Source organism: Pinus tabuliformis, chromosome 1_2 (genome assembly GCF_031772625.1).
Source record: "Pinus tabuliformis cultivar Carrire ecotype Pingquan chromosome 1_2, CPIR1, whole genome shotgun sequence".
Taxonomy (NCBI): Eukaryota; Viridiplantae; Streptophyta; class Pinopsida; order Pinales; family Pinaceae; genus Pinus; species Pinus tabuliformis.
This window is the reverse complement of record NC_142298.1, coordinates 208,180,035-208,252,123: the sequence shown is the minus strand read 5'-3', so window position 1 is coordinate 208,252,123 and position 72,089 is coordinate 208,180,035.

The following is a 72,089-nucleotide window of genomic DNA, read 5'->3' as shown; positions in this document are numbered from 1 at the left end:
TGAGGTTGCCAACAGAATGATTAATGTGCTTAATAACAGAACAAGTGCTCAGCTGGCAACAATGGGAATTTCCAACAGGACTGAGACCATTTTGCTAATAAAAAGAGTCCTAACACTAAGAAGCCTGGTGCAAACACTAGAAAGAAGAATCCAGGATATGTAGACAGAGGTTAATAAGTTCATGGACAAATTTGTGGCATTGCAAAACGGAGGTCTTCCTAGCTTACTGAACAGCGCAGGAAGACTACTTTCCCATGAAAATTATGCCAAAGGGGTTAACACATTTGCTACAAATCAGATTACAGAAAGGCCTAGTACTTCAGAAGAATCAGGGCCAGCATCAGGGCAGAGTCTCTACAACAGGGTTGAGAACCTATTTTTCATCATGGATGAGATCAAACATTTGTTTGAAGTGCCTCCAAATTTCTATAAATACACAGAGGCAGATGAGACTTTAGAGGCAATTCTAAGACATCAATTGCCCACACAGGAAGTCTGGACCAAAATGATACAATTAATATTGTAAAACCAGAGCCTGTAATCAAGTTTTCTCATTGAAATATATAAGTTATCATGCACAGGAAAATTTTGATAAAATCAGCATGTATGGAGAAGAATGGGCTGAGCCAACTCAGCAAAACTATTCGGCCACTAAAGCAGCACTGACAGTCACAGGTGACAGGGCCGAAAAGATACAGGAGGACAGAGCCACAAAGACACGTCATCCAACATTTATAACAGAACATTCAACCGACTCAGTGGCCTCCAAAGGTCAAAAAGTCTTCTGACAGAATTGAAGAGCATTTATGTTGTATTCAAAGCTGTAATAACTTCTTATCTGTTGTTCTGTACAAGTTGGTGAACATATTTATTTCTCAGATGACTCAACGCTTCAGATATTTTGTATCACCGTTTGTATATATCCCCCCCTCGCATAAGCTTGCAGGGGTTGTTGTTGATTTCTCTTCTAGAGTTTCTTATGCTGTAAATTTTCAGAGTATTAATACAAAGGCTGATGGAATTTCCAAAGCTCTGCGTTATCTGAGTCATTGTGGTGTTTTGCTGAATGTTACAGGATTCCTGCGTACTTCATGGCACAATAAGTTTTCCTTAAAACTCTTCGTTATGTGTTTTTTTTTATTATCCTTTCATAGCTCATTCATGTTTCTGTGTTTCATAGTTAATGGCAGAGAAAAAGAATAGTTCCAGGATTTATTCACAGAGTACCCTGAACTCAATCTATGCTGTTATAAATGTCTTTCTTCAGTTATAGTCATAAGGTGTAATTCTTAACTGCTGCACCTCCAAACTATATCTTTCACAGTGATTGTTGTTTCAGGAATTCAAGTTTGCTCCTGTGCAATATATCTCTTTCTTACACCCCCAGCTTAGTGGAGAATTCTTAATTGCTTTTCACTGGTTAAACACACCTCATAATCACAATTTCAATTTTGTTTCATGATGTATTTAAATGGCCTTGCAGTTTCAGAAACTCAACTCAATCCCTCAGACAACCTGTAGCCACAGACTCCATTGCCCAATGGACTAGAATTATCTGAAGATTTCCACCTTAGGTACAGAAGACATCCCTCAACCAAAACACAAAACCAAACCCTGAATTCATAACTAGCCTAAAATCTTCACAAAACAAAGACAAACCTTAAAGAGAGAGCCCTCTCTGATTATAGTTTGGCTAGAAGCTGTAATCCAAAGATTGGTTAGTGGTTACCCCGGCCGTATTCCCTTGGGAGTCAAAGGGAACAACCTGGGTGTTAACATAATTGGTGACTCAACTGGGGAGTTCCTCAGGATTTTCTAATTTCTGTATATTTCTTTAAGTTGCTTCAGTCAATTTTCATGCTAGCTTTAAGATATACACAGTCACTCCAAAATCTTGTCTGGCCCTTATAGACACAAAAATATTCCAGAAAAAAGACTCAAAAACAAGTTCAGAAGCTGGCTCCCAAGAAGAATCCGCGATATACAAGGTCAAATCCCGACCCCAATCCACCAACTGTTTTTGAAAATCCTAACACAATCCCTAAAATCATTAGGAAGCAGCGAGGATAGGAAACTCTTGCTGATTTAAGTTCTGAGACAGCTTATCCAAACCCTGTTCCAACTCTAATCAAGGTTCTATTTCGATCTACCCTTGATTCCCCCAGTTCACCATCCACATCTCAAAGCCCTCCTTTCACACCTCCATCCACTGCACATATTCCCTTGACCAACACTCCAGTTTCTACCGTTCCCACTACCCCTGTTGTACCAGTCGTTCATGTTATCCCAATTATCCCTGTTAACCCTATAAATCCTGCAAACATGGCTAATAGATATGCACCCCTCCAGTTGCCTGCTAATGCTGCAGCTTTACCTCAAGACTACCAATCCAAGATCTCATATTTTGACTCCACAGGCCCTTTCACAGCAATTCAGCATGCCAAAAGGATGCAAGACCATTTTGAGAACTATGAAATAGATGATGACAGTGTGAGAATGAGAATCTTTGTTTAGAGCCTAACAGGGGATGTAAGAACTTGGTTTAGATCACTGGCTGTAAATACCATCACAACTCCTGATAAATACTTTATCAAGCCTTTACTAACAGATGGGAGAAAAAGAAATATCCCCTGCACAGATGGGAGGTGAATATGATACAATCAAACGAGGTCCTCAAGAGACCGTCAAGAGAGTATTGTGCAAGATTCATTGTGCAACGTAACAACGCAATACCACAAAATTTAAGACCTCCTCCTGATTTAGCCTTGTACAAATTTCCTGATGGTTTTGACCCTGATATGGCATATCAGTTGAAGGAAAGAGCCCCTGAAACCCTTGAAGATGCCCAAAAGGTTGCTGTCACAGTAGAGGCTAACCTGATTGCCAAAAGAAACAGGCAAGATTGGAAAAGAGAACCACCTTCAAAGAAGAACCCTCAGCCTTTGATAAAAAACTGGATGCAATACTCACTGGTATGAAGAGATTGGGTGATAGAGTAGAATCAGTTGAGAGAAAGTCATCATGGGAAGCACCACAAAATAACCCTATCAGGAATCCCAATTTTAGGAGAAATCAAAACCCAAACGCTGGCAAGGCCGGTTCTGGTCTAGACATAAGACCTCCTTTCTAGGAAAACTATACTGAGGCATCCACTTCGAATGAGCAAACAGATGACACCCACATTAACCTGATGGGCCTGAATGATGAGCAACACGTTTTACTGAGTCAAGAAGATCATAAGGATGATGACATTCAGCAATTCCAAACCAGGTCAGGTGAGTCATTTGACTTTAAACAAGGATATGACACAACTGTTTATGAAGTTCATAAGCAATACAAGCTAAGAAGCAGAACTATAAATATAACACGGCCTGAAAAAACAAAGGATAGCCAGCAGCCCAAAAGAGCCATAGTCACAGAGCCAAATGACACAACTGATTCAGTTACAAATGAAATGACCGTTCAAGAAGTCACTGAACCATTGCCTTCAAAACAACAGCCTAGGGCTACATCACCCTTGCACCCTAATCCAAGTAATACTCCTCAAGAGATGAGTAAGGAAAAGGCTGTCACCCACAACACCAAGATCCCATCTGAAAGACCCTTTGACTTAGAAGCTGAAATTGGCAAATTGAAGGTAGCTATTCCTCTTTCAGAACTAGCCAAGCATGACATTTATAGACAACAAATCAAGAAGTCCCTTCAACTTACTCGTAATAAAGATAATGTCAATGTGTTGGATGACACCCCAGAATTTCTTTTCGGTCCAGAGGTTGATGGAAAGACAACAGTTACAGGGATCTTACCTTTCTATGTCAGCCTGCATGTTCATGATAAGATACTACACAATGCAATGTTTGACTGAGGTGCCTCTCACAACTTGATGCCTAAATCAGTCATGGAAAGAATTAATCTAGATATTACAAGACCATATAAGGACCTATTCTCTTTTGACTCCAGCCAAGTTAAGTGTTTAGGCTTAATAAAAGACTTAGGTGTGTCCCTAGTTCAGTACCCAAATAAAACAATTCTAATGGACGTTGTAGTTGCTGATATCCCACCCAAATATGGGATGCTGTTATCAAGATCATGGGGGGTTAAACTCCAAGGTTCCCTACAATTAGACATGTCGTATGCAACCATCTCAGTCTTTGGTCAACCCAAGAGGTTATATAGAGAGTCACTTATGAAATACATGGTCAGCAGTGAAGAAAAACCTCAAAACTTTCCCATATATGCTGTCCATTCTGATATAGATTCATATATTCTCTTCAATGATAATTCAGGTCTTACAAATGATGATGAAACCAAGACACTCAAACAAGATCAGGACATTAATGAACAAGCTGCTGCTCTAGAAATAAAGCTGATCCAATCAAGTGATGAGACTGTCCTAAAAGACAAACTAAATGAAAAACCAGAACTTCAACTCACAATCCCAGATCACAGAGAAGTTATTAAGTCTCCCCTAGAACAAGAGATCCTATGGTTCCTTGAATTTGATGGGTCAGTCAACAAATTAGGGGCAGGAGCTGGAGTTTGGATACATAATAAACAAAACAGTCATGCAGAAGGCCGAGCCTATAGGTTAAACTTCAGGTGCACCAACAATATGGCAGAATATGAAGCTCTCTTACTAGGCCTCAGACTAGTAAAATCCTTACAAGCCATAAAAGTTTCAATCATGGGAGATTCAGACTTAATTATCCAACAAGTGAAGGGAAATTTTGTCACCAATGACAAAAGACTGAGATCTTATAGATCTGCTGCTGCTGAACTACTAAAGTCCTTCACTGAATTTCAAATTACCAAAATTCCTAGAACCCATAACCTGCATGCCCATAGTTTGGCCACATTTGCAAGCACCTGTAAACTACCCTTTGAATCTAACCGTTGCTTTACAGCTGAGGTAAAACACAGACCTTTTGTCCCAAACAATGTTAAAGATTGGCAAGTATTTGAAGATGATACACAAATAAATAATTTCTTGACCTTGCAACAAGAATTTGCAGGATTAAACATTGACACTGAGGGAGCAAGTCAATCACAAATACAGAGTGAACAGAACAACAAGCCAATATCACCCAAGACAGCTCACCAAATGCTACATCCAACATTTTTTAACAAACACAACATACAAGAAATTCGACAAATGAGTTGTGAAGAAATAGTTGCTACAGAGGCTGAAATCATAGAGCTGAAAGACAATTTTCTTCCAACAGGCCTAACTCCATTGGAGGACATTTTTGACTCAAATGATATCCCTAGAAAACCAAAAATGCAGCCCCTTAATGCTGCCATTGAGGAATGCAACATTGGAAATATTGAGAAGCCCAAAATAATAAAATTGTCTGCATCCTTACCTCCTGATCAAAAACCCAAATATATTGACCTCTTCAAAGAGTTTCAGGATGTCTTTGCATGGGGTTATGAGGATTTAAAATCCTATGACACCTCTGTTATCCAGCATACTATCCCTCTCAAGCCTAATCAAAAGCCATTCAAGCAGAAATTGAGAAGGATCAATCCCATGCTTCTCCCTTCAATCGAAAAAGAACTGCAAAAAATGTTTAAAGCTGGCATCATAGCACCCATCAGGTTTTCTGATTGGATCTCTAATTTGGTACCTACAAGAAAGAAAACTGGTGAGATAAGACTTTGTGTTGATCTTAGAAATCTAAACCAAGTGTCCCCCAAAGACAACTATCCCTTACCTAAGATGGATCACATTCTCCAAAGAGTGGTAGGAGCCTCAAGGATCTCATTACTTGATGGATTCTCAGGCTTTAATCAAATCCTAGTGCACCCTGATGATCAAGACAAAACTGCATTCACAACCCCATGGGGAACTTTCAAATATGTAAAAATGCCTTTTGGATTGAAAAATGCAGGGGCAACATTTCAAAGAGCAATGGATATTGCTTTTGCCAAAGAGATTCATGACTTTCTTGTCATTTATTTGGATGACCTCACACCTTTCTCAAAATCTGACCAAGAACACTTGAAGCATTTAAGACAGATCTTCTTAACATGTAGGAAATATGGAATTTCCTTGAATCCCAAGAAGTCTCTATTTGGTTTGGAAGAAGGTAAGCTGTTAGGGCATATCATTTCAAAGGATGGCATAAGAATTGACCCAGACAGGATACAAGCTATCTTACAAATGCCCCACCCAAGAAACATCAAAGAATTGCAAGCTTTCTTAGGGAAGATCAATTTCTTAAGAAGGTTTATCCCAAACTTAGCAGAATTGATCAGATTACTAAACAACATGTTGAAGAAGGATTCAAAAGTGAAATGGACAGTAGAAGCAAATCAAGCCTTTGAAGGTATAAAATTGGCCCTTACCCAAACCCCAGTCTTAACAAATCCCCAATTTGATAGAGAATTTATCATTTTTTCTTTTGCCTCCCAGCATACCATTGCTGCTGTTCTATTACAGAAAGATGACCAAGGAAATGAGAAACCCATTGCTTTCTTTAGTAGAGCTCTTAGAGATGCACCTCTGAAATATCAGATCATGGAAAAACAAGCTTATGCTTTGGTCAAGGCCATTAAAGACTTCAGGATTTACATCCTTTATTCCCATGTTATAGCTTATGTGCCAAGTCCCATTGTGAAAGACATACTCACTCAAGAAAACTTAGAGGGCAGAAGAGGAAAATGGATCGCCAACATTTTGGAATTTGATATTGAAATAAAACCTACAAAACTAATAAAAGGGCAAGGTTTGGCCAAACTAATGACAGAAGCAAACTTCCAAGCCTTAGACATAAACCAGCTAGACAATGAACCGGAGCTGGCGACTCCAAAGATCAATGTAGCCTTTGAACAATCCCCTTGGTATTCTGATATTTGTTATGTGTTACAAAACCTGTGTGCTCCCCCAGGATTGTCCAGAACTAAATGTAGGTTCCTAAAAATGAAAGCTTCAAGATTTTGTGTTATGGATGGCAATTTGCTTTGGAAAAACCATGAGGGTATATTGTTAAACTGCCTGATTGAGAATGAGACTAACAATGTCACCAAAGAATTTCATGCAGGTGACTGTGGTGGACACTTGTATTGGAAGTCCACTGTGGATAAGATACTGGGGGCTGGTTACTATTGGCCCACTGTTTTCTCTGATGTCAAGAAATTTACCACCTCATGTCATAAATGTCAAGTGTTTGAGGGAAAGAGAAAGTTACTGCCACTTCCTTTGAGGCCTATTGCAACAGAGAGACCTTTTCAACAATGGGGCTTGGATTTCATTGGGGAAATTCACCCCTCATCTTCAGGCCAACATAGATGGATTCTAACAGCTACAGACTACTTTACTAAATGGATTGAAGCTGTTCCATGCAGACAAGCAAATGATTCCACTATCATTCAGTTCCTTGAGACCAATATTCTTTCTAGATTTGGTTGTCCTGATAAGATAATAACAGACAATGCTGTTGCCTTCAGATCTAAGAAGATGGTGAATTTCTGCCACAAATTTCACATTACCTTGGGCCATTCTACTGCATACTATCCCCAAGGAAATGGCCTAGCTGAATCATCAAATAAAAGCCTTGTGAACATCATAAAGAAGGTGTTGGAAGAAAATAAGAAGAATTGGCATAAGAAGCTTGTCAATGCCCTATGGGCAGATAGACTAACAACCAAGAGATCAATTGGGGTCAGCCCATATGAATTAGTCTATGGATTAGAAGCCAAATTTCCTTCATCACTAGGGATCCCTGTCATGAAACTTCTTCAAGAAAGCCAGGCAGAACCAAATGATGTGCAAAGAAGGGTAAATCAAATTATATGTTTGCAGCAAACTAGAGATCAAGTCTATCACAGAGTTCAAGTTTTACAAGAAAAGTTAAAGAAAGCCTTTGACAGAAGGACTAAGGCTGAAGATTTCAACATAGGTGATAAAGTCCTCAAGTGGGATTCAAGAAGGGAAGATAAAGGAAAACATGGAAAATTTGATTCCCTTTGGAGAGGACCATTTGCTGTTCAAGCAGTGCAAGGAAATAATACTTACTTCCTTAGGAATCTTGATGAAACTGATTTGGATGAGGGTCCTATGAATGGCAGGATGTTGAAGCACTATTTTGACTACTATCCATGAGTGTAGCCTAATTCTCCCTTGTACATACTCAGGTGTATATATTACTTTCTTTCAGGTGTATATATTACTTTCTGTTAACATGTAAAAGAATGCAGTTTTTCGAGTTTTGTGAATTATCAGCAAAAGGCAAATAAGTTCAGAGATCTACCAAGATGGGAAGAGCACAATTTTGGGATTTCAAAGAGGAATACTCCAAGTTTTGATACAAGAAGTCAAGGGCCAAGGCATTCTGACCTGCTGTTCTTGGTCTTTCAAATGGAAAAAACATCCCCATGTGGAGCCACTGTTAGCTACCTATACCAATAGGTTTCATATTTCATGATTGGCAAAGAAAGTTCCAAATATGCTCTGCTTTGGTGATGCAAAGATCCCATATTTTCAAGGAAAGGCAACATGTGTATATAGCTTGATGTTGTCAAAATTTTGATGGATGGTCCAACAGCCTAATCTGGATCATGCCATGTTTCAATTTTTTGTTGTAGAATAGAGAAAGAAGTCTGTCCAAACTGTTTAATCTTGGCAGACCAGTAGCTAGGTAGAGAAGTAAGGTTCCCAACTGCTTAATCTGGGACTTTGGAAGCAATAAGGGTAGCCTGAGGTAGAGAATCAAAAGAAAAAGCCAAAAGAAAAGAAAAGGCACATAAGGGTCTGCAAGTCTAAGTGCACCCTCCATGAAGAAACAAAAAATGCTAGGCAAGTAGATGGGTAGGCAGATGGGGTTGCAGAAATGTTATTACTTTCAAATGAGTTCTGCTGGTCTAGCATAAAGGAACATCAGTGGATAGAGAAGCTCCTCTTCTCCATCATGTTGCAGCAAAGCAAAGGAGCATGACTAACTCCCTTTTCTCCCCTTTCACATTCATTACTAACATCCCTTCATCAGTTGTGTTCATGAAAGAATTTAAGGTTTTATGTTGGTTCTTATTCCTTTAAAAGCCACATTTCTTGTCTAAAATTCTTTTCATTTTGATCTACTCCCTAAGCTAAGTTGTTTTTATATAAACTTAGTGATATCACTCCTCATTCACCTCTTCCATTCATATTAACCCCTAACTTCTTATTATCTAAATCCCCTATGTTACCCTTTCCCTATTATTATAAACACTATGGTGTATAAACCCCAAGCATTCTATAAATATCCCTTCCCCCTTGGCATTATAGCCATATGTTCACAGTCAGGGATTAAATTGACATCTGGTCAGTTTAAGAACCCAAACCCTACCCCTCTTCCCCCTTCATAAGTTATCTAAACCATTAACCCCTTCATTTGCTAAAGAACCTTGTAAAAAACCCCATTTTCACCCCTAACCCGCTTCATTTGCAAAATATACATAAAAACCCACTTTTCCCATTTTACCCAAAGTATTGGCGCAATGCGCGTTTTGATAAAATACATTGAAAAGTCATACAAATTCGGCAAAGTCCACAGTCCCGCTGGGCGCGCTTTTCAAACAAATATATTATTTTAATCCCCGCCCACGTCCGTATCAACCTGGCACCTTAACGATCTGTCGACCGTCGGATCTGGCCCTTTTCATCCGAAGGCTCTCATGCATTTCGGACCGGGCCCGACGTCCGTAAGTTACCTTCCGAAATCTGTCAGAGGGTGACGTCAGGCCTCTGCCACGCGTCACCCCCAAATCATATCGGAGCACCCTCTGACAATTCCGCTTCCGTATAGAGAGCGGTGCGATATTATACCGCTTACCGTTCCGGTTTCTGTGAACCCGCCTTGCCAACGTCACTACCACATCATTACCGCGTCACTGCTACATCACCGCCGCGTCAGCGCCCCCGTCCGCCACTGCTCTGACCTGCCCACCACCTCACCATCCCCGTGGACCACTCTCAAGCCGCCACGTCACTCGATGACGTCATGCTGACGTCATCCGACCTTGACCCCACTTGATGACATCATGCTGACATCATCCAAAAAAAAGCGCCAAATAACCCAAAAATCCATATTTTGGCCGAAAAATCGTGTTTTTCATTACTTTTGCAAAAAACGACTGTTGCACCTCTGCATGTATTTTACGACCAAACAAGCGTCAACCTGATGAATTCGACTCGAGGACTGTTGGTGCGCCAATTCCACCTGCATTTGTGACTATTGCCGACAGTTTACCAGGTATTTATCCCAGTCATTCCCTCTGCGCCTGGTTTTATCCTGCATTCTCCAACAATAGCTTAAAGAGTAAGAAAACACTGTGTTTACCGCTAAATCCCCTGTGGCTAGCCTCCATTTTCAGTTGTAAAGTCGAAATTCGCCTGCAGAGCCTTGTTTACCTGAGTTTTCACAAAACATACAGTTAGTTCGCGCATTCGTGAACTGAGAACCCAAGCTGCACCAATTCACAGAAGTTTTTAAGGCCAAGCATTTTCCCTATCAGTGCTTTGTGCAGTGTTTCAATTGCTGCCATTGCCATTTTATCCTCTGTTCCTCAGTAAATCACCTCTCTTTCCAAGAAATACTCCTTTGTGTTGCTCTGCACAGTAACACCAGTTCATACAAACAGAATCCTAAAGTAACCATGGATGCACCAGTAGCTCCTGTAGCCTTGAATATTGCTCCATTAAATGCCCCTCAGAGAGAATTGGAATGGCAACCATTAGCAGACCTGGATTATCAAATATCAGAAGAAATGCTAATGCACAGCAAGTACCACATTCACTTGTTAAACGAATTGAAGATTAAACATGAGACTGGAACAGATGTATTGGGCATTTGGGATTCTTTCCTCCCTATCTTCAAGCTCCCTCAGGTCAACCAGTTCCCTGACCTAATCCACCTATGTGCTGACTGCTACGACGCCACTCAGAGGGCTGTGATTGACCCTTCAGGCTCAGTTGTTTTCTATGTCACCCTTGAAGCCATCAGAGAGATGTTGCACTTCAAAACTGAGAAGAAATTAGTTCCTTTATCACTGATTGATCTGATAAAGCAAGGAGCTAAATTGACAGATGCTCAGGTCACCAAACTAAATCAATTGTACATTGACTCTGACACCGTGAAGTACCCTCCCATTTCTCATGTTTACCTCAACCAATTGGGCAGGGACCTTGTAGACATGATCAGTCCCATTCTGGGCTATAATTCAATTGAGTTTGTTGATGAAATTATGTTGGTGATGATGCTCATGTTTTCCCCTGGCAAGTCTCCAATCTGCTATGACTATGCCACCTACATATCTGACAAAATACATGAGCAATTAATGAACTTGGCAAGAGAAAGGGTGTTCAGATACACCTCCTACATCTACCACTTAATTTTGTATTATCAACATGAGAAATTTCACTTTGCTGTGAAGAGAGTGGATGCACAAGGCAATCCAAGGTCAGTGGTTTATTGGTCCTCTGCCTTCCACTGCAGATCTTGTTCTCCATACACTTATTGTGAGTTTATAGACCTTTTCATCCACCCAGCCATGTCTCTGCTTCTGAGCTCACCTCCTCCTAGACTAACTGATGAGATGCAGAGAATTCTTCAGCTGTCTAAGGTATACAGCATTGGGGATTGGTACTATTACCAAAACCACACAGTTATCAGAATATATGGGTGTGAGTTGCCCCCATACAGATTGCCCAAATATGTTCCCATGAGATTGTTTGCCCTTGAATACTTCAGGCAATTTGGGAATGCTGATGTGCTACATTTTTCAGGCAAAGGCAAGAAAGCACAGCTCAAAGTAAGAAACCAATTAGGCCACTTCATTTACAACAAAAGGGAGGAAGGTTGGCAAGAAGCAGACAGAATGCTAGAATCCCTTGGCCTACAGACCATTTTCCTTTGGAAACCTTATGACCCCAATCACTTCATAACTTTAAGAAGGGTCAAGTATAGGCTGGCCAGTTATGACCACGTAAGGTTGCCTCATATAGAAAAATATGCAAATCAAATAAAGTGGAGGAGAGGCACCTTAGAGGAAGCTGTCACACAAGAAGAATTAAATCAAAGAGCAGTTAAAAATCTCCAAAAGATGGCTGACTTAGAGCTTTGTGCACAGGTATTTGCTCTTCCAGGCACTCAAGTGGGAGCAGTTGCCTCATCCTCCACAGCACATCAGGAAGCAGCCAAAGCTACTGATCAAACCTCTAGCAAAGGGAAAGAGAAAGAGATGGAGCCAGAGCAGCCACCTCATGAACAGGTACAGCAGCAGGAAGTGCAGCAACAACCACAGGTACAACAGCAACAATGGGGCAGCAAGAAAAGGAACAACCAGTGCAACAAGAGCAAACATCACAGGCCCCAAAATCCACCGGGCAACAAGCTCAGGACACTCTGCCTCCTAGGCAGGAGACAACAGTGGAGGCCTCAGTCCTCCAAACCCCACAAAAAGAAGACATAAGTAGAAAGAGGGACAAAGAGACTCCCCTCACAACATCAACAACTCAAGGGGAGAAAAGACACAGAATGAATCCCCTCTCAGAGGAAGAAATGCCTATAGGGCAATCTTTGGGCATGGGCCCACCTAGTATGGAGGCATCTGCAAGTTCCTTCCAGCAGGAACAAGAGAGGATGATCGGAGGAGAAGTCAGCTCCTCAAGCCAGCAAAGAGGAGGTGAACTGGGCATCAAGCAACAATTCATTGATATAAAGAAGAGGAATGAGCCCATAAGAATACAGCTATATAATCATTTGTTGAAAATGGCTCCCACTAACCAGCAAAGACTAATGTCTGCATATGATGTCCAGGAGGGCAAGATGATCATGAGCCACTTTATGCCAGCCGTGTTGCAGCCGCAGTCAGCTGCAGATTACATAAGGACCAACCTTGAGGTCCTTGCCAAGGACATCCACCCAATGGATCAAATCGAATTACATAAGCAAATGGGTGAGATGGTGTATGCTTCCTTGGCAGATAAGACATTGGTGAACTACAGGCTAGAAAATAGCCTAAATAATACAGCTGCCCAACTTGAGTTGGAGAGAGCATCCTCTCAAGCAAAGGACAACAGAATCAAAGCCTCAGAGGAGATAATCATAGAACTTGGGCATGATCCCAAGGACATCAAGGCTGTACAAGCATTATTGAAGTTAAGAGATGCAGATATGGCAGCACTAAGGAAAATGGTAAAAGTCCCAGCAACCATTCACCCACAAACTGGAGAAGTTGCCCAGCTGAGACATGACCAAGATGCAGCAGCTATGCTGGTGTCATTATACAAACAGCTGATCCAGACACAGGAGAAATCGGGAGAATCAGAGGCTGCACAGGCTGCACTACAGGCAGCATTACAAAAAAAAGAAGGAGGACAAACATCTCAGCCTCATCCAGAGATAATCAACCTTGAGGAGCCTCCTCAAACTACTGCTCCTCCCACTGAACGGACAGAACAGGCAGCACCTTCCACATTAGCACCAGCGCCAACAACAGAGCAGGCTCCAAGCCTGGACATGCAGAAACCGAGAAATGAAATCCAAGCCCTGGAAGCCCAAATGGCAGAATTAAATGAGGCCAGGGAAAATTTGGTCAAGTTGAATGAAAGATATGATAAATCAAAACAAAGTGTTGCTGAGAAAGGAAGAGAGATAAAGAAGTCTCAAAGATAAGATAAAGGAGTTGGAGAAGGAGCTCACACTTGATAAAGTAGTGGCTGAACTCAAGACAGTCCTATGGGCCAACATTGGCCAATCCATAACTGATCAATGGCAATACATTGAGACCATTCATGAGCAAATAGAGCTCATAGGGAAAGCACATACAGAAATCCAAAGAGCAAGGGCATCTCTAGGCAATATGCCTGAGGTTGCCAACAGAATGATTAATGTGCTTAATAACAGAACAAGTGCTCAGCTGGCAACAATGGGAATTTCCAACAGGACTGAGACCATTTTGCTAATAAAAAGAGTCCTAACACTAAGAATCCTGGTGCAAACACTAGAAAGAAGAAGCCAGGATATGCAGACAGAGGTTAATAAGTTCATGGACAAATTTGTGGCATTGCAAAACGGAGGTCTTCCTAGCTTACTGAACAGCGCAGGAAGACTACTTTCCCATGAAAATTATGCCAAAAGGGTCAACACATTTGCTACAAATCAGATTACAGAAAGGCCCAGTACTTCAGAAGAATCAGGGCCAGCATCAGGGCAGAGTCTCTACAACAGGGTTGAGAACCTATTTTTCATCATGGATGAGATCAAACATTTGTTTGAAGTGCCTCCAAATTTCTATAAATACACAGAGGCAGATGAGACTTTAGAGGCAATTCTAAGACATCAATTGCCCACACAGGAAGTCTGGACCAAAATGATACAATTAATATTGTAAAACTAGAGCCTGTAATCAAGTTTTCTCATTGAAATATATAAGTTATCATGCACAGGAAAATTTTGATAAAATCAGCATGTATGGAGAAGAATGGGCTGAGCCAACTCAGCAAAACTATTCGGCCACTAAAGCAGCACTGATAGTCACAGGTGACAGGGCCGAAAAGATACAGGAGGACAGAGCCACAAAGACACGTCATCCAGCATTTATAACAGAACATTCAACCGACTCAGTGGCCTCCAAAGGTCAAAAAGTCTTCTGACAGAATTGAAGAGCATTTATGTTGTATTCAAAGCTGTAATAACTTCTTATCTGTTGTTCTGTACAAGTTGGTGAACATATTTATTTCTCAGATGACTCAACGCTTCAGATATTTTGTATCACCATTTGTATATATTCCCCCCTCGCATAAGCTTGCGGGGTTGTTGTTGATTTCTCTTCTAGAGTTTCTTATGCTGTAAATTTTCAGAGTATTAATACAAAGGCTGTTGGAATTTCCAAAGCTCTATGTTATCTGAGTCATTGTGGTGTTTTGCTGAATGTTACAGGATTCTTGCGTACTTCATGGCACAATAAGTTTTCCTTAAAACTCTTCGTTATGTTTTTTTTTTATTATCCTTTCATAGCTCATTCATGTTTCTGTGTTTCATAGTTAATGGCAGAGAAAAAGAATAGTTCCAGGATTTATTCACAGAGTACCCTGAACTCAATCTATGCTGTTATAAATGTCTTTCTTCAGTTATAGTCATAAGGTGTAATTCTTAACTGCTGCACCTCCAAACTATATCTTTCACAGTGATTGTTGTTTCAGGAATTCAAGTTTGCTCCTGTGCAATATATCTCTTTCTTACACCCCCAGCTTAGTGGAGAATTCTTAATTGCTTTTCACTGGTTAAACACACCTCATAATCACAATTTCAATTTTGTTTCATGATGTATTTAAATGGCCTTGCAGTTTCAGAAACTCAACTCAATCCCTCAGACAACCTGTAGCCACAGACTCCATTGCCCAATGGACTAGAATTATCTGAAGATTTCCACCTTAGGTACATAAGACATCCCTCAACCAAAACACAAAACCAAACCCTGAATTCATAACTAGCCTAAAATCTTCACAAAACAGAGACAAACCTTAAAAAGAGAGCCCTCTCTGATTACAGTTTGGCTAGAAGCTGTAATCCAAAGATTGGTTAGTGGTTACCCCGGCCGTATTCCCTTGGGAGTCAAAGGGAACAACCTGGGTGTTAACACCCCCTAAAGTATGAGGCCGTTTATCGGGTGAAATGCTTTATTAGGAGGATCCGAAGTTCTTTCAATGCTGGGAGGAGACCTGTAATAAGATACAATACAATACATTATTTTTCATACTGTTTTCATGATCTAGCTGAGGCGGGCATTCCCATGCTCAGCTTTATAAATTCATTTTTATGTACATAGGACAGACAATCGTCTGAGGGTAGATTGATGATTCTGATGAAATCATCATCCTTTTGGTAGTATGATTATTTGTTCTGTAGTGCTGTACATGTCAATGTCTTTATTTTTCCTGAATATATATCGCACCCTAGATGGATGAAACTAGATCTGGGGTCTTAAATATCGTCCGATCTTCACTCTAAGTACAAGTCGATCCATGTGAGAAATGTTTTGAAGTCGAACATGGAAAGACATCGCTTGATTACCAGTCAATGATGTAAACTGTTAACAAGCGCGAGAGGAATCACCGATAATGATAATGACCCTCAAGGTACTGTAGTACAATTCACGTGGTGTGAATAGAGGACTTGGCGTCGAACACCACGCAAAATCTTTCGGTCGAATGTCATTGATGTATACCTATCGCTGGAAGTGAGAAACTTGCCACTGAGGCATGCAAGCTTCAAAGTACTGAAGGGGGTGTTCCTAGATCAACTTCTTGGATAATGAGCTGATGTCGACAAGAAGCGATCCGTCAAAGGAGGGCCTTGATGTATCCCACATCAGTGACATGGAACGGAGCAAATTATTTTGATGGAGGTGAAAACGATCTGATTATATATGGTTCAGGGTGGCTGTCATGAAAGAATGAAGTATAATGTATGGTAGTGAATGGGATACGGTTGACTTCTCTGGATGACTTCTCTTGAACATATCGGCGACACTTATATGATGGATGGTAGCATTTACCCCAAAGGTGGATGGTATGGCGAGACCATGGTGATGTGACCGGTGAATGAAACAACCCAACCCGACTCAAGCATGGAGTGGAAGTGTCATGTTCAAGAGCGACTTGCTACCAATAAAGGTTCTTTGAGTTTCTTCCCAATTTTTCCCCAGTCATTGCTGACCAGTACCTCTTTATTTTTGTCAAGCTTGAGGAGGATAACATATACTTGTTCTATAATTTGCCCTTCGGGCAAACCCATCGCTATGTTTTAATGAGCCTAGCGATAGTGAAACTCGTTCTCGTCTAAAGACAAGTTTGTCGCTATTAATCTTTTTAACGAGTCTAACGACAAAGATAACTCGGTCCTTTTCATTTTTAGAGAGTCTGAAAAGGTACGTAAAGTTAACTCCGGAGTTCCTTTTTCGTCATCTAATCCCTTAAGTCCGAAAAAGTATAAAACAATACAGAAGGGATGAATTTTCGATAGTTTTAATGAGTCGAACAAAACAAGCGCTCGATCTTTTTGTGCAATAATCCCTCAGGTCCAAAAAGATTAAAATCTAGAGGAGGGATAGCTCTTCCTGTCGCTTTAACGAGCTGGAAGGCCAAAACTCGGCAATCTTTTCATATTTTACGAGTCAAATGAAAAGAACTTAAAGAAGACTCGTCTTTTGAGGAACGAGTGATAAAATGGGTAGCAGCTAATTCCAGGTAAGGGTTGGAATTTTCCAAGCACAGCAGTGTCACAAGGATGGCTAGTGAAATCAATCTTCGCAGCTGTTCCTCAAAATGGGTAAAGAATCATATGGAGGTGAATGATCGGCCAATGGAAAAGTGGAGGTGACGGTGCAAACACGACCAAGGCTTTAATGGCTGATAATGTTACATTCACGGTGGTTATTTACTGGAGGATAGTTCATTTTTTAACGAGCTTAAACGCGGGTTGAAACACTTGCTCGGTCTTATGTTTATTTTTTAACGAGCATGAACTATGTGCTAAAACTGCTCGATAATCCAGTCATATGATAAGAATGTCTCATGTAAGATGCCATTTTTTATGGAGCTTGCGCCTTACAAAGCTATGCCCCGCATCCTTTCGTTATGCAAGTTCGGAAATGACTAATCCTACGAGTTTAAAGGGTTAGACCTACGGGTTTAAAGGGAGGACCTGAAAATTTAAAAAATAAATAGCCGCCCCTTGCTTGCACTCCAAAAGGTTTGCATGCCCTTAGGTATAAAACAGAGTTTCGAGGTCTCCCTCTATTCGAGCTGACAAAACATTTGTTTTATCAGGAAGGGTCACCCTTTATTCGAGCTGACAAAACATTTGTTTTATCAGGAAGGGTACTACCTCTTACAGGCTACCCAAAGATTGTTCTATTTACAGTGTAAACAAAACACTTCTTCGACGATGTCTACTGAGATAAACAAAGGTGAGCGACGATGCCCGCCAACTCACATAACTTTGACAAAAGAATCTTATTCTAGAATAACCCCTATCTCAATCACGGACGGGGTACAGACTAGTCATATTCTCCCGCGGAAACCTACCTTATACCCAAAGTTTTCCTACCGAAGCAGACCAGGACACATGCCCCCTGGGTTCCAGTCATATCCCTCTGAATTACTCGCGCTCATCGGGAGGACGGACCGTGGGTTGAGACATTTCTTGCATGAAGAGACCATTTAGGGATGGTATATGACTATTTGCAATGCGTGATCCGAGAAATGAAAGCTGGTCCACGAGCTTGACCACTCTTCCTTCGTGTGGAAAACACATTACTCTAAAGAGTGAGGAGACGATGGCTCCCATGCAATATATATAGTCTCGTCCAAGGAGTATGTTATAATCCAAGGGTCCTTGAACGACCATCACGTTCATTTGAACGATCTTCCCTTTCAATGTTATGGGCACATTGGGGAGGATCCCTAAAGGTCGACTGGTTCCTTTATCAAAGCCTGTCAGATTTCTCATTTCAAGAAAAAGCGATGGTGAACCAAGCGCTTTCCAAGCAGTAGAGGAAAGGATACTCACAGATGCCCCCTCATCAATGATGGTGCCAACCATGACCATTCTGTATATTTGGATGATAATCCTGAATGGTATGCTTGCTGGCAAACGGGGTCTGCCTAGTTGGTTCCAGTTGAAGGATACAACTAGGTTGCTTGGTGGTGGGACCGAGTAGACGGCCGAGTATCGCTCTGACGAATTTCCTTCCTGCGATAAAGGAATGGGTGGATTGCCCCCGTGCTCATCGGAGTCTGTGTTGATGAAGAGAATTTGGATGGTGTCACCTTTATCCTCTTCAGTGACTGTATCATTTGAAGATAAAACCTCTGAAGGCAAGACCGGGTCAACTGCCACCTCGACCTTTTGACTTTCGTCGGGTATGGATTCAGCTGGTTCATCTTCAATGACCGGCGCTTCAGCTGACCACTTGAGCGGGCTAGCTGGATTCTCAACTAACGAAGGACTCGGCAAGAGTTTTTTATATCCAGGAGGAAGTCGTAACGGTGAAACCAGATGATCATCTAAAACTCTTTTAGCTTCGTCTAAGAAGGGACAACGGTGGATGGCATGATTCCCTTCGCATAGTTTACAGGGAGATCTAGCTTTCCCTTTTTGTCCAGGGACTTCACTTTCGCTAGTTGACGGTGTGCTTTCAACATGGCTATCAGAGGTTGACGCCACCGGATTGTACAAACGGGGAGACCAATCCCTTAGTATTCGAGGGATGCAGGGACAATCTCTGTGAAAGTGGTCTCCCTTGCAAATGACACATGGTGATTTAGGCCTGGTCAGTGCAGTGTGTGGATTTTCATTAGACGACACTCGTTTGCCCCCAATCGCTTTTGGCTCATTCTTCTTCTTCTCTTTCTTTTTCTTTTCCTTCTTCTCCTTAGAAACTTGACTTTTGGCTTTGCTAGCCTCATCAAGGGAAGAGGAAGGAGGAGAGGAAGAATTAGAGGAAGTAGAAGGCTGGTGGGTAACTCTGGACTTGTCTAACTGCTGATTCGACTGTTCAGGAATAGTGGTGTTCTGAACGACATTGGTTGAGAAGAGCCAGACCAGCAAGCCAATTGTCAGTCCTGGAAGCGACAATATGGCCATATGGGGCGCACCAACATCTCCCCAAGAGGAGAAGGGACTAGGATTTCCACCAAGGGGAATTCCTTGGTTGGTAGGCTCCATTTTCTCAACCTAAAGATCAACGCAGGAAAAAGGGTATGAATATTCCGTTGAAAATAAATTTTAACGACGCTTGGACACAACTTGCTTTTTCAATTTTAAAGAGTCGAGAAAAAGCAAAAGATGACTCTAGTCTCCTTCGATTTTTAATGAGCCTGAAGTGACAAGTGCTCAGATGGACCTTTTCCGTTAAGGAGTCTGAAAAGGAACGAAAGGGACTACTTTGGAGTTCTAGGTAGAGGGTGTGCCAAACCAATCGCAAAACCGTAGAATACTTTTTAAGGTACGGGCGGTCAATCTTCCTGAATGCTGTGTTCAGTGCATTGCGATCAGTAGGGCGGCCGACACGGCTTCCTATGGATAAAGGTTTTATGCCTATAGGGGTCTCCCAATATATACTCGACGGTACGTGGGAGCACAATCCGTACTGGCACTTATCGTCTCTCAGGAGGAATCACCCAACCATCAGTGAGGCCGACAGTCACCAGGTTTTACGACGCCGGAACACGTCTCTAGCCTAGACCTCTATGTTGTGCGTTAAGTTACAAAGCGTTGTTAAGTTCATTCAATTTATTTTAGGTTGATCTTTCTTAGAAGTTTTCCTTTTTGGATCACCACGAGATGTAGATACAATTCCTAAATGCAGTCTAAAGATGATAAGCAAGCTTTTATCTCTTTTCAACAATGAAAATCCTAGCTACAAGGGGAAAAGAAAGACACAATCTTTTCTCAAAGAGCATAGAGCACACTGTAAATGCACTTTTCCTAAATCAAATCATACAAACTGTCAAAATGCAAATGCACATATGCATGTATTTGTTTTCACTTTCTTAATATTGATGCCTAAAAAGAAAGTTGTTGTACAAATTTGAATTTGATTTCAAGTGAAAAACACAAACAAGCTTCTTTTCGAAATCAAAAAGACGATTACGACACTTTATGATTTTGAAGTAAACACTTGTTTCTACACTAGAAATTCACAAATTCAAACCAAAAGACAAAAGTAAAAGCACAATCAATTGTCAACAGCAAACAAACTTACTCCTAAGATCAAAACGACACTTACGATAGGTCTAGATCTAAGGGCGACAATATGACTGGTTTACTTTTGTAATGGGAAACTGCAAATGATGTAACAAATACAAAAAACAAATACAGTTTCTTTTATACAACTGAGGCGGAATTAAGGCAGAGAAAAGGGGTTTTCAGATAGGTACACACACTGATAACAGGCTGCAAAAATCAGAGATAAAACTGAACACAAGGATGCAAAGAACCACAACTGCACAGGGCAAAGGCTGATCAGCGCACCTGTTGCACAGAGAAACTGAATTGCAGCGCAGGTAGCCCTCTCGAGACTTGCGTTGAAATGTAGAGTCTCTTCACAGAGCCTGCGCTGAAGCAGAAACGAGAATTGTCTCCGGGTTCTGGGTCACGGTTTGTAGTTTGATCTGAGGTTTTTGGCCGGATAAAAGCTATCAATAAGGTACAATTAGAAGGATGATTTAAAGGAGGACTAAGAGCTATCACAAAGGGCAGTTAGAGCATTTGTGGATCAGCTTGTTCAGATCATAAACAGGCCCAGTGAGTGGACTAGAGTGGCAGATGTTGGCATTATGAGACAAGTGTTGTCCTTGATGGCAAATCACACTGATGACAAATCATAGTGTAGAAGGATAGCAGCAAGGAATTAATGATCAGTCTACAAGTATGAAGAAAAATATATACACACTGGTTCACTATATACCAAGTCGCGTATACAAGCAGGTTCACTATATACCAAGTCGCGTATACGCAGGTTCGCTATATACCAAGTCGCGTGTATACGCAGGTTGGCTTTAGTAAAAGAGCGTGTATGTGGAAAACTTATCTTTGGTCCACGGCAGTTATTCCTTGGAAGTTGTGCCTATGGTTTTGGACCTTGGTGTCTCGACGGACGTGTTGATCCCTAGTTTTGAAGTTGATGGTATTGGATTTCTATGGTTTTGGCCCTTGGTATTGAACAAGGCCTAAGGCTATATAAGGAGAAGGAAATCATTAGGCAAGTGCATCTGAAAAGTCTTGAATATCTGATGAAGTATTAGATCCAGTATGCAAGTTATTGGTTGATGATGTATTGCTTGATCTGAGCTAAGGAGAGATCTCATAGGTTGATGGAGAACAAGATCTAAGGAGAGATCGGGATCAAATGGTTTGAAATGAACTATCTTTATATGGTTGATTATGCTTATTCTAGATCTGCATACTGACGCAAATAATGTTCTATCAGTGTTATAGTATGATTGATGTCTGGTACGGCTGCAAAGTTATAAGGAAATATTTTTAGATCTGTACGCGGGTTGACCTTGGAAAAAGAGCGTATACACGCAGGTTGGGTTCATCCAAGTAGCGTGTACATTGTAAAGCTTGATATTTGAAGTTGCAGATGGGTCTGATGGTTATTGCAAAGTTCTGTGTCTGCTCTGTGTTCTGGTGACTGTGTTGTTGACAGAGTTTCAGTGTTTCAGTGATTAATGATGCAGGTTGTACTACAAGGTGATTGTCTTATGGATCCAGTATGAAAATGTATGAAACGTGGTCCCAGGTAGATCGTAGGCCGGCACCTACGTACTGGTAAACATATCAGCCAGTACAAGAGCAAGGGGAGAAAAGGTTGGAGCATTCTATAGGTAGGCACCTACGTACTAGTAAATGGATCGACTAGTACAAGAGCTAAGAGGATTGTAGCCCTCTGCAGGTTGTAGCCTGCGTACTGGTAAAGGACTGCACCAGTACATTGTAAAAGAAGTTTCTTATTAAAGAAGAAAGAGACAAATTGCAGCAGGTGGTTTTCACCCACATTGGGTTTCCACCTTATATCATGGTGTTCATGTGTGTGGCTTTTGTGTGATGATCTGTTCTGTTATACTGCACCTGTTTACTGTTAATATGGTTAATAATTTTCTGATGCATTTACTGAAGATAAGCTAACTGAATCATAAGATCTCTTGATATACGCAAGTTGCAATAAACACAGTAGCGTGTACACGCGGGTTCACTTAACTGAAGTAGCGTATATGTTTCTAAGTATGAAATGAAAAAGTTTTATTGATCTGATAATACTGATTCACCCCCCCCCCCCCTCTCAGTATTATTTCCAACATCAGATCTCTACTTTGCATTTGTAAATGGCAAATGCAGTTCGATTCGCCACTCCTAAGTTTATGAGAAGAACAATAATAGAAACACAAATAAGCTAACTAGATACGTCCCCAGTGGAGTTGCCAATTTGTTGTTGGGAAAAGTATCTATTCAGAATGCCCCTATCCCACTCTAAGGTGTGATAGTTCCTTAGCAACAAACAAGGAAACCTACTTGAGTATTCTTCTTTATGAAATGTAAATGAGGAGAAAGGATGTAACTAACCTGTGTCTTTCGCTAGTTTGTTGGTCCAATCGCTCCTCTCTTCAATAGCTCCCAGCTCCCTTCTCCCTTACCGGCCCAGCTTCACCGAATTCCTGCAAGATCACAAGAGAGAGAAACTACACGAAGATATAGATATATATTCATAAAAAGCTCAGGATCAGATTAAGCTAAACATGCAAATATAACAGAGCATCATTGATACATAGCATGTAGGAGAAACTCAAATAATTTTATTGATATGATAAGAAAGTCCAAGAGGAGATACAACCAAGTGAGTCCCGATCCAGCATCTACCTCCCAGCAAAGGAATCCCTTCCTCTCCTCCAACAAAGCATAAATCACCCAATGTACTAATCTCAATCTCAAACCAACAACAATTCTCTGCAAAGTACAAAATTCCAGCCTCTCTGGATCTCTGGGATGAGGGATCCATATATAGATGTAAGCAGAGAGGATGAGTCAGCTTATGTTTTGACTTGTGGCTTCTCTCTGTCAGTTCTTGCTTCCACTTGGAGACTGAGAGCCTCTTACTCATCACTTGGTCGAATTCAGTGAGGCAAGTGTCATTGGAGAAGATTCTGGAAGCTTCCATGGTCTTTCCACCTCGTTGAATGACTCTGCCACTTGTCATTTCTCGCTCAACGCACCTGGGTAGTGCATTCAAGTGCGTTGCAACGCACCTAGCTAGTGTATTTGGGTGCTTTGCAACGCAGGCAGCTAGTGGAGCTTCTGAATTGATCCTGATTTGACTAGTTTTGAGCAGTTTCTGGTGGAGAACTTCTGGGAGGAGCTGTCATTGGTTGACCTTGTTCCTTTAAGAGCTGTAACAACATCTTTAGGGACTTTGGATCCCTTGGATTATGGACATTTCATGCTTATAGCTGTAAGGCACAAAAATGTCTATAACACTTATCGCCTTATGGGTTTACTCAAATTTTAAGCGACAACACTCGTTGGATGAAAAATTTGGTTCTTCATCCAAGGAGTACCCTTGTTTCATAATTACGATGGACCCTACTACACGAAAAATGAGAAATACATGAAAAACGTGATTGCAATCACGTTTTTAAATGTATTTCTCATTTTTCGTGTAGCAGGGTCCATCAAAAGTATGCAACATGGGTACTCCTTGGATGAGGAATCAAATTTTTCATCCAATGAGTCCTCCCGCTTGAAATTTGAGTAAAAGTTTAGGGAGATAAGTTGAAAATACGAATTGAAAAAGTAGTTTATTATTTTATTATTTTTTAATCTTTTTACCTTTTTACTCCAAAAATGGTGAATCATCCCCCATGGTTGACATCATCATCTTGAATCCTATTGGTTCTTATAAAATTTATTTTGGTTGTAAACTTTTCTTAGGAGGCCCATTTTAGACCTCAAAATTCCCCTAATGGGAGGGCAACTAAGCATGTTCTATGGTACCTCAGACGCACTACCGAGTTTCGACTATGCTACAAACATACATAGGGAGTGAAGCTATGTGGATTCATAGATGCATATTGGGCAGGGCGTACATCAAATTGAAAGAATACCTCAGGTGGAATTTTCAGTGTTCGTTTCGTAGTAGTTTATTGGTACAACAAGAAGAAAAGATCCGCGACACTCAGCTCGGCAGAAGTAGAATACATGGCTGCAAGTTAGGCAACATGTGAGATGATCTGGATGAGAAAGATACTTGTTGTATTATTTGGTCATATGATGGATCCAAATTTGATTTACAGTGATAATTAGAGTTGCATCAAAATCTATGAAAATATTATTTTTCATGATCGATCCAAGAATATTAATATTTGGTATCACCATTTATGAGATTGTGTGCAAGGGTGAATTATGTTGTTGCAGTGGATTTTGATAGAGGAAAAAGATGCTAACATTTTGACGAAGGCCTTGTCAAGAGGGAAGTTCGAGTTCCACAGGTGCAAGATAGGGGTGGTTGATAATCCCTTTCTTTCTAAGAGGGAGTGTTGGAAATGTTGCAAGAGAATCTCAGTTTGACTTTGCCTTGGTCAAACTAGAGAAAAATTGAATTTCTATTTCAGCATAAATATTGGAGGTGGTTAACTGAGGTGACATGGAATTTAGTTTAATTGAGGTGACATGCAGAGAATTTAGTTTACGTAGTTGAGATGGAGATTCCAAGGAAATCTACTATCAACTGTAGCATATTCCCATGTGTATAGCTAGTGCATGCAGTTAGAGAAAGGTCATAGAGGAATCACACAATTCAATAGAGGGAATTTCCTAAATAATAGGGGCTAATTTCATCAAGGAACAATGAAACAAAATAGGAGCTTGGAGGGCTTGAAAATTGACCAAGTGTTGGACAAAGTCAATCAGTGAGGCATAGATATAGATTACACACTTGCGAGTTATGTTCAAGCTTGAGCAAGCATATGTATTCATCTTTATTCTTTTATTAATGCAATACAGATAGGAATGGGTTTTGAGCAGTTTCTTTCCCCTAGATAAATATTTGTGCATGTGTGATGTTTCCTTATGCATGTATATGATTTTTGTTCTAGATGGTGAATTAACTTCTGCAGATCAATAGACTAACTTCGTGTCTTGTGATTTAGTAAATTTCATGAGTAGTTTCGAATCTACACATTAATTTCTATAGTGATGCACTACAATACTATGATGCTCTAAGTTTAATGGTTGCATTGTTCTGCACTATAAAGGTGTGATGCGCCATCATTCTTCCCAAAACTCTTAAGTTAGATTTACCCTTTCCTTCCTAACCTAGGGTATGAAGAATAACCTAAATGGTTTAACCATAACGATGTTTATGATTTGAATGAAGGGGGCCCTAAAATGTTTCTCTTGTTGAAAATTTTTGGGGTTGTTTTAGTTGTTACAACAATTGGCAAGTCACTGGTGGAACCTTAACATCTATGGTTTAACCTTTAGTGATGATAGAGATTAACATTTTGGGAAGTATTGTATTGACTCTATGGCACTGTTAGAGCTCCAAGAAACTCTCCTAGGTTGTAGATCGGAGATGCCTGGTAACATATAATTTTCAATATGGTTCTAGGAACTTATTAGGATGGGTGATGGTTTGGTTCAAGCCAGATAACCACTTCTACTCTGTTTTCACTCCAGACATGCATGAACACCCTCAGACTACAAGGCTTTAGACCACCAATGTTCAACAGTTTGGGAATTAGGTGAATAGATGAAGAATACTAACCACACCAGCAGATGCATACAGAATGTATGATGGCCAGTTCCAACTAGTAAAGAAACCCGCGAATCTAATCTATCAATGCAGAGATAAGATGATAGTTATCTTGCATTTGATATAAAAGAGACTTGTGTGACCTACGCGTTAATACATTCAATTGTCTAATCCAAAAATAAGATGAAAGTCATCTAATATTAGACACATAAGAAGTCATGAATAAAACACTTCAGGCACAAGCTTAGAACAGAGGAAAAATGGGCATTGAGCAACTAACAGCAAAAGAAGCTTGCATTGCTGAAAATGAAGATGAGACACTGCAAGTTACAGAATATCTACAGTCTCCAGAAGTTGAACCGAAACACAATTGCCAACCTTGATTACATATTTCTTCTGGATATTTATAATATATCATTACAATGGCTCTTAGCTGTTTAGGGATGGAGGGGTCTTAATTGACCACCAACTACCATTAACTATCTGGTAGTGTCTTTGAATGTAGTTGCTTTCTCTACTATGAAAACCTGATCGGTTCTGGTACCATGCTGTCCTTCGGGTAGTCAGATTGATCATGGCAATGGAGTTCCATGACTATTTAATTCAGTTGTTGAGTCGTGCTGTATCCTTTTCTCCTCCGGCCATGATCTTCTTTTAATTCAGTTTCATGTTCGGACTGCCGCTAGACTGATAGATTCGGCCATCTTCCTCTTCGAGTAATAGACAGGTCGTGGGGTATGGAGTGCATGGGTAGACGTATGATCGTGAATGATCACAAATGATGGCTGTCGGATCAAGGGAGATGTGTGGCGAAGATCGTTTTTTGGAGGCTAGCGGTCGTGGTGGGAGCGCAGCATGTCTGGGTTGTTATATCTTCAGGCGAGCAGATCGGACGATTATCGGGCGGCAGAGATGTGTGGGAGATAATGCGTGAGGTGGTTTGATTTGAGTGGTAATGGTTTATATTGCATGGGCATCGGGTGGTAAGTGGTAAGTGTCAAAACTCTCCCGATGCCATTCACGGGATGACACGTAGCGGCGCGGAAAAAGACAACCGCCCACATCGGGCGGGTACTTCTCACGCTTGTTATCCACACGATATGGGCATTGAATGTTAAATCTGGTGGGGGTGATCTAACGGCGGAGGAGTGTTGGACAAGTTGGTGTATCAGATGGGACGTGGACTATTGGATTGGAGGGAAAAAATCAACGGCGAAGATGTGGTGAAGATACGAGATGTCTTCGGGAAATGTGTTATAGGTGCATAAGGCATATGGGTGAGGTTTTATGAGGATTTTGGCTATTGTGCTTGGGGATAAGGCCAAAGAGGTATTTGTCAGGGTGTGAAGGTTAAGTTAGGAAAGAGAAAGGGTAAAGTGTGAGTGGGATAAGGGAAGAAGAGGGATAATGACCCATGTGGGACCCTTTTAAGAACAACAAAGCAACCCGAATCCTCATTTGACCTTTAAAACATCAGTGCTGCACCTCAGGGCTAACACTGGCTCCTTCTAGGGATGAAATCCTCCCTACGAGGTTTCAAGAACTATAGACCACAGCCTTTCCTGTAAGCAGCCAAAATTAGAAATACTACCTAGTGTTCCATTCGGCATGGAGTCTATCTAAGCCTAAACCAAAACTTTGAAAAATAACATATTTACAATATTGGGGCCTAAAAAGTCTTAAACAAAATAAACTTTCAAAAACCGCCCATTGAATAGGCCATCAAAAACAGTTTCTCCCTCCAAACTTTGCAGCATGAAAGTATTATTTCCCTGGACCTGAGAGATGACAAATGGTCTTGTCCATAGAGCATCAAATTTACCATGATTGCCTTTCTTTTCCTTCAGTGCATCCCATTTGAGAACCAAGTCACCAACCTGAAAATTGTCCATCTTTTCCTTTCTGTCAAAAGCTTCATTTATTCTCTTTTGATATATTGGAGACCTCTCAATCAGTTGATCTTTGATTTGATGAACTTCAGCCAAGTCACTCATCCTCCTTTCCATGTCACTTTCCTCGTTCTGCTCTTCTTGCAAGAATTTGGCAACAGGGAGGATCAATTGGATTGGGAAAATAGCCTTAGTTCCATATACCATCTTGAATGGAGAGCTCCCTGTGGACTTCTTGGTGGTAACCCTGTCAACCCACAATGAAAACTCTAGTTTGGAATCCCAGCTCCACTTGTTGTCTTCCAACAACTTTTTGATTATCCTTACCAGGCTTTCATTGGATGACTCTGCTAGGCCATTACCTTGAGGATAGTATGAGGTGGAATGCACTAATTTAATGCCCATTGATTCACACATGTCCACCAACTCTTTTGTCTTGAAAGCTACTGCATTGTCTGTAACCGATTTGGTTGGGTAACCAAACCTAGTGAAAATGTTTTCTGTCAAGAATTTCATGAAAACCTGGAGATCAACTTTCTTAGTGGGGATGGCCTCAATCCATTTGGTAAAATAATTAGTGGCTACTAAAATCCATCTATGCTAGCCACTAGAATGTGGATTAATCTCCCATATGAAATCCAAACCCCACTGCTGGAAAGGGCCATTGGTATGTATCGGCTTTAGGGGCAAGTATTTCAGCTATTGCCTTCCTGCAAATATCTGGCACTTGTCACAAGATTTCACAAATGAAAACACATTAGAGAATAGATTGGGCCAATAATATCCAGCCCTCAGGATCTTGTGGGCTGTGGTTTTCCAATAATGATATCCTCCACAAATGCTAGAATGAAACTGGTGCATGACTTCCACAAACTGCTCTTTGTCTAGACATCTTAAGAGGATTCCAGCTGGGTCCCTCCAATAAAGCAGGTTCTTAATGATATAAAACTTGGCTGCTTTGAGCTTGATGGTTCTGGCTTGAATTGAACTAAGGCCTGGAGGAACTTCTAGCTTCAACAAGAAGTGAGCTATTCCAGAATACCATTCACAAGAAGCCAGATTTTCATCCAAGGATTGATTCTGCCCTCCTTCCACTGTTGCTTCCTCTGTCTACTCAATATCTGAATCTGTACCCATGCAATTTATGTCCAGCATTCTACAATTTTCTTCGGCCATCAGCTTAGCCAAGCCCTGGCCTTTGATAAGCTTGGTGGGCTTTACCTCTATGTTGAACTCAATGAGCTTTGCAATCCATTTAGCCCTTCTTCCATCAACATATGGCTATGTTAGGACATCCTTTATTGAGGTAGAAGGTACATAGGCAATCACCTTGGAGTGCAGAATGTAGATTCAGAATGCCTTCAAAGACTTAATAAGAGCATAAGCCTGTTTTTCAATAATGTCATATCTTAATTCAGCATCTCTTAAAGTTTTGTTGAAAAAGGCCATTGGGTGCTCTATACCTTCGTCATCTTTCTACAACAAGACTGCTGCAAGGGTGTCACAGGAAGCAAAAGATAAGATATGGAAATCCTTGTTATAGTCTGGGTTGATTAGAGTGGAAGCTTCAATAATAGCTTGTTTGATAGCTTCAAAAGATTTTCTTGCTGCATCTATCCATTTGGTCTCTGACACCTTCTTCAGCATGGAGGTGATATGTTTCACTAGTTTTGAAAAATTGGGAATAAACCTCCTTACAAAGTTCATCTTACCCAAAAAGGATTAAATGTCCTTTTTCGATATTGGGATGGACAATGTATGTATTGCTTGAACTCTTTTTAGATCAATCTTAACACCTGCAGCAGAAATAGTGTGCCCTAAAATCTTGCCTTCTTCCAGAGCAAACTGTGACTTCTTGGGATTTATTGAAATCCCAAACTTTCTACACTTCAAAAACACCTTCTTCAGCTGCAAGTGATCTTGATGACTGCTGGATTGAACTATTATATCATCGAGGTAAATCAGGACAAACTTGTCCTTTTCTCCTGCAAAAGCTATATCCATGGCCCTCTGAAAGGTGGCCCCAACATTCATAAATCCAAAAGGCATCTTGGAGTACATAAAAGTGCCCCAAGGAGTGGTGAAGGTAGTCTTTTCTTGGTCCTCTAGATGTACAGCCACTTGGTTGTAACCTAAAAATCCATCCAAGAAAGACATGACTCTAGCCCTTGAAACTTTTTGGAGCAAATGTTCCATTTTGGGCAGGGGGTAGTTGTATTTCTTAGAGCATTTGTTGAGATTTCTGAAGTCGACACAAAGCCTGATTTCTCCACTTTTCTTCCTCACTACTACAAAGTTGGCTACCCACTTCGAATACCTCAGTGGAACTATGATCTTGGCAACCAAAAATTTCTTAATTTCTTTTTCAATCAAAGGTAGCAGTAGAGGGCTAATGGGTCTCAGTTTCTGCTTAAAAGGGATGGTGTCTTTCTCCAGTGGAATCTTATGCTGAATGATTGTCTTGTCATAAGTCTTAAGGTCACTATACTCCCAGGAAAAAACATCAAAAAATTGCTTCATTAGGGTGTAGTAGTCAGAACTTTGGGCAACAGAGAAATGGGTGGATAGATTTATATACTTGGGATGGTCTGGACTCCCTATATTGTGTCTATGGACTTCAGACTTATTTTCCTTTTGGGCAGTACTATAGGGTACATCATTATGGTTAAAATAATTCTCTAGAGGCATCAACCATTTAGGTATATGGTTACTAGGAAATTGTACATTGTTGTCTTGGCCAATTTTGTTTCTTAGCTGATATTGGTGACATTCCTCCATGGATTCATTCTCTTGATCAATTTGCATTTTAGAGAATTCATCAATGAATTGTAGAAACCTATTGACTTCATCATCATCCTCAAAAACTTTCTAGTATTTGACATTATCAGGTAGAGATGGTCTATATTTTACCTGAACTTCATAAGCCAATTTAGGGGGCATGGGAGGAATGAACATGCTATCAGACACAGCAAGGGAATCATCAAGCCGATTTTTGACTCTGGGAATATATGAGATACAAAAGCTACTAAAAGAATCTTTGAGCCTCCATACCTCATCTCTGTATGCTTTCAGCCTTGGGTGTTTTGCTTGGAACATTTTGTTTACTTGTTGAATGACGAGATCAGCATCTCCAAACACCTTTATGTCTCTGATTCCCCTTTCTTTAGCAGCATTTAAGCCCAATATCAAAGCCTCATACTCTGCTATATTGTTGGTGACCTGGAAAGTCAACTTGAAAGACAGAGGTATGCATTCTTGAGTTGGGGATATTATCACTACACCTGCTCCTGCAACTTCCCTAGAGCAAGCTCCATCAAAGAACATATCCCAAATCTGTGGCCCTTCTTTCTCCATGACTTCGCATACTTGTTTCTTGAGCTGCACTGAGGCCAACTGGGGTTCTTCAATTTGGAGAATACATGCTCCAAAATTAGTGTCCACAATGTAGATGCGATGATTAGTGGGATGCTTCTCATCACTAATGATATAGGCCAGCTGAGCTTCTCTATATAATCTCCTACTTTCTCCTCTAGAAATCAGGATAGTGGCATAAGACAAATCATTCTGCAATGTCCCACCTAATCTCTTAATCCATCCTCTGGAAAGTAACATGCCAAAATTAGGAGGGACATCTGCTACCACAATATCCATCATCATGCTCTTCATTGGCAGCTGGGATAAGGTGATGGCTAGATCTTTGATTAACCCCAAACATTTCACCTTTCTTGAGTCAAAAGAGAACAAGTCATGATAGATTCTAGTGATGTCAAGGCCTAACTCATCCATGATAGCCTTTGTCATTAGATTATGGCTGGCACCTGTGTCCAGCAAACAACTGTGAAGGGTTTTGTCATGAATAATCAAGGAGACACAGAATGATGGGGAATCATCATCAGAGGGTTCAGTCCTTGGGCTAAGCACAACGCAGGTTTGTCATCTTGCAAATTCACATAGTCGTTTGATGCTTGCGTGGCCTTAAGCTCAAGGGCTTCAAGGATGGTTTCTTTAAGGCCTCATTCTTTACTATTTCTATCATAGGTACAAATATTTTCAACTTCTGGACTTTTGATTCAAAACCGAAAGGGGAAGGGGACTTGTCAGGACATATTACCTCTTGAGTTGATGCTTTGAGGTTGATGGGATCAGCGACCAGGTCGCTTCTGCTTGCTAATATACTACTCTGTGGGGACTCTTTAGATAGGGCTTTCTTTGACATTACTCATATTGACCTCAGGTTATATCTCTGTTGATCTTTAGTTTGCAAAACAACTTCTCTGTCCCACTCTTGGCTGGTTTGGTCCCTGAGTAATGACTCCTCATAGGAAGCAAGTGTCAAAAAGGAAGCACTGCCTTTGTCTTCCGTGCAGTGGATCTCATCCTCTTCATCAAATTGCTCTCCTCCATGACTACGTTTTGTAAAGGGGTATTCACCTTCTGTTCTTCACTGGCCTCTTTGCCCCTTTGCATGATCTGCAACTGTTCATTTTCTCTCCTATATGGATTTGGATTTCTAGGAGCAAATGTATTAGGAACTCTTCCTTTTTCTGAATGTTTCTTAATCTTCAGCTTGGAGATTTTAGAGGCTAGTGACTCTATCATCTTGGTAATTTTGTCTATATTGGGGTCTGAAGATGAAGAAGATTCACCCCTCTGTATCCTTCGGTCAATATGTCCCTTGAGTTTCTCTGTAGCCATGATATTGGATTCTACCTTCAAAGCTGCATCTTGCATTTCAGTTAGAGAAGCACATATTCTTTCTCTCAATAGTAGGAAAAAGTCAGAATCAAAGGCATTGGCATAAGTGAGCTTGGCAGAGGTGGGGGTAGGTTTCACTTCAGCTGGTATCTTGTTGTACATGCAGTTGAATCTTTTATTGAAATTAGACAATGACTCCCCATTCTCCCTTTTTAGGTTTCCAAACTCGGTATGATAATAGAGAAAATCTTTCTTATCACCCCAATGCTTTAGGAAAACATCATCTAAGGCCTCAATGTCTGTTATAGACCTAGGGGTTAATTCTCTAAACCATTTCCTAGCCTCTCCATCTAGGCTTTGGAAAAATACTCTCATCCACACATCATCTTCACTAATGTCTAGATTATCAGCATAGTTATAAAAAGACTCAAGATGTTCTTCAGCTGTAACCCCTTCAGTCCCAGTGAACTTAGGCATGTATTTCTGATATTCTCCAATAGGCATGGCATTCAAATGAGTAGGCAATACCAAGGGCCCATACCTAGCAGCTATGATTCTTTCCATTTTGGTGAGTGCCCGTGGACCTGTCGTGGCTGTGGTGGATTCAAGAGTACTGGCAGTCTGGATGATAGAAATCTGAGGGGTGACTGACAGGACTAAAGGAATATGATGGACTGGAGGGGAGGTTTCCTTTGGGCTAAAATCCAAAGGAGGACCTAAAGAATAAGGAGCTTTATGAATCTATGAAAATTTTTCTTCATTGCTAGTGCTAGAGGCTATATTCTCAACATGTATGTGCTCAGTTACAACCCTTTCTTATAGAGATGCATAAGATTGTTTAGGTTTACCTAATGCTGATGCTCCTTTCTGTGATATCTTTCTTCCTTTGATGATATTTTCAGGGTTAGGTACTGGGTCAACTGGTGACTTCTGAGGATTTCTCTGAGTATGCCTCACAAACTAAGCCAGAACTATGATGTGGAGTTGCCAAGAGGTTCGGCCTCCAATAGAGTCGCCAGATAGATGATTACAACCAAAAATGAGTCCAGACTTTGTCTATCATTAGAGCTCCAGGAAACTCTCCTAGGTTGTAGCTCGGAGATGCCTGGTAACATATAATTTTCAATATGGTTCTAGGAACTTATTGGGATGGGTGATGGTTTGGTTCAAGCCAGATAAGCACTTCTACTCTTTTTTCACTCCAGACATGCATGAACACCCTCAGACTACAAGGCTTTAGACCACCAATGCTCAACAGTTTGGGAATTAGGTGAATAGATGAAGAATACTAACCACACCAGTAGATTCATATAGAATGTATGATGGCCAGCTGCAACTAGTAAAGAAACCTGCAAATCTAATATATCAATGTAGAGATAAGATGACAGTTATCTTGCATTTGATACAGAAGAGACCTATGTGACCTACTCACTGATACATTCAATTGTCTAGTCCAAAGGTAAGATGACAATTATCTAATATTAGACATAGAAGAAGTCCTGAATACAGCACTTCAAGCATAAGCTTAGAACAGAAGAAAAATGAGCATTGAGCAATTAACAACAAAAGAAGCTTGCATTGCTGAAAATGAAGATGAGATGTTGCAAGTTACAAAATATTTACAATCTCCAAAAGTTGAACCGAAACACAATTTCCAACCTTGATTACATCTTTCTTTTGGCTATTTATAGTCTATCATTACAATGGCTCTTAGCCGTTTAGGAATGGAGGGGTCTTAATTGACCACCAACTACCATTAACTTTCTGATAGCATCTTTGAATGTAGTTGCTTTCTCTACTACGAAAACCTGATCGGTTCTGATACCATGCTATCCTTTGGGTAGTTGGATTGATCTGGGCAGTGGAGTTCCATGACTGTTTAATTCGACTATTGAGTTGTGCTGTGTTCTTTTCTCCTCCAGCCATACTCTTCTTTTAATTCAGTTTCATGTTTGGATTGTCGCTAGACTGACAGAGTCGGCCATCTTCCTCTTCGAGTAACAGACAAGTCGTGGGGTATGGAGTGCATGGGCAGATGGACAGTTGTGAATGATCGTGAATGATGGTTGTTAGACCAAGGGAGATGTGTGGCAGAGATAATTTTTTTGAGGCTAGCGGTCGTGGTGGTAGCGGAGCATGTCGGGCCATTAGATCTTTAGGCGAGCAGATCAGACAATTATTGGGCGGCGGAGATGTGTAGGTGATAATGCGTACGGTGGTTTTATTTGAGTGGTAATGGTTTATATTGTGCGGTAAGCTGGTAAGTGTCAAAACTTGCTCAATGCCATTCACGGGATGACACGTAGCAGCGGGGAAATATAAAAACCTCTCACATCGAGTGGGTAATTCTCGCGCTTGTTATCCGCGCAATATTGGCACTGACCGTTAGATCTGGTGGGCATGATCTAACGGTGGAGGAGTGTCGAACAAGTTGGTGTATTGGATGGGACGTGGACCGTTGGATTGGTGGGAAAAAATCAATGGCGAAGATGTGGTGAAGGTATGAGATGTCTTCGGGAAATGTGCTATAGGTGCGTAAGGCATATGGGTGAGGTTTTATGAGGATTTTGGCTATTACGCTTGGGGCTAAGGCCAAAGAGGAATTTTTCGGGGTGTGAAGGTTAAGTTAGGAAAGAGAAAGGGTAAAGTGTGAGTGGGGTAAGGGAAAAAGAGGGATAATGGCCCATGTGGGACCCTTTTCAGAACAACAAAGCAACCCGAATCCTCATTTGACCTTTAAAACGCCAGCGCTGCACTCAGGGCTAACAGGTATCACTTGTTCAACCGTTTTATCCTAGTTAGAGGTTTTAGTCTCTCTATTAGTTATCTTGGTCTTGGTTCATAACACACTGATTTGAAAAAATTTCAAACACCACAAGCATTGATGGTAAATGGAGATATTGTGCACGTGATTTAAAAATTCTCATAATTAAGATGAGTCTCTAGCGTTGCTCCATTGTCATGCATGTACATAGCCCCAACATAGTCACTCCAAGTAACACAAGTGTTTATTTGTTGCCAGCAAGTCTCCATAGCTCTAATGAAATTACTTGCATCACCCTTTTGTGTGAGAAGACTTTATCACATCTTTACCCTTTTATTTATTTTTCTTTGCATGCAATTTTTGCATTATTTTTGGCATTTGATGCTAGGGTGGATGAAGGATCTTGAATTATTTTTGTGAGATAGAAGGGTTGTTTCTTATTATTCAAAAACTTTTAAGATTTTTTGAAATGTGTTTACTCATAATTTTAGTTTCTCCCCATCTCTTCTCTAACCAATGAGTTGATGCATTCAAACACACAATTTATTAATTCAAGACCAATCAAGTTGCATAGATCCTATTAAAGTTTCAAGCTTAATCTACTTAATTGATTTTCCCACAAGACTCAATTCTTATTTTCCCTATGAATGATGCAAGCTTGCAAACGTGTTTAAGACTTAAACAGTTGATGGAGATATAGTTCTAGCCAATCGATGAGCAGTTACTACATACCTATTCACAAGATCGATAGAGCATCATTAATTCATTTATATGTTTGAATTATTTATGTAAAAGACTTAGTTATTCATTTACAAGGGTTTGGCATTGAAATGAAAAATAAAAAAACAATATTGAAAAACAAAGAAAGGAAAAAATAAGGCATTATTGGAATGTATACAAGATAAAACAACTCAAGGAGTTGCTAATGAATGTAAGATTTTAGATATTAGACATTAACAGGGAGGGACTTAATCTCCCTATGTAAGGTTTGCAATCGATAGGTGTTGCAAACCTTAACAGGGAAAAACAAAGAAAATAAAGGAAAAGGCATTATTGGAATGTATACAAGATAAAACAACTCAAGGAGTTGTTACTGAATGTAATATTTTAGATCTTGGACATTAACAGGGAGGGACTTAATCTCCCTATGTAAGGTTTGTAATCGATGAGTGTTGAGGCCAAGCCTCTCATAGATAAGGAATGAACCAAGACAAAGAGATTGGAATTTGGGGTGCTTTACCTTATCTTCATGGGGTTTGTCCCATTTCAACACAAGGTCACCTAATCAAAATTCTTTATCATTTGCATATTTTTTATTGAGCCACCCTTTGATTCTTTGTTGATGGGTGGAAAATTTGGAATGATACTATTTCCATTCTTCCTGAAGCTTACATACAATATCAATTCAACTTTGAATAGCAGGCCTAAGCATACCATGAGAATAGTGAGAAAGTTGCAAGGAAGGAAAATAAATATTGGGGGTAGAACAACTTCCTTCCCATATAATAGAAAGTAGAGTGAGGTTCCAAGCAAGGATTTGGGATTCACTTGTTCAGCCCACAAAGAATTGGATAAAGTGTTGTGCTAATTGCACTATTGGTCGACTATGGTTTTCTTAATGACGTGAAATACATTCTTGTGGCTTAACTCTGCTAAACCATTAACTTGGGGGTAATAATTAGAAGAATGTCTCAAAATGATACCTTTATCCAAAGAAAATTCAGATACTTTGAATGATGAGAAATAAGTAACATTGTTAAAAAACAAGCTACGTTGGAACGCCAAACCTGGTAATAATGTACTGCTCAATAATTCACATTACTATTTTATCATTAACTTGCTTGAGTGGTACAGATTCGACCCAACATGTAAAATAATATTTAGTAATGAGAATGTATCAATATTGTCTGGAGGAATGAAGGAAAATCTCACCGATAACATCTAGACCCCGTTGCTAAAAAGGTTCTTTAATTTTAACTAGTTGCAATGGAGACACTGCTCTTTTCTCCCTCTTGGCACACTTTTGACATATAAGACATTTTCTGACATAAGAAAGCACATATTTGAATAGAGTAGGCCAATCTTATCCTTCCTGGATTATTTTGTGTATTGTGATATTATTGGAAAAGTGGCCTCCAACTGGCCCATCATGAACTTCATTTAACAATTTATTTGCTTCTGATAATTCTAATGATCCGAATTTGAACAGGAACACAACAAATTATAGATATAACCATAAACAAAGAGATACAATAGAAATAATACTTCATTTCATTAATGTAAAACATTGAAATATGCTTATAAACAGAAACAGAAATAAACCAACTAGGGTGATGGTAGCTTATCTCTAAGAAGATATGTGGTGGCTACATACCTCTGAACTATGTTACAATGAGGCTTGAAGGCCTATTTATTGTTTAGAAACAATGGAAAACCATTAACATCTCAAAACCTAACCCTAGAAGATGAAACGCCAAATTTTGGGTCCCGTTTTGAGTAAGTTGGTACATCAACTTCCCGGGGTCGTAACTTTGGCACTTGATCTTCATTTGACGCGTACAATAGCTTGTTAGAAAGATCTATCCGAGCCCTACAAATTTGGGAAGAGCAACATTGGTTGATAGACCCATGTTGCTCCTAGATTTCCAAAAAAAGTCATTTAGGACCTCAAAATGGCTCTGAAAGTTCAAGACCCGAAAAACTGCTAAAAATAGTAAATTGTGCTACAATTTATGAAACTGAAAAACTGAAAGAGTTAGTTGCGGGGGTCCAAGTGGGATAGGTTGGTTGCCACCAACATCCACCTGGATCATTCCTCCCCCCTTAGGAAGCAATGGTCCCCATTGCGTTGAGTTCCTCCATCTGCTGAACTTGGTCCCTAGTGAGCTGTTCTGCAATCTCTAATGTGTCTAGCAATGGTGGGAAGCATGGTAGAGGGCGATACATATTGAACACTTGGTGCAAGTGAAGGAATGAGGGAATGCTATGTTCCAAAGCATTGTTTCCCACGGCCTTGGTAATGGTGTAAGGGACATGTCAGAGTGGTCTGAGCTTCTGATGGGTTCTGGTAAGGTGTTCTTTCTGCTGAGGCGACCAAACTTTGTTGCCCACCTGAAACTTGTGTGGTACCCTTGTGGGTGAGGAGAATTTGTTCCCGTGTTCTGTCATGACCATATCTCTTTGCTGCTGCTGCTGCATGGAGGAACCCTTCGTGGGGTTCATGGATGTGGCAACGACCTTCCCCTTACTTTGTGAGGGAACCAGACATAAAATAAATTTCTTGATTTGTGAGATGAGCTTTCTACCTTTCTTAGCAGCAATCAAAGAAGTGGCGGTAGGTGGGGCTACCTCCAGTATCCTGTATAATGAATCACCCAAAGAAATAATAGCAGTGCGAGGCCTTGACTCATACACAACATGTCACCTCCACAAGTATGGCTGGCCTAATAATACATCACAAACATCCAAAGGTGTAACATCACATAATGCCTCGTCTGTGAAGGGTTTGATACTGTAGGGAAGGCAGAACTGATGGCGAACTTGAAGATCTCATCCTTTGTTATGAAACCAACTCACGAAAGATAGAAAAGATAGATCAATGCCTTAGAATTCAGCCTCTTCGATTGGGCAACCTCCTTTACATTACATAAATGAACAATTCTTGGATGATAAAAATGAAAATACCTCCTTTCTATATATAGGATTCTAAGGGGTCATAATATAATCAGAGCTGACATAACAATAATAATGTAAGGGCATAATAATAATAATAGTGGGCTTCTATGGGTCACAATAGTAACAATATGGGCACTACATGGGTACATCAATATAATAAGGGGGTTGTACTAATAACAATAAGGGGTTACACTAGTAGTATAGGGGCCTAACATACCCCTCTCCTTAAAAAAGTGTTGTCCTCAATGCTTGAGCAGTTCTTGATGCTTCTGTATAAAATTCTTGTCCTCCCATGTGGAATCTTCAACGGGTGAGTTCTTCCACTTGATGAGGTACTATGAAATCGATCGATTTCGTAGCTGTCAGGTTCTTGTTTCTATGACTTCTCTAGGTTCCAATATGATTTTTCCTTCCTCTTCAATTTCTGGTAATATTGTTTGAATTGGGATCTTTTGCAACTTTTGAATAAGTGATCATATTTCTTCATCCTTCTTCCATTCATCCCTTGCTTCATTTATACAATCTGGTTGGATAATAGAAATAGCACAAAACAATGCTTCCACATCCTCATCCTTTCTTGAGAGTTCATCTGCAACAAAATTTTGCTTCCCTTTTCTATAGATGATTACAAAGTCATAACCCAACATATTTGTGATCCATTTTTTAGTTCTGTTGTTCGAAAAAGTATTTAAGACTATCATGATCCATTTTTACCTTGAAGTGTCTTCCCATTCAGTAAGGTCACCATTTCTTAAGTGCATATAATATTGCCAACATTTCCTTCTCATAAATAGCTTGCTTGAGATGTAGCAGTGAAAATACCCAATCACCTACATCAAAAAAAATTTCACTACGTTGTTGATCTACCTATTGTTTCATTCGATTTTGCACCAAAGTGGCATTATCCTTTAAAAGTTGGAGAACTTGTTGTTGATGCTCGATGTGATCTTTCACTGCTTGAACCTTTTTCTTCTTGATATGTCCTTCTATCTTTAGAGTTTGAGGAGTGGTAATTTCTTCCAATCCTTTACAAGATATGGTCAGATTCATTTCTTGATGCTCGATGTGATCTTTTAGTTCTTGAACATTTTTCTTCTTGATATGCCCTTCTATCTTGATAGTTTGAGAAGTGGTAATTACGACCAATGAATTACAAGATATGGTTGGATTCATTTCTTCTTTCTCGATGTGATCTTTCACTTCTTGCACCTTTTTCTTCTTGATATGTCCTTCTATCTTGAGAGTTTGAGGAGTGGTAACTCTTGCCAATGCTTTACAAGATATGGTCTGATTCATTTCTTCTTTCTCTGAGGTTGGGTCCTGGCGTATATCCTCTTCTTTTGATGTTTCTTGATCCTTTTCTTCCTCCTCTTCATACTCTATGTAAAATAATTTCTTCTCAACACACTTATGACCTTTTGTGCATTTGCTATCACAATTGTAACAAAGCCCTTTTTCTCTTTTTTCTTCCAATTGTTGTGGTGTAACCCTTGTAGGTTGTGGAAGGTTAGAAGAAACAATAGTTCCATATTTATAGTTGTGAGGGGTAGATTTCCTTGTTGCCATAATTTTACTTTTCACTATGTAACAAAGCCCTTTTACTCTTTCCAATTGTTGTGGTGTTGCTCTAAAGAAGGTGTTGCTCTTTGTATCCTCATAATGTGCTATCATTTCCTCCGTGAAAATTGACCACGTAACAAGTTGTTTATGAGAACAAAGCCCTTTATACCATAAAAATTGATCTGGTTCTAAATATGAAGATGCAATACATACCTTTTGTAATAATGGTACACCATGTAGATCAAAATATTGCTCCATATGAAGTATCCAATTTACCGGATCCTTTCCATCAAAATTCCTCATCTTGCTTTTTCTTGACTTTAGGAGCTTGATCTTGAAACGACTGTAACTCTATACTTTCGGATCTTTAAGTTCTGAAATTGTGACCTGTAGTAGCCCTCTACGTCCTCTTTCAAATGCCACCAATATTGATCCAGGTGGATATTGGTGGCCACCTGCCAAGTCCACCTGGACCCCCACCATTGTCTTTCTCAGCATTTTCAGTTTCCTTAATTGTAGCACAACTTACTATTTTGAGCAGTTTTTCGGGTCCTGAACTTCCAGAGCCGTTTTGAGGCCCTAAACGACGTTTTTTTGGGGAATCCAGGGGCAACATGGGTCCATGGAATGGACCAATGTTGCCCGTTCCAACAATGATAGTGCTCGGATAGATCTTTCTAATGAGCTATTGTACGCGTCAAACGGAGATCATATGCCAAAGTTACGACCCCGGGAAGTTGATGTACCAATTTACCCCCAAACGGGGCCCACAGTTTGGCGTTTCATCTCCTAGGGTTAGGTTTTGGAATGCTAAGGGTTTTCCATTGTTTCTCAACAATAAATAGGCCTTCGAGCCTCATTGTAAGACAGTTCAGAGGCATGTAGCCATCACATCTCTTCTCAGAGATAAGCTACCATCGCCCTAGCTGGTTTATTTCCATTTCTGGTTGTAAGCATATTTCAGTATTTTTCCATTAATGAAATGAAGTATTATTTCCGCTGCATCTTTGTGTATATGGTTATCTTTGTAATTTGTTGCGTTCCTGTTTAAATCCGGATCAGTGGTATCAGAGCGGTCTGCTTTTTCTCTATTTTTCTTTGCATGTCCCCAACAAGGTCGGGATATAAGGAGTTAGGGCTTGAACTGGTTGAACCTTTGCAAGACCAGCCTCGCAAATCCCGACGGCCTCCCATGGTGGACGAGAAGAAAGACGAGGGGGCAGGAGATCCCATCAAAATCTTGCTCAAAGAAGCCCTCGAGCGACAACGGAATGCGATGATGGACAGCTTTGCCCAGATCCTTCAGCGGCTACCCAGAAGCAACGCATCGGCTTCCAACAGCTACTCTGGAAACGCCACACCCTTTAAGGTACAAGTTAATTTTGAAATCCCCATATTCGAGGGTCAGATAGACGCAGATGCCGTAGATAAATGGTTAAATCTGCTAGAGGGTTATTTTTCTGTTCATGAATTTTCGAGTCGGGAAAAGGTTGTTTTTGCTCTTCTCAAAGCAGCCCCCCACGTCAAGGACTGGTGGGAAACCTACTGCGAGCAGAAGGATGAAAGTACTGGCTCACTATTTTCAGCTGCACCCACCTGGGATTCGTTCCGGGATGCCATCAAGGAGCAGTACTACCCTGTCGGAAGCTATGAGGATGAATACATAAAGTGGACCACACTGCGGCATGGAAGGGACCAAGACGTGCCGGAGTTCACCAATCTTTTCCATACCCTTCGCACAAAGTTGGGTATCAAGGATTCGGAGAAACATTTGATACTCAAATACCGTGGCTGCCTGCACAAGTACATCCAGGAAGAAATACAATTCCTAAACATCCCCTCGCTCGGCGCAGCATACCGATATGCCGTCAAGGTCGAGCAGAAGTTTAAACAAAAGAACCGAGACTTTGGATCTGCGAATCCAAAGCAGAGGAAAGGTGCCCCTAAACCACAGAGCAAAGGACAAAGCCAAGGCGGGACAGCCCAAGACAACCAGCCGAAGCCGCAAGCAAAGAACAGCGCCGCGAAGCCGAGAAAGGACACTGGAAAATGGTGCGAGTTCCATAAGAGCTCCACTCACAACACAAGTGAGTGTCGGGCCAAGCAGTCACTGGTGGCTGAGCTAAAGGTTTCAGAATCAGATGCATGTTCCGACTCTGAGTCAGAACCCGATAAGGGGTATGAAAAAGGGAAGCAGATCATTGATGCGGATCCCAGCGCCACTGTTGCTACCGCAAAGATCCAGAAAAATGAACCCGAAGATCCAGAGGAGGAGGAGCGTCTCTTCCACTCCCAGATGTGGGTAAAGGGCTCCCCGATATAGTTCATTGTTGATAGCGGGAGTCAAAAGAACCTCATTTCGGCAGAGGTCATGAAGCGGTTGGGCTTACCGACCACAGCACATCCACAACCATACACCATTGGGTGGCTTCACCAAGGACAAGATCTTCGCGTGAGCCAGCAGTGTCGCCTTCCATACAACATCAAGCCCTTCACGGATGAGGTATTGTGTGACATTGCTCCCCTTGAAGTTTGTGATGTATTACTAGGACAACCATACTTGTGGAAGCGACATGCTGTGTATGAATCAAGGCCCCGTGCTGTTATTATTACATTGGGAAATAAGTTGTTCAGGATACCAGAGGTAGCACCACCTGCCGCCATCTCTTTGATTACTGCAAAACAATGCAGTAAGATCATTTCCAAAACTAGGAAATTTGTTTTCCTGATGATACGCCCTCAAGGAAAGAAGAAGACAGTGGCCGCGGCCTAGAAAAGGGGGTCCCTCTACACGACAACTACAGATGGACAAAGTTGTGGAGGAGTACGAGGACATCTTCACCTCCCCGGCAGGGTTTCCTCTGCACTGTCAAGTCAAGCACTCCATCGATCTGACCCCAAGTGCGCCGCTACCCAATGGACCAATTTATCGGCGCTCCGTTCTGGAGAACGATGAAATCAAGAGGCAGATTCAGGAGCTCCTGCAGAAAGGTCACATCCGTCCGAGTTCATCGCCCTGTGGGAGCCCGATCGTGTTGGTACAGAAGAAGGATGGGACGTGGAGACTCTGTATTGACTATCGGGCGCTGAACAAGATCACTATCCGTAATAGGTACCCGATCCCGCGGATTGATGACCTCCTAGACCAACTAAAGGGGGCAAAATATTTCAGCAAGATCGATCTGAAGTCAGGATATCACCAGGTACCAATCGAACCCTCCGATGTGTGGAAGACTGCCTTCAAATCCAAGGAGGGCCTCTTCGAATAGTTGGTCATGCCTTTCAGATTGACGAACGCTCCTGCAACCTTTATGAGGCTAATGGATGACATCTTGTGGCCATTCACCAACTCCTTTGTAGTAGTATACTTGGATGACATTCTGATCTTCAGCCAGAGTTGGGAAGAGCACCTCCACCACATCCGACAGGTTCTCCAAACACTGCGGCAACACAAGCTATGTGCCAATTTGGAGAAATGCACTTTTGGCATGACCCAGGTTCAGTATCTGGGATACATCATTGATGAACAGGGGGTGCATGTCGATCCGTCCAAGATCCAAGTCATTCGGGATTGGCCCTCTCTAACCACTCTAACAGAGCTCCACAGCTTTTTAGGTCTTTCCAACTTCTACCACAGGTTTGTGTTGGGGTTTTCTCATATTTCTTGGCCCTTGAGTCAAGTCACCAAGGGCGGGGAGAAAGCAAAATTATTTTGGTCTGAATCTCAACAGAAGGCATTCAGGGAATTGAAGGATCGCCTCTGCACAGCACCAGTGCTCGCGTTACCAGATTTACAACAACCATTTGAGGTCGAGACAGATGCCTCTGACTATGCTATTGGGGCAGTCCTTACTCAACATGGACATCTAGTGGCATATCACAGAGAAACACTTTCAGACACAGTCCGGAAGTACCCCACTTATGATAAAGAGATGTATTCCATTGTACAGGCTTGCCGACAATGGAAGCATTACATTTTGGGGAAGGAAACGATCATCCAAACAGACCACCGACCTCTGCAGTTCATACAGACCCAAGGGAAATTGCAGAATGATTGCCATCAGAAGTGGTCTACATACCTGCAACAGTTTCACTTGAATATCAAGTATAAAAAGGGCAGCACCAATAATGTTGCAGATTGCCTCAGTCGGGCACCGATCATGGCGCTAACCACCGTGCTCAACTCTTGTGGGCACGAGACTGCTGATTGGCCACTTCTCTACAAAGGCGACCCAGAATTCAGCCACACATACCAGACACTCTTGGAGGGTCGGCAGGTTGCAGATTTTCACCTCCAGGACGCCCTATTATGCCACCTCGGTCACCTCTGTGTTCCTTCAAGCGAGCGTGCCAAGATGATTTGGGAAGCACACTACAGTCGGGCTGCTGGGCATTTTGGGGTCGAGAAAACAGTGGCAGTACTGCAAAATTATTTCTATTGGCCGAATCTTCGACAGGGTGTTGGGAAGTACATCCGATCATGTACTGCCTGTGCCATTGCCAAACCGACCATTAAGAAGCACGGCCTCTATACCCCGTTGCCTACCCCTAGTCGACCTTGGGAATCCATTTCCATGGATTACATGTCAGGCCTTCCTTCCACTAAGCATGGAAATGACTGTGTTTTTGTGGTCGTCGACAGGTTCTCGAAGATGGCCATTATGATGGCCTGCAAGAAGAATATCACAGCAGAAGCCACTGCTAAACTCTTCTTTGAACGAGTGTGGGTGCACTTTGGGATCCCACAGTCTATCATCTCAGATCGGGACAGTCGGTTTCTCAGCACATTTTGGTCCAGTCTCTGGTCAATGTTGGACACCAAACTCACGAAGTCCACAGCCTTCCATCCTCAAACTGATGGCCAGACAGAGGTTGTCAACAGGATGATTGTGCACATTCTGCGCATGTATAACTCAAAGCATCCACGCACATGGGACGAGAGCCTCCCCTATGTTCAGCAGCTACAACTGAGCTCTTCACAGCTCCACTGGCCATAGCCCTTTTCAAGTGGGTTTGGGATTCCAGCCACTATGTCCCATTGATGTGGCCATGCCCCTTGCAGCTACTCACATGAATTCAGCTCATGTCCAGTCTGAAACAGATAAGGCCACCAGCTTCATTGAGCGCATCCAACATATTCACCAGCAGGTCCATGACATTCTTGAGAAATCAAATGCCAAGTACAAGCAGCGACATGATCAACACCGGGTGCCGCACAAGTTTCAGGTGGGCGACAAAGTCTGGTTGCATTTGCAAAAGGAACGCCTTACTGGAGCCTATCGGAAATTGAGACCACTCCGATATGGTCCTTACACCATTACTAAGGCTATGGGAGACAATGCATTTGAGCTCAGCATTCCCCCATTCCTTGGCCTGCACCCAGTATTCAATGTGGACCGCCTTCGGCCATACTTTCCACCATTACTAGACACATCCGACATTGCAGAACAGCTCAAACCCACAGAATTAAATCCAGATTGCATGGAACAAGCTGCAACTGATCGGATCATGGACACACAGATCAAGAACACTCGCCAACAGAATATCCAACTGTATCGAGTTGTCAAAGCAGGCCAACTCCTTCAGCAGGGCAAGTGGCTCACCAGGGAATAAGTTCAGCAGAAGTTTCCTCATCTCATGGAGGAGCTCAACGCAATGGGGACCATTGCTTCCTAAGGGGGGAGGAATGATCCAGGTGGATATTGGTGGCCACCTACCAAGTCCACTTGGACCCCCACCATTGTCTTTCTCAGCATTTTCAGTTTCCTTAATTGTAGCACAACTTACTATTTTTAGCAGTTTTTCGGGTCCTGAACTTCCGGAGCCGTTTTGAGGCACTAAACGACGTTTTTTGGGGAATCCAGGGGCAACATGGGTCCATGGAATGGACCGATGTTGCCCGTTCCAACAATGATAGTGCTCGGATAGATCTTTCTAATGAGCTATTGTACGCGTCAAACGGAGATCATATGCCAAAGTTACGACCCCGGGAAGTTGATGTACCAATTTACCCCCAAACGGGGCCCACAGTTTGGCGTTTCATCTCCTAGGGTTAGGTTTTGGAATGTTAAGGGTTTTCCATTATTTCTCAACAATAAATAGGCCTTCGAGCCTCATTGTAAGACAGTTCAGAGGCATGTAGCCATCACATCTCTTCTCAGAGATAAGCTACCATCACCCTAGCTGGTTTATTTCCATTTCTGGTTGTAAGCATATTTCAGTATTTTTCCATTAATGAAATGAAGTATTATTTCCGCTGCATCTTTGTGTATATGGTTATCTCTGTAATTTGTTGCGTTCCTGTTTAAATCTAGATCAAATATAATCCAAATTGGATTCTCCAAGGAAGAGTTATGTCAAATCTCCCACAGTGACCTGATTATAGACTAGTTCAGTAGAGCAAACTTGTATGATGTTTCACGTGCAATGTTTCGACATTTGGTTTTGAAAAATATATACAAGAAACTACAGTCCATCCTCTTTATGTACCTTCTTACGAAATTTAAATCTGATGCGTAGAGAGAAAGTTATGACGATTTTCCCCAGGTCACCTGTTTGGAATGTAATTTAGGAGTCTGCAAAAAGACCAACTTCCTCAGATCATATCTCCACAAATATAACATTGAAAGCTTTGAAATTCAGACTTGAGGTTCAGTGCGATTTCGTCTCAAATGGGTTTTTTTTTTCTCGCTTTTGAAACGTCGTAGAAAAAAAGTGATAGCGAAAATGCCACAATGACTTATTAGGAGCAGCGAAACCCTAGAATCCAAAGCTCTGATACCAAATGTTATGAAACCAGCTCACAAAAGATAGAAATGATAGATCAACGCCTTAGAATTCAGCCTCTTCAAGGGGGAAACCTCCTTTACATTAAATAAATGAACAATTCTTGGATAATACAAATGAAAATACCTCCTTTCTATGTATAGGAGTCTAAGGGGTCATAATATAATCAAAGCCGACATAACAATAATAATGTAAGGGCATAATAATAATAATAGTGGGCTTCTATGGGGCACAATAGTAACAATATGGGCACTACATGGGTACACCAATATAATAAGGGGGTTGTACTAATAACAATAAGGGGTTACACTACGATACTGTACGACTGCGGGTGTGGTGTAGTCAGTAGGCCCAACTGCTTCACGACCTCTACTGAAATGAGGTTCTTTTGGCTCCCACTGTCAACAATGAATTGTAGTGGCGAACCCTTCACCCACATTTATGAGTGGAAAAGATGCTCCCACTCTTTTCGATCTTCAGGCTCATTCTTTTGGATCTTGGCGGTGGCAATAGTGGCGTTGGGCTCCGCAACAATGATCTGCTTCCCTTTGCCATTCCCCTTGTCGGGTTCTGACTTAGGGTCAGAACATGTATATGATTTTGAAGCCTTCAACTTGGCCACCAATGACTGCTTGGTTGTGAGTGGGGCTCTTATGGAACTCGCACCACTTTCCTATGTCCTTCTTCGACTTCGTGGTGTTGTTCTTTTCTTGCAGCTTTGATGGGCTATCTTGGGTCACCTCGCCTTGGCTTTGTCCTTTGGTCTTTGGATTCGCAAATCCAAAGTCTCGCTTCTTCTGTTTGAACTTCTGCTCGATTTTGACAGTGTATCGGTACGCCGTGCCAAGCGAGGATATTTTCAAGAACTCCATCTCTTCCTGGATGTAATTGTGTAGGTAGCCACGGTATTTGAGTACCAAATGTAGCTCAGAATCCTTGATACCCAACTATGTGCGAAGGGTATGAAAAATGTTTGTGAATTCTGGCACGTCTTGGTCCCTTCCCTGTCGCAGCGTGGTCCACTTTATGTATTTGTCCTCGTAGCTTTTGACAGGGTAGCACTGCTCCTTAATGTCATCCCGTAATGAATTCCAAGGGGGTGTAGCTGAAAATAGTGAACTCATACTTTCATCCTTCTGCTCATAGTAGGTTTCCCACCAGTCCTTGATGTGGGGGGTTGCTTTGAGAAGAGCGAAAGTAATCTTTTCCCGACTGGAAAAATCATGAACAAAAAATAAACCTCTAGCAGATTCAACCATTTATCTATGACATCTGCGTCTATTTGACCCTCGAAGATGGGAATTTCAAAATTAACTTGTACCTTAAAGGGTGTGGCATTTCCAGAGTAGCTATTGGAAGCCGATGCATCGCCTCTGGGTAGCCGCTGAAGGATCTGAGCAATGTTTTCCATCATCACGTTCCTTTGTCGCTCGAGGGATTCTTTGATCAATATTTTGATAGGATCTCCTGCCCCTTCATCTTTCTTTTCATCCGCCATGGGAGACCGTCGAGGTTTGTGAGCCTGGTCTTGCAAAGGTTCGACCCGTTCAAGCCCTAACTCCTTATATCCCGACCTTGTTGGGGACATGCAAAGAAAAACAGAGAGAAAGCAGACCGCTTTGACACCACTGATCTGGATTTAAAAAAGAACACAAAAAATTAGAGATAACCATAAACACAAAGATGCAGCAGAAATAATACTTCATTTCATTAATGTAAAATACTGAAATATGCTTACAAACAGAAACAAAAATAAACCAGCTAGGGCAATGTTAGCTTATCTCTGAGAAGAGATGTGGCGACTACATGCCTCTAAACTGTGTTACAATGAGGCTCGAAGGCCTTTTATTGCCGAGGAACAATGGAAAACCCTTAACATCCCAAAACCTAACCCTAGAAGATGAAACACCAAATTGTTGGCCCCGTTTTGGGTAAGTTGGTACATCAACTTCTTGGGGTCGTAACTTTGGCACCTGATCTTCGTTTGACGTGTACAATAGCTCGTTAGAAATATCTATATGAGCATTACAACTTTGGGAAGAGAAACATCTGTCCATGGGCCCATGTTGCTCCCAGATTTCACAAAAAACATCGTTTAGGGCCTCAAAACGGCTCCGAAAGTTCAGGACCCAAAAAATTGCTAAAAATAGTAAATTGTGCTACAATTTATGAAACTGAAAAACTAAAAGAGACAGTTGTGGGGGTCCAAGTGGGTGGCCACCAACATCCACCTGGATCATCTAAGCATCACAATAAGACTCCATTGTGATTCCTTCTAAAGATAATACCATTTATCAATCGATACTGAGTGGATTTAATTTGATCACACATTTCTACTTAGCTCATAGTTCATAAGGTTAAGTACTATGTTCCAAATGCTACCTGAGTTCTTTATAAAAGGATGGTTCAACAACAAATCTATGCATAAAATTTGAATTATACATCTTGATCTCATTGTCCCAATCTTCATTGTCTTTTGTTTTCGGATCTAAATATTCTAAAACTAGTTTACATAGGCCATGAGCTTTTATAGCATGAATAGGCTTGAATTCAAGTTTATATTCCTTTAGTGATGTCATCCAGTTGCCTCGTTATTCTCCCAGTTCTTTTTTCACGAATAATGTCATGACCGCGAGATGGGGAATGATTATCTTGACATGAATTTTCAGAATGTAAGGCATGACGTGTTTCATTGATTTGAAGACAACATAGGCTTGTTTATCAATGTCAATATATTTTAATTTATACCCTTGCATACATTTGGTCATGAAATATATCGGTCATTCATTTCCTTGCTCGCCCTTTTGTGTTAGTACAACCACAAGAGAGAAATCAAAGGTGAATGTATATAGCATGAATTCTTTGTTGAATTCAAGACTATATAAGGTAGGGGAAACAAAATAGATTCCTTGATCTTCATGAAAGATTCCTTTTCTTCTTTATTCTGTTTGAATATAATGTCCTTCTTGATCATATCCTACAAAGGTTTGACAATTTGTGTGAAATCAAATATAAACTTCCTAACAAAATTGATTTTTCCCAAGAAGGGTTGCATAGACTTTTTTCTGTTAGGATATATAATCTACATGATATATTTCATCCTTTTGGGGTCTACAATGATTCTATTCTTAGTGATTATATTCCCCAAGATATTCCCTTTAGAAACTGAAAATATGCTCTTCTTTGGGTTCAATTATATTATGTATTTTTCATAATGCTCAAAGATTTATTTAAGATGGCGTAAGTGATCCGTGCACCTCTTGGAGAACATTGTGACATCATCAAGATACATGACCATGCTTTTTCTAGTTAATCCTCTGAATTCTATGTCCATGGCATGCTTAAAGGTAGCCCCAATATTCACTAGTCTAAAAGACATGCACCTGCAAGTGAATGTGCCCCATTTCGTCCTAAAAGTTGTTTTCAATAAATTTAGTTCTCATATCAAGTCTTGATTGTAACCAGAGAAACAATCTAATAGCGAGAACATTTCATAACCTGACATTGTGTGAAGTATATGCTTCATAGATGAAACATGATAATTTTCCTTTTCAGAGGCTCGATTGATATTGTGAATATTGATGCATAATTGAATCTCTCTTGACTTCTTCCTTACATGTACTAAATTGGGGACCTATGGAATGTTTAACTTTGAATCTATCATCCATGCATACAACAACCTCTTCAATTCCTTTTGTATAAGTGATTCTAGGGTTGGATACACATTACACTACTTCTACCAAAAAGGTTTGATACCCTCTGTTGTAGAGGTAAATCCTCTCTGCGGACAGAGACGATCCCTACTAGCCCAGACCGGGTCTAGCAACAATCACACAATGCTATCACGCAAGTCCCTAATTGCAAATACAAAGTAGATGGTGAGAACCTACTTGGATTCCAACACTAGTGTTCGTAGAAGAGATGTCGCCCTCGTTCCTTTGCTTTGGCCGGTCACGATCCCCACGATCTCCGTGAGTGGACACCTGCACATGCAAAGAACAACACGAAAAAAAGCATAAAATCTAGTAGATGCAATTATATATCAGTCAGAAAAGATATAACTCAACATCAAACATAAGACAATGAGAGTGGAACCATAATGATAGTCATCTATTATTAATAAGTAACAAAGAAGAATACAACCATGTTCTGACGTCAAATCCTCCTTTGGCTGGGTAGTCAGCTACACAAGTCTTGCAAAGCTTGTTGGGATGAGGAAAAAGCCTCTCTCTCTCTTTGGGTGACAAGAATCTCCTTACTTAGATTTGGCCTTATGGGTGCAAAGAAGGCTCTTGCAGCTTCAAACTCTCTATCACTATGCTAGTACTGGAGCTATTGTAACTATGACTATGACTATGACTATGACTAGCTTGCTCAAGGCATAGAGGCAAGCTTTTATAGATAGAGAAGAAAGAGATAGGATCAACCACATTATTCATGGGATTGGCTTTATCACTTGGAAACTTCCATGAAAGGTGGCAAACCACTTTCCCTTCTATGGAGATTCGAAGCCAAACCATCCTAACTCAACATAGATTCAGTTGGTGAATGGGTTGAAGAGAACCTTCGGGAGCTTGTTGGTTAAAAACTTTACTCAATTCGGTTGGCGCGAGTGCGACTCTGAGATAGAGCGCCAATATCACGCCCTTTTTAGAGGGTTTCCCTCATTGGCGGGGGTAGTGAACTGCGGGCCCGCGCTAATGCAAAAAGAGATGTTTTCATGGAGATTTTGCAGGAGATGTCTTCAGGGCAAATGAAGCTCATACTTAGAGGAATATGATGCAAGTGGTTTCAGGTCATGTCACTTCTCACAGGTCCCGGAATGAGTCCTCCAGTGTGCGGGTGAGGGGTAAAAGGGATGGTGACAAATTGCTGTGTAACACCCTCTTTGATAAGGATGACATGTTTAATGATTTTGGTATCGTATGTTTTAATATCATCATAATTCCAAGAAAATACGTCTTAGTACTTATTGAATAACTAAATAAATGCAGGTCATTTTTCTCCAATGCGATGTATACTAAGATTTACATACTTGGGATCTTGCTTTGTACCATGGTTTATTTTTTCATGCCTTAATGTTGAACTCTAGGTATTGGTGTTTGTAGGCCCTTTGAAACGATTTTTCAAATCATACAAATTTTCCAAGGCAACTTCTCCTTTTATTATTAGATTTCCTTTATGCATATTATTTCATTTTCTAAATATTTCTCATGCTCATCATCATCAATAGCAACATATTTTAAAACATTTGAATTTATGATGGATTTCAAGACCTGTTCATCATCATTAAAAACACAAAAAATAGTCACATTATCCATGATGACATATTTATAAACTATTTCAATAGAAAATCAATCCCTCAAAGGAGTAAAATGGGTCGTTGGATAGGCCAAGGTATTAGCTGCAACGTTTCTAGATCTAGGGACTGAAATAATATTGAAATCTTTAAAAGATGACATAAATGACCATACCTCTTGTCGGTAGATTTTCAAATCTAGAGACAAGCAATGAATATTGTTGCATACATTTCTTGTGATAATTTTAGAGTCACTAATGACCTTGATGCATTCTACTTGCAAGTTGATGGATTTCTTCAGTCCAAATATTAAAGCCTCGTACTCAGCTATATTATTGGCGTAGTTGAATTCCAAGTGACATGAAATGATATTTTTATTCTTGGCTGGGTCTAATAAGATGTAACTTGCACCAGATCCATCCTGAGTTTTAGAGACATTATTATAAAGAGTCCCAATATTGCTATTTACAAAGTATTATTATCTAAACTAAGGTTATTTACATCTATGAAAAAATTTTCATTTGCACCAGTCATACTATAAAGACAAAGTTCTAACTGTCTATTTTACGATACTAGCAATGGCTAATACATTTAGTAGCCAAGATCTAATTCCCAGTAGAAATTCCCCACCATTTTCTGAGAAAATATTATCCGCTCGTTACGTCCTTCCAATTATGTTATGGTGTACTTCATATGTAGGTCACTATCCACCCATATCTAATTATTATTTCTTTTTTAGGGGTGAAATAAATGAGACCAATCAGTTGTAAAATATTCCTATATCTTCGTAGACCAATATTTACTTAATTGTAAACCATATTATTCAGGTATACCGACCAACACAATATCAATTACTTGGTGAACTCTATGATTGGAATATAATCGAATAAGCACATCATTAATCTAACCAAAAACTTGTAATTTAGTTTGATATAGTCGTATGATCTTAGCATTAGTTTTCTCCGTAGTTGAATTTATTTTCTTGCACACTGATAGAGGCATACAATTTGTTGAAACACTAAAGTATACTAAAAAATTATACACATTTTGATTGAAAATATCATGAAATGTGGTGTTTTAGCTCTTGAGTGTGCTATGATACACATCACTACCTACATCCTTATCGATGTATGTGGTATTTTTCTGAGCAACTGATAACAATTTTCCAAAATTGGTTGATGTGGGAGAGAATGTTCTCTATGTAGCGAATAACTTGAATGTTTTAAGTAACAATTCTATTTGTTGAGGAAGACTGCATAAGTAAAAGAGAGTGATATCCATTCTTGTCTTCTTCATATCATCCATCATTTTGTATTCCATTATCCATATTTTATGTTATCCTTATTTGAGTGGTTTGAAGGTGTAGCTAGAGTAGACTTCAAAGTTGTTTTTAGTGCTTTTGCATTTTCTTTAATATTCCCTGTTGCATCTTTGGTTGGTTAATTATTTTTGGTTTGAGGAGATGAGTTTTGATTTCTAGTTTGTGGAGGGAGTACTTGCCTAAGAAATTCTATTCACTTCTCTTGAGGAATAGGTTCAAACATGGGTCCTTTAGTCCATAATTTGTAAGAATTTTTAGTTGGTTGAGTTTTTCCAATCGAAACTTCTCACACCATTCGAGTTTCTCTATCAACCACCACATTCCATAACAACGTAGTTGACCCTACATTAGCATCATCATTATCTAGAGGGGATTCTTCTTCTAATGATTGTTCTAATTGATATTCTATGGATTGTTGCTCCAATAGTTGATTGATCAAGGGGTCATAGAATTAATCCATTGGGGACATGTCTTTTGTGAATGATTAAGTTGATGACATGTGGATATTGTCCATTCTGAAATCTTCAACATTCAAGTTTACATTTGAACCTTGAGCAGATTTTGCCAGGGAAATATTGTTGCATTTGGAAAAAGGTTTAAAATATTGATTACTTGAAGAACACTTTTCTTCAAGTCTACAACCTCATTAGTTAACTTATTAACCATATTAACAACACTTTCTAGGTCATTGGTCTCCTTCTCAATGGGTTTACTTATATTTGTTTGAGGCTTCTTCCTGCTGGCTTTTGATTCTTTCTGAGTGTGATGAACACCAATGGAGGGCATTTATTTTTTAACTACAAATTCTTTGGTCAAGTTTTCCACTAATGTAGCCTTATTTCCCTCTTAGAAACATCGTTACAAAAGTGTGAAGGGCTGATGTATAATATTATATGGTTATTAAATCATGTGGAGCAACATTGGCGGGACACTTGTTTAAGATTATTGTGAAGTGATGATTAAAATCCTTAACCTTTTCTTTTTAATCCATTTTCAAGGCACCTAGATCTCTCAATAATGTATTGGGCATCTTCTCATCTCCAAATTTACTCATAAATGACCTTCCAATTTGTAATCCAGCTTGCAGGAAGATTAAAATACCAAGTGGTAGCCTTATTCTCAAAAGTGAAAGGAAAAAATATATATGCCACATATTCATGTTGAACACTCATCAATCTCGAGGTTAAGTAAAAATTTTAAATATGTGTTGGCATTATGATGCAAGTGTTGTTTTTGATGGAAAATCACTCATAGGTCAATTCATTTTTGGTAAAAGGCAACTCACAGTACAACAGGTATATTTAGAGGTAATAGGGCAGTGGTACAAAAGAATAGGAAGATGGAGCTAAGGTCTACTGATCAGAATAAATAAGGTAAAGGAAAAGGCTGACGAAAAGAAGTTTAAGAAGTATACGCAGGTCCACTTAGTCAAAACAACGTATACACGTTGGTTCATAGAACAAAAAGAGCGTATACGTATACATGCACTCCCATAGGAGGAAAAGAGCGTACATGTTGGAAAACCAAGGTTTTGGTCCGAGGTATTTGGTCCAAGGTATTTTGGGTCCAAGGTATTTAGTCCGAGGTATTTGGTCCTAGGTATTGAACCTAGGTATTTGGTCCAAGGTATTGGTCCTAAGTGGTTTTGGTCCAAGGTATTGAAAAAGGGCCTAAATCTATAGAAGGAGGAGAAGATCATAGGGCCAAGGGTGCAAGGGTATGGGTTTCTAAGGAATACTTCTATCTGAGGTATATTTTATGTTGCATGGGCTATGTTTGTGATTTGATTTCAAATACTTTGTGCACCTTGAATTCAACGTTGGATCAGGATCATGAGACATGAAATGAATTATTATTGAATGATCTGAGATTGGTTGGGATAGACCTAATTATGTACACTTGTTTTATTATTTAAATGTCGTGATCTGGGTTTGTTTGAAGTTTGGAAGTGCAAAGAAGTTATGAGTTAATATTTGCAGATCTGTACATTGGTTCGTCTTTACAAAAGCGCATGTACACCCAGGTTCTACTCTTAAAAATAGCGTATACAAAAGAAAAGCCTCTTCTTTAGATATGACTAATCTATCTGATCAATTCTATTGTTTTACTGATGTTTGTCAATGAAGTCTTCTTAGATCTGAATGTAAAACTAAATGCATAAGGAGTTTGGTATCTGAATGATTGATTAAATAAGTGAGAAGGTGATCTCTGCTATTGCATGTGTAAATATACAGTATATGGTTAGCATACTGCTAGTTGGTACAAACTTGATTCATAAATTTTATGTTTCAGTAGTCTTGAAGGTATACGCAGGTTGGGTTCAGTAAAGTTGCGTATACATTCTGATGCATGATTTTTGAGGTTGCAACTAGTTCTAAATGATGATGCAGGTTTTTGGCTTCAGCCAGTGTTCTGGTGACAGTGATCTGATTGTTCAGATTAACTGATTGTTGGTTGATGCAGTTTGAGTTTCAAAGTTCCTGAAGGGTCCATTATGAAAATTTTATGAAACGAGACATTCATGTGTATTGTTGTGTACCAGGAGCATCCAGCTTGAAAATTTATGAAACGGGGTCCCTGGAGGAAGAGAGAAGGTCGTAGCCTTCTGTAGGTCGGCGCCTACATACTAGTAAACATATTGGCTAATACAAGAGTCAGGGGGTTGTAGCTCCCTTCCAGTAGAAGATGGAGAATGAGAGAAGGTGGTAGCCTTCTGCGGGTGGGTGCTTGTGCACTGGTATGATTCTGCACCAGTACAAGATTGTAAACACATTTTCTTATTATTAAAAGAAGACAGAGACGACAGTAGCAGGTGGTTTTCACCCATATTGGGTTTCCACCTTAAATCTTGGTGTTCATGTGTGTTTCTTATGTGTGATGGTTTATTCTGTTTTTAATGCTATGCTTAATAAGTTATTGATGCACTGGTTAAAGATGAATACATGATAAATTGTCTAAATCACAAGTTTTTTGGGTGTACGCTGGTTTCTCTAATCATAGTTACGTGTACACACCAATTCACTTTACAGAAGTAGCGTATATAAATTTGTTTGATAAATGAAAAATTATTCTTAAGATAATACTGATTCACCCCCATCTCAGTATTATTTCCAACAATTAGTATCAGAGCAAGTCCTTCTGAAGAATCTTGATTGCTTGAATGAAGAATCTTGATTGCTTGAAGGAAGATCTTTCCAGATGAATAATCACGAAGGCATGGGATCCATCAGACCACAAATCTTCAATGGGAGAAACTTAGTATATTGGAAAATAAGAACCAGAAATTATCTACAATCACTTGGAGCAGATGTTTGTGAAATTGTAGAAGGAGGAGACCAATTTCCAGCAACAATACCTACAGACTTTGCAGGTAAGAAGTTATATGAAACCAATGACAAAGCTATCAACACAATATTAGGAAGTCTGTCAGAATCAAAATTTATCAAAGTCATGCAACTCAATACAGCCAAAGAAATATGGGACAAAATCATTCAAAGCTACGAAGGAGACTCTCAGGTAAAACATGCTAAGCTTCAAACTCTTAGAATTCAATATGAAATTCTTAAGATGCATAGTGATGAGAGTATTTCTAGTTACTTCTTACGTATAGATGAGATTGTTAATTGTATGAATATTCTAGGTGAAGAGATAAAGGAAGTTACATTAGTGGAGAAACTTTTGAGATCTTTGTCTTCTAAATTTGAGTCAAAAGTGTCTGCCATAGAAGAAAAATAGGATCTTCAAACTATTTCAGTGACTCAACTCCATGGAATCCTAACTTCCTTTGAAATGAGAAAAGGAGGTCCATCATATATGAGAGAAGCCACATTTAAAGCATCAACAAAGGGAAAATAAAAGGAAGAGCACCATGAATCAAGACACATTTCAGAAGAAGAAGATGAAGTAAATTTTGTCAAGAAGCTTCAACGGGGTTCTGGAAGATTCAGAGGTAAGTTACCTTTCAAATGCTTTGCTTGTGGTAGAGTTGGTCACTATGCTGCCAAATTTCCTCATAAAGATAAATATGAAAAAGGGAAGGAATATGAAAAATGCAATAGAAAATAGGTTTTGAATAGAAGGAGTTACTATACGGATAAAGATAGTGATGGTTTATCTAATAGTGATAAGATGAAACTGAATAAGATTATAGACTTCTCATGGCCTATGAAAATAATGATTTTTTGGATGCATTAGAAGAGGAATATTTTCTTGAAGAAATCACTAAACTCAAAATATGTTTAGAAGAAAATAATATGATCATAGATACTTTGACACACCAACTTGCTGAAAGAGAAAAACACAATGAAAATCTAGAATGTGAAATTGTGGGTCTAAGAAAATATCTTCAGAAGACAAAATATCTCAATCTTAGATTTGCTAAAGGATTAGAAACTTTAAATGAAATTATCAAAGTTCAACGTTCTCCTCTGATAAAGACATGTCTTAGATATGTTGAAGAATCATCTCAATCACAGAAGCCATCAAACTCCACCAGAAGCTATCTTGATGCAGAAAAGACGAGTGAACAACATATCAATCGTCAGCAAAGACCTAAAACTACTCATCAAGTGAATCATACTCAATTTACTCCAAGGATGAATATTAGTAGAAGTCGCAACCAATAGGTAAACAATGTCAAAATATTCTATGATCATAGAAACTTCTTTAATGGACAATGCTTTTCATGTCATAACTTTGGACACAAGGCTGCTCAATGTGTTGCTTACAAAACCATCATGACTAGAGAAGCACGAAATCAAAGAAGTGCAACAAGAATCAAGAAAAGTTCCTATAATAACTTTTCTCCTCTTGAAAATGAAATATAATGCTCGATTTGTAACAAATTTGGTCATAAAGAATCTGAATGCAAGAGAAAATTTCGGCCAACATTTCAAAAGGAGCAAACACCATTAAATTCCAAGATATGGAGAAGGAAGGAATCTCAATCAGAAAGAAGTGGTATTGATAGTGGATGCTCCAAACACATGACAGGTAATAAAGAGAAACTTCATTCATATAATGCTTTAGAAAAGGAAAAGAATGTCTCATTTAGAATGACACTCCAGCTGTCATTAAAGGTAAAGGTTCTATTTTCTTGAAAGAAAAGGTTAAAGATGGAAATGTCATGTATGTATATGGTTTAAAGCATAACCTGTTGAGTGTCAGTCAAATGTGTGATCAAGGAAATGAAGTGGTGTTTCGATCAAACAGATGTGTCATTCGTGAACTTGATACAGGAACAAACGTGATAAAAGGTAAAAGAACTTGAAACAACTTATACATACTCAAAGGAGGACAACAACAATGCTATCTAAGAAAAATAGATGAAAATTGACTGTGGCATAGAAGATTGGGACATCTAAGTTTTTCCAAAATAAGAAAAGCATGCATGTTCAAGGCAGTTTGTGATCTTCTAGTTATCAACATCCTAGAAAATACCATATGCAAACCATGTCAAATTGGTAAGAAAACTAGAGTTCACTTCATTGAAAAGGAAGGGTCAGCAAGTAAGCCTCTTAAACTCATCCATACTGATTTATGTGGACCAACAAGGAAAAAGTCACCTCGTGGAGAAGAATTCTTTATTTTGTTTATTGATGATTTTTCCTGGATGTGTTGGATAGGTATTCTAAAACATAAAGATGAAGCATTTGAAAAGTTTAAAGCCCTCAAAGCTTTAGTTGAAAATGAATCAGATCGAAAAATAAAATGTCTCAGATCTGATTGAGGGGGAGAATTCATATTAGATGAATTCTTTGACTTTTGTGAACAACATGGAATAAAAAGGCAATTCCCCACCCCAAGAACTCCTCAACAAAATGTTGCGGTAGAAAGGATGAATAAAACAGTTCAACAAATGGTTCAAGCTATGATAGATGAATCTGGAACTCCTGCAACCTTCTGGGGTGAAGCTGCATTTGCTGCCGTGACTATTCTCAACAAAGTGAATGTTCGGGTAAATAGCAATAAAACTCCACATGAACTTTGGTATGGTAAGCCTCCTACTGTAAAACACTTTAGAGTTTTTGGAAGCAAATGTTTTATCAAAAGTACTGATGAAAAACTTGGTAAGTTTGAAACTACAGCAGACGAAGGTATTCTTCTTGGTTATTCTTCTAGAAGTAAAGGATATAAATATTATAATAAAAGACTTCCAAAAATTGTTGAAAGCATTGATGTTGTAGTTGATGAAGCATGGAGAAATCCGGAACAAATGACATCAATAGAAAATTATGACAATGAGGAAGTTGGGGAATGCTTTCCCGCATCAAATCAAAATGATATAGAAGAAGAAACTAATGAAGCACCAGAAGAAGAAGATACAATAGACAGGGAAAAGACTCCATCCATCTATGTTCAGAAGAATCATCTAGAATCTCAAATTCTAGTAGAAAAGGGGGCTGGTATACAGACAAGAATAACTCTTACAGGGACCTCAAGCTATCTAGCATTACTATCCTCCACCGAACCTCAAAATGTAAATGATTCCTACAAAGATGAATGTTGGGTCAAGGCCATGGATGAAGAACTTGACCAAATTGAAAAGAATGATAATTGGAAATTAGTTCTTTACCTCATGATAAAAATATTATAGGAACAAAATGGATATTTAGGAACAAGCTTAATGAAAATGGAGAAGTTATTAGAAACAAAGCCAAAATTTTTTGCAAAGGGTATGCTCAAAAATAAGGTCTAGATTTTGAAGAAACTTTTGCACCTGTTGCCAGCCTTGAAGCCATAAGAATGTTTCTTACTCTTTTTAGTTTTCAAAAATTCAAAGTATATCAAATAGATGTAAAATCAGCCTTCCTTAATGGAGATTTAGAAGAATAAGTTTATATTGAACAAATAGAAGGATTCATTCTTGGAAATGATGCAAAACTTGTATGTAAGCTCAGAAAATCTCTCTACGGTTTGAAACAAGCTCCAAGGGCTTGGTATTACCACCTTGACAAATATCTACAACAACAAGATTTTACAAAATGTTTTGCAGATATCAATTTATACACAAAGTTTGAAAATTACAAATTGCTAATTATTTTTGTTTATGTTGATGATATAATTTTTGGCAGCAATGAAGAATCCATGAGTCAAAATTTTGCTTCAGTAGTGCAGCAAGAATTTGAAATGTCCTTACTTGGTGAACTTACTTATTTTCTTGGTCTACAAGTTCAACAAACAAAATATGGTATCTTTCTTTCACAAACCAAATATCTCAAGTAGATCTTGAAGAAGTACAGAATGGAAGATTCTAAACCAATATATACTCCAATGGTACCAGGATGCAGTCTCAGCTCTAACAATCAATTGCCAGTAGTAAATAAACAAACTTATAGATCAATGATTAGAAGTCTGCTTTATCTAACAGGTACCAGACCTGACATCATGCATGTAGTAGGAATTGTTGGAAGGTTCCAAGAAAATACAAAGGAATCATATCTCCAGGTAGTCAAAAGAATCTTCAAATATATTGAAGGAACTAAGGACTTTGGACTATGGTATCCTAAAGATACAGACCTTACTCTTCATTTACATACAGATGCAGATTAGGCAGGAAGTGTTGATGATTGAAAGAGCACTAGTGGAGTTGCATTCTATATGGGTTCTTGGTTAGTGTCATGGTTCAACAAGAAACAAAGTTCGATTGCCTTATCTACAACTGAAGCAGAATATGTGGTTGTTTCATCTTGTTGCACATAACTACTTTGGATGATGCAAACATTGAATGACATTCAGATCACATGTACTCCACCCATCTCCATTCTATGTGATAATACAAGTGCCATTGGTATTTCAAAAAATCTAGTCATGCACTCCAAGACCAAGAACATACCCATCAAGTACCATTTTCTAAGAGAACAAGTGATTGAACAAAAGGTCAAATTGGAGTATGTTCCCTCAAAAGAATAGGTTGCTGATATATTCACTAAACCACTTCCCAGAGAAACATTTGAATATATCAGACAAAAGCTAGGAGTAGTTGTTGCATCATCTTGCTGTTAAATCCAATTTTTCAAAGGATGGTTATTATACGTGGGTTTCATGAAGTTTAGTCATGTATACATGCGGGTTTCTATGGCTGAAGGAGAATATATGTTTTTCTAACAGAAAAATAGTGGGTCAAACTCTAATATGGGTGCTCTATCTGATGTTGATGATTACAGTCTGACGATATGCTTTTCTCATTGATTTTTATCTGACTAACAAATATGCCTTGATGAGTGACTTGTTGACAATTTCTAGGTAGCACAGGTTCAGGGGGGGCATTAGCCTTCGCACGCATTCTACATTGTTGGCATTATGGTTGTTGAGTCCAGCTATGGCTTCAAATACTTATATAATTTTTAGTTTAAATCATGTAAAGTTCTAGGGTGTGATATGACTTCTTATATATTGAATGAGTCCTATTCGACAAATGATGTAATTTGTACCCTCACTTTGCATGGGATGGATGATGTAATATCTGTTGTGTTTCTGTCATGTATAAACATTTGGTATATTCCCACTTGGTTGGGTGATTGATATATGTATGATTCATTGGTCATAAGGAGGTTATACTCACTTAGTTGAGTTATAGAGTCATGTTATTCTTTTGAATCATATCTCTGCAGACTTGGCATGTACTCAGGGGGAGCATGGACATCATAATGTATATCAAAGGAGGAAAGTAGCTTGGTCTGCCCTTTGCCCTTGATGTCAAAGGGGGAGAGTATTTTGGTGTTGCATGTTACCTATAACAGTTTCTATAGCTTGCAGTAATCAACACCTTCATGGTTTCCATCAAATCCAAAGGTGGAGATTTTTGGCATTATGATATAAGTGTTGTTCTTGATGGAAACTCACTCACAGTTTAATTCAATTTTGGTAAAAGGAAACTAACAATACAACAGGTATATTTAGAGGTAACAGGGCAGTGGTATAGAAGAACAGGAAGATGAAACTAAGGTATACTGATCATAATAAAGAAGGTAAAGGAAAAGGTTGATGAAAAGAAGTTTAAGAAGTATACGCAAGTCCACTTAGTCAAAATAACGTATACACGCTGGTCCATAGAAAAAAGAGTGTATACATATACACACACTCCCATAGGAGGAAAAGGGCGTACATGCTCAAAAACCAAGGTTTTGGTCTGAGGTATTTGGTCCGAGGTATTGACCCTAGGTATTTGGTCCAAGGTATTGACAAAGGGGCTAAGGCTATATAAGGAGGAGAATATCATAAGGCCAAGGGTGCAAGAGTATGGGTTTCTAAGGAATACTTCTATCTGAAGTATATTTTATGTTGCAGGGGCTATGTTTGTGATTTGATCTGAAATACTTTGTGCACCTTGAATTCAATGTTGGATCAGGATCATGAGACCTGAAATGACTTATTATTGAATGATCTGATATTTGTTGGGCTAGATTTGATTATGTACACCTGTTTTATTCTTTAAATGTCATGATCTGGGTTTGTCTAAAGTCCGGAAGTGAAACGAAGTTATGAGTTAATATTTGTAGATTTGTACACTGGTTTGTCTCTACAAAAGCGTGTGTACATGCAGGTTCTAATCTTCAAAATAGCGTATACAAAAGAAAAGGCTCTTCTTTAGATCTAAATGATCTATCTGATCAATTCTGTTGTTTTACTGTTGTCTGTCATTGAAGTCTTATTAGATCTGAATGTAAAACTGAATGCATAAGGAGTTTGGTATATGATTGATTGATTGAATAAGTGAGAAGGGTTATCTCTGCTACTTCCTATATAAATAGACAGTAGATGGTCAACATATTGCTAGTTGGTACAGACTTGATTTAAAATTTTTTATGTTTCAGTAGTTGGTGGGCTCCAGTATTGTAGCAATAATGCTACAACTCCTGGAGCTTCCTATCTCTAATTTTATCAACCCGGTAGTTCGTACAAACTTGGAAGCGACGGTGCTGTATGCACAAGTACTAGCTCTTGTCGCAGCTGTCACTTGGTCAGCTGGCACAAGTTCGCTAGGGCTCAAGCCAACTTCTATAGGCTCACAGAAGAAGCTTTATGAATGATGGATGAAAGCTAACTTAAAGAAGACTAATCTAGTTGCAGAAAGGAACTGAAAGCCAACAAAGCATGTAAACCCTAGTAAACCCTAATTTGACTAGCTAGACCCTAACTATGCAAAACTGTGAATGAAACCACTACCAATAATGCCATTACTTGCTGTGAACTGAAATACATACATCTAGGCTACTTGCATCTGGAAAGACATGTTTTTGTATTTTTTCATTAAGTGGTTGGGTTTATTGTGATGATGCTTTTGATTAGGGTTTGGTTGTGCAGGAGTGGTTGGAATGGAAGGAAAGCATGGGCAAGGTCAGGATGGCTAGGGGAGGTACCAGAGGGTCTCTAGCATCGATCCACAGAAGTCTACCACGTTCGGATGCTCAGCAACCGAGTTTGCAGGCTTCTACAGGAAGTCTGCAGGGGATCCTACAAGAAACTCAGGGATTTCTACAGGAAGTCTGTGCAATTCTACAGGATGTTTAGTCGTGGAAGTTTTGGGAGATGGTGAAGTGTTGGAGTGGTGTGGGAGGATAGGTGAGATGGAGGTGGAGCTGGTGATGGCTCAGGAGCAGAAAAATCAGATGGAGGAAGAGTGCATGCAGTGGTTTGATGGTTGGAAGGATGGGATCAACGAAAGTGTAAGTAAATGGAGCTAAGTGATTAATGGATGAGTTGGAGGGTAAATGAGTTGGATAGAGGCTGAGTAGGTGGATTGAGGAGAGATCAAGAAGAAGAAGAAGAAAGTGGAATGATATGGAGTAGCGTAAATGAAACAAATGACTTATGCACCAAAAACGAGAGTTCATTAACCTATGATAACTGTGCCATGAAACCTATGAACAGCAATGGAAAACCAAGAAATGAAACTCGTGCATGGAAGTGAAATGTAGAAGTATGGTTAAGTATCAAACGTGCATGGATGGATCTTCAACGAAAATTTCTATGTTGTAGCTTGCATGGAAGTGAGAAGAACTGCGTTTCTTTTTGGTGGTTGGTTATGGACTGCACCCCAATCCCTAAGAGAGATGGCAGTGAGCTTGAACAACCTTTTGCTGGAGCTCCAATAAATTATAACTATCCTCCTATATAATCTAAGCAACTGAAACAAATTCACCATAAACTAATCCTATCTAAGCTCATGAAAAGGACTAAATTAATAGACTGTAAATTCGAATTGCATGTTGAAGGAAAAACTCAAAGTGCTGGAACGAAATGCAAACAACATTACAACACCGAGGAGATCTATTGCTCTCAGGTTGGGCCCTAACCTGAGAGCTATAGCTCCCTTAGAAACTCAGAATGAGATCAAAATCTGCCTGCCTTTATTCATAAACGAAAGTCTGATGACATGCCAAAACTGGCTTACAAAAGGAACAAACACCGAGCTGTAGCTCGTACTTCCAAATTACAAGAGCAATAAAAAAGTTCAAAAAGCTTCTATCCAAGGCTACGGCCTCAGTATTTATGAAAAATGATCATCCAACAGGTGTCCTTGATTTGTGGAGCTCAGCTGTCCAACTGAAGGTTAAACTGCTGATCCTGTAGGATAGTTATAACTGTTGTTCCTGTAGAGCAGTTATAATTGCGGTTCCTGTAGAACAGTTGGCTGCCTCTAAGCTCGGTGGGGAGATGGATTGGAGCTCGGAGCTATGGTGGGAATTACGAGGAAGGTCCCCAAGACCGTGGACATCCTCTCCTAAAAACCAGCAGTGCCACCTCATTGTCTCCTTGTCTCCTTTTTCGTGGTCTTTTCTCCCTTTTGATGCCAAAAACCTGAAAGCATCATGCATTAGTCACGTAGATAGAATGCCCACCCTTCTTCCTACAAACAACACGAATAAACCAAGAAATGAATGCATAAGCAATAAAAAATGAATGGTTTGAGCAGAGCAAGTAGGCCAAATGAGCCCAAATTGTACCAAAAATTGGGGCTCATCATCACCCCCCAGCTAAACTATTTGCTCATCCTTGAGCAACTTAGTCCTGGCTCCTCGTCTTTGGCCGAGAACTAGAGCCCGGAGCATGCTTTTCCTTTCCTATTTTTTGTGGCCTTGCCTTTTCTACCGAGGGTGGCACTTCTTCCTTTCCCGTTTTTGGCGGCCCTGCCTTTGCTGCCCCTGGTGGTGACAAAGGTGATGCTTCTTCCCCCTTTCCTATTTCCTTGAGCTGGGCTTCGAAAGGCGATTGGCCTATTTTTCGTGTCCAGGAAGTTATTTTTGGGCTCCCCTTCTCGGGGGTGGCTGATGTTTTAGAGGGGGTTCTTTCACTGGGTGAAGTAGGGACATCCCCTAAAATGGTTTGGCTGCCGGGTGGAGGCTGTGGCTTGCCCGTGGTCATCCTCTTGCTTCTCCTGGCCTTAGATGGTAGAGGGGTCTCCCTCTCTCTCTTCTCCTTCGGCTTTGGGGGTGTACTGAGGGCGGCCAGCGCCGCTGCTGCCTCCTTTTCTAGAATACCAGCCTTCTCTTTCTTGCGTTTTGCTCTCTCAGAGCTCCTTGTAGAGGGCCCCTTCTTTTCAGATTGCGGGCTTCCTGTAGAAGACCCTGCTTTGCCCACTTCCGGGCCTCCTGTAGAAGATTCTTTCTTTCCCGCTTTTGGGCTTCCTGTAGAAGACCCGGCTTTAGCCACTCCCGGGCTTCCTGTAGAAGGCCCTCTCTCTGTCTTCAGGCTTCCTGTAGGAGGCTGTTTCTCGATGACTTTCGGGCTTCTTGTAGAAGCCCCTTTTTCCAATTCCGGGCTTCCTGTAGAAGCCCTTGTCTCTGTCTTCGGGCTTCCTGTAGAAGCCTGTTTTTGCAATTTCGGGCTTCCTGTAGAAGCCTTTGTCTCCGTTTTTGGGCTTCCTGTAGAAGCCTTGGTCTTTGCTTTTGGGCTTCCTGTAGAAGCCTGCTTCTCAATGATCTTCGGGCTTCCTGTAGAAGCCTGTTTTTGCTTTCCTGTAGACATAGGTGTCTCCACCTCCGCTTGCTTGCCTGCCTGAGTTTTGCTTTTTGCTTTGGTTGCAGGTGCTGTTGAGGTACTTGGGCTGACGTGGACCACCTCAGCTTTGTCCATTCTGCTCTTCATCCTCTTTTCTCTTGCTGACAAGATTGGTGTGCCACCTTTTTCTTTGTCCTCCTTTTCCTCATGCTTCTTCCTTTGTTCTCTCTTCTGTACTGTTGTCGGGGTCTCTTGGCCTTCTTCCCTCTGTTCCTCGGCCACTGCTTCGTGTTCCTCACTGCTGGAGGAACCCGTTTCTTCGATCAACATTTTAATGTCCCCATCTTTTGTCAAATTCTGGAAGGATTCCCATGAGAGGGGAACCTTATATGAATGCAATGCATCCTCCACAAGAAGCTTGATCAACCCATGGTGGGCTATCTGATCTGGTATTCCCTCTTTCAGCTTTGTAGCACACTCCATTAGAGACTGTAGGAGGTAATAAGGGATGCTCAGTTTTTGTTCTACATGAAGGTCAATTCGGTGCCTCAACTCAGTGAGAAGCCGAAAGTGATATGCATACAAAATGCTGAAACGGCCTTCACAAGTAATATATTTCATGATTTGCAAACTGACTTCATTCCAAGGTGGCAACAGGCTCGTTCTTCGCACCCCGTTTTTGTCCTCCGAGAATTCTTCCTCAGGTGGAAAGAATTCTTTCTTTGCCTGTTGGCTCAGCTTTCTTTCTTCCTTATCCCACGACAAACCCATAGGAAGTTCTGTGATCCGATTGATATGTTCTGGGGTGAGCTTGAGGCTTAGACCTCTGAAGTTCACTGTGGCCAGTTTCTGGGATTTAGGCTTCAGAGCCTGCAAGAATTCTTTGGCCACTTCATCATCGTAGCCCTGCAGCTTATCACAAAAAGGCATCCATTGTGCTCTGGTGAAGAGCTCTACCACTGCCGGGTTTTCCCTTAATTTAGTTGAATCAGTGGGTTCCCGTCTTATAAACCCACCTGGCATGATGAACACGGTCGTTTTAATAAAGGTGGCAAATGCAAAAGAGATTTGGTCTATTAAGACAGAGCATGCACATAATCCACAAAATTCAACACAGTCTACTTATACTGACATCCTGTAGAACGACATCATAGGCACAGCAAACAATAATTCCACCAATATCTTTATGACCAGACTGTGGACGATGGTCTTGCCACTCTTACTAACCAGTTGCAGGAATAGTTCAGGGTTACCTCTTTAATTGGCCACCTTTTTCGTGAGGCACCCGCTTCCCTGTAGAAGACTGCGTTCCTGTAGACTGCGTTCCTGTAGAACTGCGTTCCTGTAGAACTGCGTTCCTGTAGACTGTGCTCCTGTAGAACTGCGTTCCTGTAGAACTGCATTCCTGTAGAAGTAGTGCGCAATTCTCGGGGAGGACTGTAGTTGGCCCGCGTTCAAGGTGTGCTTCACCGGCATTCTGGTAGCCAACCGCTTGGCGTATCAAAGTGCAGAGGAGATCAGAATAGCCACCCGAGTTTGAAGTGTTGGATGATAAATGCATGCACATGATCTAGCCGATTAGATTTTGAATCGGCGCAATCCGTGGCGCGGGGGATGAGCTGTCCCTGCCGGACCATTGGGCGACATCATCCATCATTCGCCTGCGTATTCACTTGCTGCCGCATCCATTCCCACAGATTTGCCACCGCCTTTTCCTGTTAAACTCATGCTTCTGACGAGAGTGTTCTCACGTGCGTGCCGTTCATTCTCTTTGTCGTGGCTGCCACCCAAACATCCAATTACACTTTAACTAGCCGACGTGGCCAGTCGACTGGCCATACGGCCGCTCAACCATTCAATTTTACGCTATGCAGACAGTTTCAAAGTAAAATTCATGCGATTTGATGGAAGGAAGGGTTGAGACACTTACCTGCGTGGCTGCACACGATTTTTCCAGTTCTTGGGCGATGGTGAGTGGATCTACCTGCTGCATGCGACTTACACAGACCCGAAGGCTCGTGGTTACAGGTTGCCAACGATGGAGTGGAAGTTTTGCTTGCATGCGCCCGCGTTTCATTTCAGATGGTGGTGCTGTGAATGGTATCCACTCGAGCAGGTTGAACTGTTACAGGATTCCCGCGAGGTGTCTCGTAACAGTCCTTTCTCCTTGGGTGCATGCTGCACGACGGAGGTTCTGGCCTTTCAATCACGTTCCCGGAGCTCTTGATGCCTGTGGTATGAGATCCCAACATTTGTTTAACTTTGAAAATGGCTTTTCCCGCGAGAACTCATCGATCTCCTTTGTTGGTGCAGGGAACTTGGTCGCATGTCGACAAGGATGGTGGAGCAAGGTGACAACAATGTGCAAGGGTGCCAACAGAGACTTGCATGCATCCAAACCAATCCATAGTCGCTAAATCTCCTTTTAAGATGAATTCTGGGCCGTCCAAAACTCCTACAGGAAGTTTCCTGTAGAACACAGAGCTTCCTGTAGAAAGTTCGGCCTTCCTGTAGAAAGTCTGTACTTTCCTGTAGAAAATCCGCGCCTTCCTGTAGAAAGACTGCATCTTCCTGTAGAAAGACAACATCTTCCTGTAGAAGATTCAAATCATGATAAAGTTGCACATACCTTGAAAAAACATGGGTACCCTTGGAGGAGGTGCTGGTGAGGTTCCTTGATAGCATGATAAGGACCCTTGGCTTTGAGTTGAAGGCTTCCTCTCCTCCATAGAACATCTGCAACCTGCATGCAATTTTACCATATTTTGCTTATTGTTTTTTTCTTTTTTTTTTGAAAGATAACAGGGGCGCCTCAAAGAGGTTTTCACCCGTGCCATCTGCCCTGAGTGCCTCAGAGAGGTTTTCACTCAAGGATCTTTTTCACATTTTCTCTTTTTTTTTTTTTGAAAGACAATAGGGGCGCCTCAATGAGGTTTTCACCCCTACTACCTGCCTTGGGCGCCTCAGAGAGGTTTTCACCCAAGGATCTTTATTATTTTTTCTTTTTTTTCTCTCTTTTTTTTTTTTTTTATATCCCTCAGGGTATGCCAAAAGCAGAGGCAGAACCCTTCTCTATGACCAATACAGATTTCTCCATAGTTTTGATGAACTCTTGTCTTGAGAGAGGTCTCATGTAGATCTTCAATCGATGCCCATTGACAAGCATGGGAATGGCTTCCTCATCAATGGTTCGAATGAGGACAGATCCATTGTCATGGCATTTCTCCACTGCATATGGTCCTAGCCATCTGGTTCTCAACTTCCCCTTGAAATCTTTGTATCTGGAGTCATACAACAAAGCCCAATCTCCCGGCTGAAATTGCTTGTCATGGAGATGCTGGTCATGCCACACCTTTCTCTGAAGTTGAACCACTTCTGAGTGAAGGAGGGCCTACATTCGGTGTTCATCCAGGCCATTCAGCTGCAGTAGCCTTTCTTGTTGTGCATGGCTGAGATCTAGGTCCAGCTGAGCTGCCATCCTCAAAGTGTTGTATTCAAACTCAATGGACAACAGAGCTTTCTTCCCATAGACCAGCTCATACGGTGTGAAGCCAGTGGTGGTCTTCCAAGTGGTGTTGTAAGCCCATGTGGCTTCAACCAGGCGATTTGCCCAGTCCTTTCTGCTGCTGCTCACCACCTTAGTCAAGATCCCTTCTAATGCTCTATTGGTGACTTCCACCTGCCCGTTTGCTTGAGGGTGATAAGGGGTGGAAGTCCTATGCTTGATCTTGTGATGAGCTAGGAGATCTTCAACCAGGTTGGAGGTGAACTGGCTCCCTTGATCGGTGACCAGCTCTCTTGGATAGCCAAACTTATAGAAGATGTTTTCTCTTAGGAACTCGGCCACCTTCTCTTCTGTTGCTGCTTTGATTGCTTTGGTCTCGGCCCACTTTGTCAAATAGTCAGTACACACAATGATGTAAGTCCTTTGCCTCGAAGAGGGGTTGATTGGGCCCACAAAGTCCATGCCCCACTTCTCAAATGGCTCAAGAGTCACTTGAGGTTGGAGAGGCATCTCATCCCTTTGGGTCGGTTTCCCCATTCTTTGGCATTGGTCACACTGACTGACATATCTTCTGACATCTTGATGAAGTGTGGGCCAATAGTAGCCTGCCTGCAGGATCTTGAAGGCAGTTCTCTTTGCTGCAAAATGTCCTCCACAAGGCCCATCATGACAAGTGAGGAGGATATCAAAGACTTCCTCCTCCCTTACACAACGCCTTAAGATCTGATTGGGGCCAAGCTTGAACAGATTGCCCCCGATCCAAGTAAATGAGGCACTTTTTCTGATGATTCTGCTCTTCTCTCTAGAAGATAGGTGTGGGGGGAACTGTGCTGAAACAAGATAGTTTGCTATACCAGCAAACCATGGAGAGAGTACTGAAATAGCAAACAGATGTTCATCGGGCATCTGGTCATCCACTGTTCCATCCTCATCTGCAGACAAATCCAATCTAGATAAAAATTCAGCAACAACATTTTCTCTACCTGGTTTGTCAACAATGGTCAAATCAAACTGCTGCAATAAAAGTAACCATCTAATAATACGAGCATTCACATCTGGTTTATTCATTAAATATCTAATAGCAGCATGGTCAGTATGTACAAAGGTCTGGTAACCAGTAATATAATGTCGGAACTTGTTCAGTGCATGGACCACAGCCAAGAATTCTTTCTCGGTTACAGTGTAATTCAGCTCAGCTTTGGACAAGTTTTTGCTAACAAAGTAAATGGCATATGGAAGTTTTTGCTCAACTTGTCCTAAAGCTGCACCTATGGCTTTGTTCGAGGCATCAGTGTGGATGTGGAAAGGTAGGGCCCAGTTTGGACCTCTCAGGATTGGGGCTGACACCAACTTGT